General features: G+C 32.0%; 4 protein-coding genes across 5 annotated transcripts; all 4 read left to right on the top strand.

The window, feature by feature from the left end:
- Positions 1–275: 275 nt before the first annotated feature.
- On the top strand, positions 276–3,711 carry LOC118043420 (alpha-1,2-mannosyltransferase ALG9). The gene is made up of 5 exons (XM_035051390.2): positions 276–554; positions 2,199–2,315; positions 2,891–3,085; positions 3,171–3,260; positions 3,379–3,711. Exons 1-5 carry the CDS (start codon positions 426–428, stop codon positions 3,508–3,510), a joined length of 663 nt encoding a protein of 220 aa, XP_034907281.1. The 5' UTR covers positions 276–425; the 3' UTR covers positions 3,511–3,711.
- A 15,860-nt stretch (positions 3,712–19,571) lies between these two features.
- LOC118043398 (14-3-3-like protein D) lies at positions 19,572–22,889 on the top strand. 2 transcript variants are annotated; one of them, XM_035051368.2, is made up of 7 exons: positions 19,572–19,779; positions 20,394–20,700; positions 20,805–20,892; positions 21,583–21,692; positions 21,786–21,934; positions 22,488–22,537; positions 22,631–22,889. In XM_035051368.2, exons 1-7 carry the CDS (start codon positions 19,707–19,709, stop codon positions 22,631–22,633), a joined length of 780 nt encoding a protein of 259 aa, XP_034907259.1. In that variant the 5' UTR covers positions 19,572–19,706; the 3' UTR covers positions 22,634–22,889. The 2 variants fall into 2 exon arrangements, with proteins under 2 accessions (XP_034907259.1, XP_034907258.1); XM_035051367.2 differs by having other exon boundaries at positions 19,573–19,779; positions 22,485–22,537.
- Positions 22,890–37,084: 14,195 nt separating this feature from the next.
- LOC140954341 (olee1-like protein) lies at positions 37,085–37,696 on the top strand. The gene is made up of 2 exons (XM_073403614.1): positions 37,085–37,238; positions 37,365–37,696. The coding sequence occupies exons 1-2, from the start codon at positions 37,085–37,087 to the stop codon at positions 37,694–37,696; spliced, it is 486 nt and encodes a 161-aa protein (XP_073259715.1).
- A 3,889-nt stretch (positions 37,697–41,585) lies between these two features.
- Positions 41,586–45,906, top strand: LOC118043399 (ubiquitin-conjugating enzyme E2 36). Its single transcript, XM_035051369.2, has 8 exons — positions 41,586–41,684; positions 41,843–41,870; positions 42,071–42,157; positions 43,870–43,928; positions 44,921–44,962; positions 45,048–45,121; positions 45,435–45,532; positions 45,673–45,906. Exons 1-8 carry the CDS (start codon positions 41,649–41,651, stop codon positions 45,708–45,710), a joined length of 462 nt encoding a protein of 153 aa, XP_034907260.1. The 5' UTR covers positions 41,586–41,648; the 3' UTR covers positions 45,711–45,906.
- The last annotated feature ends 26,183 nt before the right edge of the window (positions 45,907–72,089 follow it).

The following is a 72,089-nucleotide window of genomic DNA, read 5'->3' on the forward strand; positions in this document are numbered from 1 at the left end:
ATCATACTTGAAATTACCAAATAATAAAAATATTGTCATTTAGGATTATAATTATATATATTTATTTATTTCATTTTGAATTTTTTTAATATTTTTTTTCTCATCTATTTATCTTTTCTTGGTGTGTATCTTTTTTTAAAGGGGCTATTTAATAATTTAACAGTAATTACTTTTTAAAATATTTTTATTTTAAAATATATTAAAATAAATTTTTTAATTTTTTTTGAGAATTTGGTTGTTATGTTGTGAATATAATTATCATTATAAAATTATTGTTTAGGTTAACTTTTAAGAAACTAAGTTTCACTCTTTGAAATCAACAAAAAAATAATAACTTAAAACTCTATATTTAATCTCTACACTTTTAATATTCTTTTATTGCTGTATTTCTATTAGTTATTCATCACCAAGTTTCTATTGGTTTTATGACATTTTACTCTTTGGGTAGAAGATTCAAGCCAAATTTTTCGGCTGGCGCGGTCACCTTTGTTGTTCTTCTTGTAAGTCCATTGTTGGCTGGGGTTTATGTCTTTGCAACCGCACGAAGAAGAAAGGTTTGTTTTTCACTGTTGCCTCAAAAGTCTAGGTTCCTCGGTTTTTGTATTCACTTGTGCATATCTTCCTGTACAAAGTTTTGATATGGATTTGAATGTTTCTGCAAATCATTCCATATTTTTGTGTCTTGGCATTTTTCATTCCATTAATTAAATTTATTGTTCTATAGTTAGCTATGTTCATTTTCTTACCATTTAGAATCTCCAATCTTAACTACGAATTAAATTCTAGTGAATTGTGGCTCGATAAATTTCTTATATTTGAGGGTTAGTGACATCTTATGTTGCCTATGGAGTTTCTCTCTCAAGGCTAACTTTTTTGTAGCACAAATTGGCACGGGATTATTTGCTTTCAACTTGTTGAAGATACTCTGTCCCAGTTTTAGACACAAGTTTTGTCTCATGATAAGGTCGAGGTTGCCGTGTACTTGGTGTGCAGTTGTGTCCCTAGTTTATGGTATACTTTTGGTTACCATAAACTCTAGTGCAGAATGAACCCGCCTTAAGTTAGTGGCAATTGCATCCTTTTTGTGTTGCCAAATTTCCCTACAAATCATCAGAATGATTACTATCAGGCAGCTTTTGGGGTTATAGTTGTCTGGATGAATAATTTGAAATGATCATTTGTTATTCAGGTTTCATATTCTACGCCACTTAAATTTCTTTAAAATGAGAGTTTGGGAGGATATTGCCTAGTGCAAGAACAACAAGAAAGGGTGTTGAAAGTTTAGACTCGGTGCGAAGCATATCTAATAGGGTAATTCTAGTTGAATTGAGTGGAAGTTCTTGAGTTACAATTGATGTTCTTAATTTTCTGTTTATTGGAATGTAACTTGAAAATGGAGAACAAAAGGGAAAGGTCTTTTCATGAATATGAACTACGAACTTTGTTTTCTTCAAAGCTCTGCGGCAAAATCAACTAAGCTTTAGTCTAGAAATGTCTGTTTGAACCTGATGATCTTAATTTGCTCCCCAAGAAGAATCCAAGTCGCTACTATGAGATATGCGTTGGAGTGAGCTTGCATGAGTAAAGGCATGAACTTTCAAATAAGTTGGATGGATGAGAATCATGTCATGCCGTCAGACTTGTCATAGACTCTTCCTCTAATCAGTACTTACTTAATATGGTTTTTTGTTCATTCATGTTACATCAGTAGGGGAAGTGTTTCCTTCATTTGAATGCCTCTACTGCAACATTTTGTGGGCATGAAAGAAAGTCTCTTGAAATTTTATAAATAATTTCGTTTTTTTCCTCCTCACAGGTAAAGCACACAACTGCACCATTAAAACTTCCCTGACAATGGTGAATCCTACTTTTTCTTGTCCGATCACAAATTCATAGAAGATGTTGATAGAGAGTTTACATCATGACACAATTTACACAAACTTTATACTGGAAACATGTGCAGTAGAACTATTTTATCAAGATCTGGATTACTATCTCACTTTTTTCTAATCTTTTGTTTGCATGTAGCTGCAAATGTGTTGTCATTCCAAGTTCTTTGCTTTGCATAAAAAATGTCCTTTTGGTCGGTTAATCTATGTTTTATAGATAAATAGATGCTCAATCCCGTGTGCAGTGCCAATCTAAGTAGACAAGAAAGGGTCAAATGTTATGATGACTGATAAATTTCTAACCAGCAGGTTCCTTTATCCAATATATGCCTTTTTGTCTGTGTTGCTGCTTCAGCTGTCATTGGGAGCTTTCCTGATCTTTTCCGAGACAAGTATAATCCCCAGGACAATTCTTGGCTGGTTTTGGTAGGCTTCTTATCTATTCTTCTATATTTCTGTGCCTATTTTATGAGCTTTAAACTTATGTAGCATTTTCATGCATAGCTAAATTTGTTAGGTCTGTGGTTCTTGGCCTGATATTATCTGCATCCCAGGCTCACACGTTTTCATTGATTAATGGTTATGGCTATTGAGGCTTACAAAAATTTTGGAGCATTATGATGATGTAGGGAAACATATATTTGGAGTAAACACTGCAAGAACGTTCTCACTGATTTTATTTATTGGGCGGTTCTACTGCTCTTGCAACATATTGTGTTGGGAAAAAGTCATCTGCTGTCTTAAACCTTCTAACTCTTAATGAACGCAAGAAGTCTATATTATATGTGTCAATTGTCAATTTTTTAGAACTTTTTTTGTTGTGGCTTGTTTTGGTGATGGAGAAAGTAAATTGTTAATAGTCAGCAAGTCACCTGTACTCGAGAATACTTGTAAATGTAGCAAAATGTATGGCAGTAGCTTCAGGATGGAAAAAGAACGAGTTGTAATTAGAAGATTTGTGAACTTGTTGCTCTACCTCTTGGGTTTCCTGAATATTGCAGGTTCTACTCTGTGTAAGAAGTGAATGGCATCGGCTTCTGTCATCATTTTTTGTTCCTGAATACATCAGTGCAGTTCGGTGGATTGATGATGGATTCCGAGGTCTTCTTCCATTACCTTTCAATTCTACCCCGGGTGGGAATGCAGCATCACCTCCTTACTTTAACAACAAGAACAGGGCATCGGATGAGCAATATGTAATTGATCCCAAGCCTTGTTGTGCTTTCTTTTCATCATCACTACGTTTCTGTTATAAGTTAACAACGCAAGTTTTTCTTGCAGCTCCGAGATCTTGAAGCTTGCTCTTTCCTTGTTGAGCTGCAGCTTGATCGACATTACCCTACTCGTGGAAGTGACTTGTCAACTTGGGAGGTATATATAAGTCTCCCCCCTCTCTCTTCCCCCCTTTTCAGTTTTGAAATTTCCATGTTCCTTATTGGAAATCAAGCCAGAGCCCTGCTCCTTCTAAAACTGTTTGTTTGCATTTCAGCTGATTGCAGCATTGCCCTATCTAGACAGGGAGCTCTCACCTCCCATGTATCGGTCCTTTTTCATCCCACATCTGTGGCAAGAGAAGAATGTTTTTGGAATGTACATGTTGCTTAAAAGAGTATCAATGTAAGTTGCAGCTCAAAGTCTTGCCCCTTAAGTTCTGATTTTGCAGCCAAATAGCTGTTCATAGCTTGACATTGACCTCCCGATCAAAAAGTAAAGAAAAAGCTAAGCCTGACATTGACCTCAAAACTGAAGAAAAAGAAAGCTCGAGTTGAAAACATAGTTGCTGATCTCAGTAGATTAATCCATGTTTGGTATTGTAGTAGTTTTTTTGTGGTTGTGATTTGAAAAAAAAAAAATATTTTTTTATGTGGTTGCATTATCTAAATTATATGTTTGGTTAAAATTATGGTTTAAATTGCCGCTTCTATCAAAAGCATGTTATTAGTATTTGGTTAAAATTATGTGATTGAACATGAAATGACCAAATAGAACATTAATTTTTTCAATAAATGACATTGAATAATTAATACATATTTATGATTTACTTGTAAAGTTAAAAAACCTACAATTTCTCTCATTAAATTTGAAGCAATTCCATCTCAACATAATTCATATGCGAAGTCTTGTTGTCCTCTATATGTTTGTGATCGTGAAACATCCGTAAAATATCCACACGAAATTAGGATGATTCAAATTCATTAAAAACAATATTTTATACAAACTTTTTTCTTATGTAGTTATGAAGAGCTATTGATGCGACGACAATCTGCACCTTGTGGTCTTTATATGAAAACACTAGCATGTTCAGTAAAATTCTTCATATTTTTTTCATACCCTAAAAGTTTGCTCAATGACACATCAAATCAAGAAAATGAACATAATTGAATAATTCCTCCTGACTTTTCAGCTTGGCCTCAACGATGAAATTTAAGAAGATGATATTCTTTCATCTTTATATAGACTCAGAAATCCATATTCACTTGGATAATTGGAGTAAAAAACGTAATACATTCCTGTATTCACCCAAGAAATTTAAAACACAAAATATTTTGCATTGCGTGACCAAAAACTAAATAAATGAAAATTATGAAAGAAGCTTTATTGTTATATCCAAAATACCTTTGGTAGCTTTGGAAATTTAATATTTGGATTATAGATGGCCTCATGAAAAATTGTTGAGTCATGTGCATTACCTTCTCATCCAACCTAAACAAAAACAAATTGCATGTCAAAACTACATGTTGTCATAATATTCTGCGTTAGTAATCCTTTCCTTTCAATAAATGGATTTTCCTAGGATATACAAACACACATATTTGTTCCATCGATTGCTCCTACACAATTTTAAAAACAAAATTTTAAAAATATTAATTGTAAATTAATTATCAAATGGATTATATAATGAAAGTGGAAAGATAAATATCACTTTTTAATAATCTTATATATTACCTTAAAATGCGGCATGTATATGGAGTTCATAGTGATTTCTCATAGTGTTGTTGAAAAATCTGGATCAAATGATTTTATTATGTCAATTGATAGCAAATACACATATTTTAGAACCTCATTGAAATACCTACTCACCATTTCATCATAATGTTGGAATCTCTCCTAAACCTCCCTATTAGAAGCACCCAACACTAAAATATAAAGAAACATGCTAACTTTTTCTATAACACTGATCCTCCTTGATGGTTTCAGTCCATATTGTGTTTCTAAATCAAAACAAAAACTTTAAAACATCGTTGCATCCATCCTAAACATATTTACACAACGTATCTAATGCTTATTTAAAATTTCATTCAACCACTACATTCCTTTGTTGTATAAAATCATATAGGGGTTTATTTTATTTTATTTATAGATGTAATTATATTAATGCAATGCAAGTGCGCTTGCTGTTTATAATACTAGTTTACGACGATCAAATTTTCTATGCCAAAATGAATCTCTTGCATCGTCATCATCATCTTCGTTACTGTCGTCATTGTCACCATCATCATCTGCATTGTTATCATTAGTAGCACCATTACTAAAACCGATATAACTACCACTATTCCTACCAGCATAGCCATGTGAAACGTATTGAGCGTCATGATCATTAAACCAATTTGCATCCTTATTTATAATTTTAATCAAATAATTATGAGTAAGGAACAACTTATTAATTGTTGTATTAATGTAGATGTATTGAAAGCTTTACATGCAAACCTCAATAAATCACATTACTTTTATAGAAAATATAATTTTTATTATCATATTAATGCATTTATTTTTTTAAGAATCTTCATACATTATTCCATTCAATTTAATTAATTTATCATACTCTTCTGTTTACAATAAAAGCTATCCCATCCTAAAATATATTAAACAATTAATATATGTCTCACAAGTAATATGTAATTGGTCATATTAATACATATATTGTTGGTGTCGAAAGTAACAACAATGTCATTAACAAATTAAGTCTTAAATAAAGTATGGATATACAATGAAAGAAAAACAACTTACTATTTTATGAGATGCTAATTGATATACTTTAATGAAAATGTTTTAAGAGAGTAAAAGCAAATTAGTCATTTCATAAATGTTTTTGAAAATGGTGTTCAACTTTATTGAAATGGTGAAAAAGAGTGACACGTGAACATACAATACAAGCACACTTTATCAGACATTCAAACTTAATTTTTTCTTCTAAAAATCTTATGGCCAACATGCTATAATAAATAACACAAAGGCATACTCAGCAGTTGCCCAAAAATATAAAGAAAATGTTGGTTATAAAATACATAACTATAAGTCTTTACTAACAACATAACAAACACATAGAACAAATAAAAAAAAACATGGTATGTCCTTCCGAAGATGGCAATTAAAAACTTGCAGTAAGCAGTACAGACAAAGCTCCACATTAGCAACATCTTAACCATCTAAAGGCAGCAACAACATATAAGACACTAGCACAAATAGTCCAACATCTGTAATTAAAGTTATGTGTCAATTTGTCTCTCATAAACATTTAACAGAAACACAAAACAATCATATTGCAAAAACAAAAGTTCACACATTGCACATCAATTTCACAGGAAAGGCACAAAATGAACAAAATGTTAGGTTTGGAAATACAATGCATCTTAAATTAATATTCTCAGCATTTAATTTAAAATTTTTAGTGCTCTTAACAAACAAATAATTTTGAATTATAAGAATCAATTGCAATGTCAATTGTCTAAAATATAATGACATATTTTGGGTTTTCGTATCAATATGAAGTGATCTATAATTGAAGTGTCCTTTAAAGATTGAGACATACCTCATGATTTGATGTTCGATCTACTCTAAAACATTAGTTTCAGCCATTGAATTTTTTTTCTTCTATAGTTCTCAATGTTGCCCATATTTCCCTCCTACTTCTAACCATGAAATATTCAGTAGCGAAATAATAATATTAACTCCCAAAAACAACTTCATCTATGGAGTGAAACTTTGCCATCACTTCTTCAATGCCACACTCTTTTCTATCTATAAAACTACATGTATAGTCACTTCTTGTAGAGACACTGTCAACCAATTTATCTAAGCACGAAAAAAAGTTACACTTTCATCCCAAAACCTCTCTTATTTTTAATACTCTTATCGAAACAATTTGGAGCAGCTTTCTCTTACCACTACTACTAGGGTTACTAGTACTAACACTAACATTGACACCAACAACCATGTTGCTGACATCGTCAATAAAGTTTCGAATACTATCTTCCTTGAAATCTCCATTACCTTTCTCTAGGTTAACATCTCCATTAAATGTATTTTTGGTCCCATCACCTACCCTAACATCACCCAAAATCATTCTTTGAGAAGGTGCCTAAATAAACTTATTGATAGCCACATTATTAGTAAACATGATATCATATTTACCATAAAAAGCTGGCTTGATACTAGAATGCTTTATTTTCTTAGCTCCGCGCGCGCACACACACACACATATTTTTATATATAAAACACTACTTTAAATGAATATGAAGGACTGTAAAGGAAAAAAATAATAGAGAATTGTAATAAAATTAGGACATTGATTCAATAATATTGCACTTGAATTTTAGATTTTTACTACTCTTTAGTGGCAGAAATAGTTCCCAACTCTGAACTCCAGCCCACTTTTGTTTTGAAAATACTCTTTTCCATATCCTCTAATCCCTTTTCATCCCGTCCCATTTATTTTTTAGTTGTGTTTTAGTGAATCCATGACTAGTTTGCTCTTTAAAGGTAGTGGTGACATATTTCCAACCATCTTTGTCAAAATAAGTGTTAGGTCTCATTCCCTTCTGAATTGTTTTTATACAAATGTCACAAAATACGTGTAGCATCTCTCTAGTCCAACATGCTTTATCTTGAGATTGAGACTCTTCCACATTCTAAACTTAAATAAATTTTCCAACATAGGATTACACAATTAATTTTGGTAATGCTATCTATTAATAACAAAGTTGTAGTGTTAACAAATTATTGTTAATGTTGTCTATGAAATTTTGCTTAGTTTTCAATGCTCTATGTTTTGAGCATTAACAAAAACAACCTTGTAATGACTTGTAATGAAGTTTTGTTTTTTTATTTTTATAAGTAGTACTAGAATCTATATTTGTAATGTAATATACATTATTATTAGCTAAGCATATTGATGAAAAGAAGGTGATGGCAAGGAAAGGTTAAGGATAGTAAACAAAGTAAGTAAATAATAGGGTTCATAAACAGTAAAAATTGTTTTTTTTTTATTAAACCTATTGGTTCTATATTTTACTTCAAACGCAAACACAACTTCAAAAACAAACTGTCTAATTTTTACTAAAGTCTCTGATGCTGTAAGTTAGAGCATTGCCTCCCTCACAAAAAGTTGCTATAAAAATCAAGATATATAAAAGACTTCATTGCTTGGAGTTAATTTGACATAAGCCAGCCGTGTGGCAGATAATACACTGCCAATAGGGTCAATTTTTTATTAACATAAAAAAAATGTTCAAACGAAACCAAATCTTTTAAAAAAATTAAAAAAATTTAGTTTCTAAATTGGTTTTTCTTTTTTGTTTGATCTTTTTAATCAATTTTTTTTTTTAATTTACTCAATTTCTTGATTGTTTGGTTTTTTTTAAATACCTTATAAGAATTTAAAAAAACTGAGTTATTACCAATTAATTCAACAATTAGTAAAGGGTTTTATGGAAAATATCATATTACTCCTAATAACCAAATGGCAAAATCATTTTCAATTTACAGTGTTGTGAGTTTTTTTAAAAATAATAAAAAAAAATATATTATTTTAATATATTTTTTTAATAAAAATACTTAAAAATAAATAAATAACTACACTCCAAACAGTAAATAAACCACCCTTAACACACTGGAATTTGGCAGAGACTGAAGCCAATAGATTTGACCTCAAATTCCTCCTTTTTTTAATTTTTTTTTTATGTGAGCATTTTCTTTCTCTGCTTTGAAGCCATTACAGCATCAAACCAAACCCCAACGTGCCACCAACTCATCGATCGTTCACCCATCCTTCGCCCACATAATCAGACCCCACAAGCTGACCCCGAGCACTGATGTCTTTACCGGCACCGGCTAATCCAAGTCACCTTTCAAATAAATGAAAAGGTAAACTACAAGAAGTCCATCTAACTATCATAGATGTTCCAATTAGGCCCTCTTCTGATTATTGTATTGTAATTGATGCAACATCAAGCATCAAATAATTCTATTAGAGCACTCTTTCTTGATTTTTTATTTATATTTCTTATCATAATAACATCAATCAGATTTAATGTTTTACATCCTTGAGTATTATATTTACACAAAAATTTATACACATTGGCTTTAGTTTATAATTTTTTAAAAATACAGTGTGTGTATAATATATATATATATATATATATATATATATATATATATATGTGTGTGTGTGTGTGTGTGTGTGTGACAACATTAGTGAAAAGAACAACTCTGAGAAGAGTATCTCAATTGGTCAGGTCTTGAACCTGTTTCTAGAAATTACTAGTTTGAGTCTCATAAAATCTTAAAATCATTGGATATTTAAATGATCGTTGTCGCACCTGACATCACGATGACCCTAAATTTGTTTTTTTAATCTTTGGAAAGAATGGATTTCTGGCATCTTGTTCTTTAATGTTGATATTCTTGTTTAAGGAGTCGCCACCTAGTATTATGGTCACTAGGAACCCTAACTGGTCAACAGAGATTCTATGGTTCGGGACTGGTTACGTAAAAGGGAAGATATTATTACCCATTAAACGTCCTGCCTAAGGCAGGCTGCATTACTAATTTCGTCTTAAATTGCTAAATGTTTATTAGTTTATGCTATGAAGATCTGCTTATAATATTCTTTGACTCTGGCGCCAAATGAATATTTAACTACAAATATTTTCAACTCTGGCGTTGATAAATATTACGTAGCTATAAAATAAATTAAATCAATATTTTTTTATTCCCGACTCTGGCGCTAGTGAATAAACAAATAAAATAAATTTATTTCTTTATCAAATTATTTTTTACGCATGCGAAACAAAATAAAATAAAATAAGTTTACATTAGTATTTTTTATTCCTGACTCTGGCGTCAGTGAATATACTAATTAAATTTATCCTATTTTATCTTATGTGAATAAACAAATAAAAATCAATTCATTTCTTTATCAAATTATTATTATTATTATTATTTTTTAACGCAAGCGCATTATTTTTTTATTTTCTATGTAGCTTAAAAAATAAAATAAATGAAATAAAATAAAATAAATTTACATTATTATTTTTTTATTCCTGACTCTGGCGTCCGTGAATATACTAAATAAATTTATCCTATTTTATTTTATGTTTTTTTTTGTCAATGAATAAAATAAAAAAAAACAATAAATTCATTTATATATATATTTTTTTATATCTTTATATTTTTTGGGCTGGGCCCCGCTCAGCCAGCCCAGCCCGGCCACTGGCGGCTGGGCAAAGACAGATGGAGCACGCATGGAGTGGCTCCGCGCGTGCTTCATGCACAGTGCGAAGGTAATTAATTTACCTTCGCACAGTGCAACAATACAATCAAATTGAATGTACAAAAAACGAAAGAAAAATGACTTGCCTGTTCTCTGGAGATGGTGTGGATGGTGGCAGCGCAGTGGCCCTCCTCCGCTTATAGCTTTCCCTCCTGCTTTCCTTTGCTTCTATGCCCACTGTCTTCTCTTTTTTCTTTGTGTTTCCCTGCTTTCTCAGTCCTTGTAATGATGAACTTATGACGGTGCTGGCTTCTCCTTCCAATTTGGGATCTGGGTTTTGTGTTGGGTTTTTTATGCAAGGACGTCTGTAGAGATGAAGGCAATAGCGGGAACAATTCTCTGTGTATACTGGATTCCTTTCCTCTCCTTCTCTCTCTGTGTATTATTCCTTTATTTCGATTTTTTTTGCTTTTTGTTTTTTTTTGGCTCCAGTTTTGCCTCTATTCTGGCTCTGTTTTTGGGTTGTGTTTCTTCTTCTTTTCTGGGTTTTTTGCTTGCGTTTTTCTGGTTTTTTCTGGGTTTCTTCCTGCCCTGTTTCTGGTTTTTTCGTCTCTGTTTATGTTGGGTTCCCCTCCTATGGTGTCTTCTCCCCCCTGCTCTGGATCTTCAGTCTCTCTTTTATAGAGACCCACAGCTTGCCCCTCATGAGTCCTGCCTTTGCAGGACTGTCGCTTCCACGAACGAGATCGGGGGCAAGGGATATGGTCCACGATTGAATCTGTTGCAGATTTTCAGGTCTCCGGTTGAATCGGGATGAAGAAGATCACACGGTTGTTCCACCAGCAACGACGACGTTTTGGCAGCAAGGAATTCTACCAGCAACGACAACGTTTCAAGCAGCAATGGATATTGTCATTTTGATCCCTGAACTTTAGAAATTTGGCAACTGGACCCTTAATAAAAATTGAACTTTACAAAACAGTCCTTAATTCCTGGATTATTTTCAATTAAATCCCTGGATTATTCAATTTGATCCTTAATTAATTCTTTTAATTTTGCCCCTTTTGGATAAATTTCAATTAAGTCCCTGAATTTATTTAATTAATTCAATCAAAGTTTAATTAAGTCCACAAACTTATTAATTCTTATAATTTCATTAATTAAAATAATCCAAATTTTAAGTAAATTTCCAAACTTATCAATTCTTCAATTTCTGACCAATTTATTTTCAAATCTGATAATTTTATCCCTAAACTTCAAGATTTGTTGTCTTAACCCAATTGTCAATTATATTTAATTTTTATTATTTGTTCAAAAATTTGGTTATGACAGTTGCCCCCTCTTTATAATATTTACTATGCAATGATATTAGAAAATTTCATTTTCTTTTAGCTTTGTGTAGTAAATTTATAAAGAAAATTAGATGCAGAAAGAACTTTCGCCTCTTTTTTAGAGTCTTGAAAACTTCGAAAACCAGAGATTGACATATGACTTTTATAGAGAAAACAAGTCATTTGGAAGACAACCTATTTTTTCTTTTTTCTTTTCGTTTTTTTTTTTGTGATGGTATATTGTAATGGGTTACCAACCCAGATGGTCACATTGTAATGGGTTACCTGCCCAATATAGGATGGTATATTGTAATGGGTTACCGACCCAAATGGTCACATTGTAATGGGTTACCTGCCCAGTATAGAATGGTATATTGTAATGGGTTACCGGCCCAGTTGGTATATTGTAATGGGTTACCAACCCAGGTGGTCACATTGTAATGGGTTACCTGCCCAGTTGGTAAATTGTAATGGGTTACCAGCCCAGATGGTCAAATTGTAATGGGTTACCTGCCCAGTTGGTCACATTGTAATGGGTTACCTGCCTAGTTGGTATATTGTAATGGGTTACCAGCCCAGATGGTCACATTGTAATGAGTTACCTGCCCAGTGGAAAAATACAAGGTTTTTTTTTTATATATATAAGACGAGGGCTCGAAGGCGCTCGAATGAAGATAAGACGAGGGCTCGAAGGCGCGCTCGAATGGAGGTAGGATAGAAAATGCACTACCTGAGGTGGTCGAGGGCTCGAAGGCGCGCTCGAATGGAGATAAGACGAGGGCTCGAAGGCGCGCTCGAATGGAGGTAGGATAGAAAATGCACTACCTGAGATGGTCGAGGGCTCGAAGGCGCGCTCGAATGGAGATAAGACGAGGGGTCAAAGGCGCGCTCGAATGTAAGACGAGGGCTCGAAGGCACGCTCGAATGGAGGTAGGATAGAAAATGCACTACCTTTGATGGTCGAGGGCTTGAAGGCACGCTCGAAAAGAACTCAGACGAGGGCTCGAAGGCGCGCTCGAATGGAGATAAGACGAGGGCTCGAATGCGCGCTCAAATGGAGGTAGGATAAGAAATGCACTACCTATGATGGTCGAGGGCTCGAAGGCGCGCTCGAAAAGAAATAAGACGAGGGCTCGAAGGCATGCTCGAATGGAGGTAGGATAGGAAATGCACTACCTTTGATGGTCGAGGGCTCGAAGGCGCGCTCGAATGGAGGTAGGATAGAAAATGCACTACCTTTGATGGTCGGGGGCTCGAAGGCGCGCTCGAAAAGAACTCAGACGAGGGCTCGAAGGCGCGCTCAAATGGAGGTAGGATAGGAAATGCACTACCTATGATGGTTGAGGCTGAAAAGTGGTGAAAAAATACAGAGATTTTTCTGGTGGCCTAATTCTCATTGGCGGCCTGCCCAGGTTGAAAAATTCTCCAAAATGAAAAATTTTTAAACAACAATTTTGATCTTTGGCCATTTCAAGTTGGCCTTCCACTTGATGGATTTCATTGGAATTTTCTCATATGAAATTTGCAAAACTCATTGTCCAATGTCTCAAAGTTAAATGATATGCATGCATCTTTACCTAATTTGAAATATAGGCCCCCATTTCTTCATAGTCTTCTTGTTGATTGATTGGTGAGATCTTGCTAACTGATTTGAGTCATCTTTGTCGTTTAGCTTTCTAGCCTACTCGAGTTGGCCCATGTAAATCTATTTCCAAATTTGTTTGCACAACTCAGCATTTGTGGTGCCCATCGTGACCCACTTACTTGCTAGAGATTTTCTGATTCGTCAAATAATTTGAGAGGATTATTCATTACCCTTCGTCTCACTGCTAAAAAACATTTGGTATCACTTGCTGAAAGGATCGAGCTGTCTTTTGTAAAGCAAAATGCCCCATTGTCTTGTTGTAAGGGATGATAGATTTTCCTTAAACACAATGTTGTCCCCTTGTACTGGTCATTGCCCCCAAGTGTGCTATGTCACTGACTTAGATGAATAATGATTTTAAGAGGTCATTCTCTCATTTGGTGAAGGAATACGAGTCTAGAATGAATCTTGAAATCTTGATCTTGCATTTTGAAAACAAAATTTATTTCGATGTGAGTCTAAAATAATTTGCTTTCGAAATCTTGCAACTCCTTGGTTATTTTCTTTCTTGGAAAAGAGAATATTTGCTCTTGTGTTTAGTAATGAGGTCTTGGTGAAAATATGCCATGAGATGACCTTTTGTTTCGAAGTGAAGGGCTCGAGAAAAAGCTCGAGGTTTTGTAAGAGAAAAACTTGTCTCTTTTTTTACATTTATTTTTATCAGCATGAATAATAATGAGTAGTTTATTCTTGATGTCATGAATCTTATGAAAAAGTATCTTTGCATTTTGAGAGCATTGTTTATTGTTCTAAATTGCTTGCTTGCTTGATTAGAAAGGACTTCTACAGGCACGTAACGTAGGCTGTGGTTTTTGGCTATGAAAGAAAAGGATTCATAAGGCTCAAAGAGTGTTTCAGGGTTTCAAAGACTGAAGATCACTATCAATAGTTTGACTCTTGACGTCATTCATAGTTCTTTTGCCGCTCTTCTTTGACTTGCCCCTTTTTTCCTTTTTCATTGCTTTGCTAGAGCATACTCACTTTATCTTGGTTATCACCTTTTCTTGTGATTTAGGCATGCCCCCTAGCATTTGAGTTTCTTGGGCTCTTTTTCCTTTTGGATTTCTCACGGCTTTATCCTTTTTCTTGATCATTGAAATTTCACTTGCCCGTTTTTTTTTTAAGTAGGCCTGATCCTTAGCATTTGAGTTTCTTGGGCTCTTTTGCCTTTAGGCTTTCTCACGACTTTATCATCCTTCTTGATCATTGAAATTTCACTTGCCCCCAGTGTAGGGTGTGATCTTAGTCGGGATTTTTTATGAAAGAAAAATTATTCAGGCTCAAAAAGGGTTTGCAAGGGATGTACTTATTTTAGAACGTGAAAGGAATAACAAAGATGGCCTTTCCTCATTTCAAGCGTAAGCAGCTATGATCAATAAACTTTGACCTCGTATAGTGTGATGATTTATTCTTTGCAAAGATGCATTTCATGAGTTATGAGCAACAAGTTCACTACATACCATTATTCATACATTTAAAAACACATGATTCAAGAGTAATGGGGTAAGGGTGTTTATTTTTTTTCACAATTGTTTTTATAATTTAGTCACCTCAATGATGGAGTTGCTTGATTCACTTGTCATTCTACAAGTAGAATGTCAAAAATATTGTTTTTGAATAAACATCAAATTATTTTTTGAAATCAAAATGCCAGATCAATTTTTTTCAAAACTCTAATAGGGAAACTGATTTTTTTGGTAAAAGAGATGAATTGCGTTTATGAGATCGCATAAGGCTTCAAAGATGTGTTTGTGAATCTTTAAGAAAACTCTCTCAGAAAAAATGAATAGTGCTAATCGTAAACACGATTGAATGACAAACTCATTATTTTCATTGAAACTTTAGAAAATAAGTTCAACAAGAAAGAACTTATGACAACATCTTGGGCTATGAATACTGGCATGATAACATATAAAGGGGCTAAACATTTAGCGATCATTGATTGGAATTTCTGGAATCTTTCAATCATTCATTCTCCTCGACAAGGGCATCTTTTCAATAGTCAATTGAAATCAAATGTAGATAATTCTCGACCTAATATCACCATAGCTTTATCTTCAAGATAGTTGATTTCTAGGAATCGATGTGAAGCAATTAGTTATAGAAATGATAATTGTCTTGGCAATCACCTTTAGTGAAACCGTTCTTCTCAGTCGGGTTAACAATCTTACCTAACCCAATGGCTTGTTCAATCCTCTCAGCTATAACAACCAGGTCAGTGAAATGTTGTGCAGAGCTTCTAACCAAGTATTCAAAGTACGGAGCTTTAAAGGTGTAGGAAAATAAAGTGATCATCTCTTTTTCCAACATGGGAGGGTTAACTTGTGCAGCTAACTCACTCCATCTCCGGGCGTATTCTCTTATGGACTCCTTGTTGTCCTTCTCCATAGCTTGCAAGCTTAATCGATCAGGGCCCACATCTATATTAAACTTATATTGCCTCATGAAGACATCAACTAAATCCTTCTATTTTTTAACCTTGGTATTGTCCAACCGTATATACCAAGTGAGGGCAATATTACTCAGACTGTCTTGAAAGAAATGAATCAGCAGTTTCTCATCATGAACCAGCTCAGCCATTTTGTTGCAGTATGCTTTGAGATGAGTTATAGGGCATTGAGTTCCCGTATATTTAACAAATTCTGGCACTCTAAAATTTTTGAGAATGACAACATTAGGCACCAAACACATCTCAGCAGCCTTTATAGGATCATATAAGTGAATTCCCTCAAATGCCCTCATCCTTTGTTCTAGGGCAATGAAATTATTCAGCTCATCTTCTTTTACCATTTTGCCCTTTTGAGATTCATTCTCTGTAGAATCAATGGTAAACGACATTCTCGTGGGGTATGCTGGTTGAAAATGCGTGGTTTGTCGAAAATTAGATAACAACCCATTTGCCCCCAGATTCTGTGGATTGAAGGAATTTACAAGCATAGGTTCAGGCTGAGCTATAAATGTTGCTTTTCCAGATTTATCTCTCAAGGCCTGCTCGAGTAGACTAGTAAGCCTTGCAACTTCTTCTTTAAGATTGCCCACCTCTTTCTGATGTTGGGCTTCCAACTAGGCTCTTTCTTCGTTTTCCATTTGTCTTTTCTCGAAAGGGTTTATTATATGTAGGTTTCAAATGGGAACCTATATTTCAACCTGTAAATGTAAATCATGCAATTTATGCAAAAATGTTGATTCAATTAAAAATGTGTATGGAACTCAGACACGTCCTTCACGGGATGACAACCTAATAGGAAGATCCTAATTGTTAAGTGCATCAAAGGGTTGGTCATTATCTAGTTTCAAAGGGTCTCTCGCATGCTCAGTGATCGTCCATGAAAGGTCGATATGAGGCTTACAAGTAGTGTGAAAATAGAGGCCCTGAGTAATATCAGTTTGGCATATCAACCACTTCCAAGTAAACAATCAAGCGAGAGTTGGATGGTTTCACGAGTCTTACCCAGGCTAAAGCCATTGGGGTACCGTTACTTTCCCACTTATCCTAGATTTTCAGGTGTGTGCTCTCAACGTGATGCATGACAATATAAACATGGATGCATGACAATATAAACATGGATGCATGCTAAAGCAGTAAATTCAAGAAAAATAAACAAATAAACATAACATAAAAAACATTATAACAATTGATAAACAAAAGGCAAAGCTTAGTCCATTGGTCCCCAGTGGAGTCGCCATTCTGTCGCACCCGACATCGCGGCGACCCTAAATTTGTTTTTTTAATCTTTAGAAAGAATGGATTTCTGGCATCCTGTTCTTTAATGTGGATATTCTTGTTTAAGGAGTCGCCACCTAGTATTATGGTCACTAGGAACCCTAACTGGTCAACAGAGATTCTATGGTTCGGGACTGGTTACGTAAAAGGGAAGATATTATTACCCATTAAACGTCCTGTCTAAGGCAGACTGCATTGCTAATTTCATCTTAAATTGCTAAATGCTTATTAGTTTATGCTATGAAAATCTGCTTATAATATTCTTGACTCTGGCGCCAATGAATATTTAACTAGGAATATTTTCAACTCTGGCGTTGATAAATATTACGTAGCTATAAAATAAATTAAATCAATATTTTTTTATTCCCGACTCTGGCGCTAGTGAATAAACAAATAAAATAAATTTATTTCTTTATCAAATTATTTTTTACGCATGCAAAACAAAATAAAATAAAATAAATTTACATTAGTATTTTTTATTCCTGACTCTGGCGTCAGTGAATATACTAATTAAATTTATACTATTTTATCTTATGTGAATAAACAAATAAAAATCAATTCATTTCTTTATCAAATTATTATTATTATTATTATTATTATTTTTAACGCAAGCGCATTATTTTTTTATTTTCTATGTAGCTTAAAAAATAAAATAAATGAAATAAAATAAAATAAATTTACATTAGTATTTTTTTTATTCCTGACTCTGGCGTCCGTGAATATACTAAATAAATTTATCCTATTTTTTTTTTTTTTTTTTTTGTCAATGAATAAAATAAAAAAAACAATAAATTCATTTATATATATATTTTTTATATCTTTATATTTTTTGGGCTGGGCCGGGCCGGACCCAGCCCAGCACATATTTTTGGGCTGGGCCCAGCGCAGCCCACATGGGCTGGGCTAAGCCCAGCCAGCCCAGCCCGGCCACTGGCCGGCTGGGCAAAGACAGATGAAGCACGCGTGGAGTGGCTCCCCGCGTGCTTCATGCACAGTGCGAAGGTAATTAATTTACCTTCGCACAGTGCAACAATACAATCAAATTGAATGTACAAAAAACGAAAGAAAAATGACTTGCCTGTTCTCTGGAGATGGTGTGGATGGTGGCAGCGCAGTGGCCCTCCTCCGCTTATAGCTTTCCCTCTTGCTTTCCTTTGCTTCTATGCCCACTGTCTTCTCTTTTTTCTTTGTGTTTCCTTTCTTTCTCAGTCCTTGTGATGATGAACTTAGGACGGTGCTGGCTTCTCCTTCCAATTCGGGATCTGGGCTTTGTGTTGGGTTTTTTATGCAAGGACGTCTGTAGAGATGAAGGCAATAACGGGAACAATTCTCTGTGTATACTGGATTCCTTTCCTCTCCTTCTCTCTCTGTGTATTATTCCTTTGTTCCGATTTTTTTTGCTTTTTGTTTTTATTTTTTGCTCCAGTTTTGCCTCTATTCTTGCTCTGTTTTTGGGTTGTTTTTCTTCTTCTTTTCTGGGTTTTTTGCTTGCGTTTTTCTGGTTTTTTCTGGGTTTCTTCCTGCCCTGTTTCTGGTTTTTTCGTCTCTGTTTATGTTGGGTTCCCCTCCTCTGGTGTCTTCTCCCCCCTGCTCAGGATCTTCGGTCTCTCTTTTATAGAGACCCACAGCTTGCCCCTCATGAGTCCTGCCTTTGCAGGACTGTCGCTTCCACGAACGAGATCGGGGGCAAGGGATATGGTCCACGATTGAATCTGTTGCAGATTTTCAGGTCTCCGGTTGAATCGGGATGAAGAAGATCACACGGTTGTTCCACCAGCAACGGCGACGTTTTGGCTGCAAGGAATTCTACCAGCAACGACAACGTTTCAAGCAGCAATGGATATTGTCATTTTGATCCCTGAACTTTAGAAATTTGGCAACTGGACCCTTAATAAAAATTGAACTTTACAAAACAGTCCTTAATTCCTGGATTATTTTCAATTAAATCCCTGGATTATTCAATTTGATCCTTAATTAATTCTTTTAATTTTGCCCCTTTTGGATAAATTTCAATTAAGTCCCTGAATTTATTTAATTAATTCAATCAAAGTTTAATTAAGTCCACAAACTTATTAATTCTTATAATTTCATTAATTAAAATAATCCAAATTTTAAGTAAATTTCCAAACTTATCAATTCTTCAATTTCTGATCAATTTATTTTTAAATCTGATAATTTTATCCCTAAACTTCAAGATTTGTTGTCTTAACCCAATTGTCAACTATATTTAATTTTTATTATTTGTTCAAAAATTTGGTTATGACAATCGTTAATTTCAAGGTCCGTGGAATTAGTTGAGGTATATATAAGCTACCCGGACACCCACGTTAATAAAAATAAAAAAGATAAGATTTCACCATTACAATACATTGATGGTGCAATTGAAAGCTATTGCAAGTGAGAAGGACTAAACTAAAACAAATCTGATAGTCAGACGGCTTAGGTACACTTTTTTCTTCAGTAAAGAAAAAACACAAGAATGAAAGAAAAAATTCTCTCCTTTTCCACTCGTTTCTCTCTTTCTCTGAACCCGGCTTACATTTTGACTGCAAGCTGCTCTCTTTAGAGAGAGAAACTGCCTTTGTGTGTGACTTTCTAGAGAGAGAAAGATAAATCAGCAATAGCCATGGATTCTTCAAAAGATCGTGAGAACTTCGTCTACGTCGCCAAGCTCGCCGAGCAAGCTGAACGCTACGACGGTCAGTTCCTCTATATCTCTCTAGATGTATTTACATGCGTCTTTGTGCTTTATCTCTCTAGATCTGTGCTTTCATGCTCAGTTTTTGCTCATTATAGACTCAAAGTCACATGATCGATCGCAGATTTATGGATTATATTAACTTGTTTAACCTACATTTTATGCTTATTATCTTTGCTTTGAAATAATTATTGAAAATAATTCTTGTCTGTTTTTATTTTTTGGGATATTAAAAGTTAATTACGTTTAATTATTGTTACGGATTTTAATTACTTTTGACTGATTTCATTTTTTTGCTAGCAAGTAATTTGATGAGGATTTTTTTTCTTAATTTCTTTCTTATTTTATCTGATAATGTAGGTTTTTGTCCTTTTAAATTTTTAGGATCTTGCCAAAAAATAAAATAATAATAATAATTGCTGATGTAGCAGTTAATTTTTTTTTTTATTGATGATTACGTAAACCGTGAAGTAAAATAGAAATGAAATTATTCCTGAGCGTCGAAATTAATTTAGAGTTGAAATTAAAAAAGAAAGAACGAAATTTATGATGTGGATACTTTCTTTGGAAGTTGTTAGAACTTGGAATGCTGATGGTTTATGTGATGGTATGTAGAAATGGTGGATGCGATGAAGAAAGTAGCAAAGCTTGATGTTGAACTAACGGTGGAGGAGAGAAACTTACTCTCTGTGGGCTACAAGAATGTGATTGGTGCGAGAAGGGCATCGTGGAGAATCTTGTCATCTATTGAGCAGAAGGAGGAGTCGAAAGGGAATGAGACAAATGTGAAGAGGATCAAGGAGTATAGGCAGAAGGTGGAAGCAGAGTTAACTGGCATTTGCCATGATATCATGACAGTGATTGATGAGCATCTTATTCCATCATGTACAGCTGGGGAATCCACTGTGTTTTACTACAAGATGTGAGGGTGGATTTGTTTGTGGTTATATTATGAATTGGCTTATGTGGACGTAGTGGGTTTTAATTGTCATGTGGATTTTATGAAGGGTTTTGGGTTTGGTGCAGGAAAGGTGATTATTACCGGTATCTAGCAGAGTTCAAGAGTGGTAATGAGAGGAAAGAGGCAGCTGATCAGTCACTTAAGGCATATGAGGTATGTATGTCTATTTTTTGTTTTATTCATTGATGCAATGGTTAAATTCTATGGCTTAAAGCCTTGACTTGCTTTAAGCACGTCCTACTAAAGTGATATGAATGGAAGAAAATCGAAGTCTGGTTTCCACTCATCTGCACTAAACTGATTCAGAGGTGGTTCTTTCCTCCAGTCATTTGCACTTACTGTTGCTATTTGGATTAATAGAAATCAGAAGCATGTGCTCAATCATGAAAGGTGAATTTTCATTTGAACCTGTTTTTGAAAACCCCAAGTGCTTACCAACATTTTTCGACACATTTTCTTCTGTTTAGTTGGTTCTTAGAAGGAGAAAGGTACTGGAACTTGCATTCCTGAAGTTAGTAAGGTTACTGTAACATCCTCCTTTACTGTTAAATTGGCCAGGGATTGCTTTAACTTGCATAAAGCATTGCACATCTGTTTTTTGGTGTTTTAAATTAGCAGAGCCCTGCTTGGCATCTAACAAGGCTTGTTGCCTCTCCATAGATATTCTTCATCTGCTTTTTCCCACGGTAGCATTCTTTGGTTATGGCCTTTTGATCTTCTGCCAATTTTCTATGGTGTTTTTTTTCATTGAATCTGCTATATTTACTGTTGTTTTCCTTTTATTTTTCTGGATAAGGTTGCCTATATAAACAATTGGTTCTGCATGTTTGCTGGTTCTTGCAGACTGCTACAACAACTGCAGCCAGTGATCTCTCCCCCACCCATCCCATTCGACTGGGCCTGGCTCTTAATTTCTCTGTGTTCTATTATGAAATTATGAACTCTCCTGAACGGTATGCAGAATGTGATTTGCTTATATGTGGGAAAAGTCTTAAACTTATATTTTTATAGATATAATTTCTTATTGCATTCTTGGGGTCTATTAGGGCCTGCCATCTTGCAAAGCAAGCATTTGATGAAGCTATTTCAGAGCTGGATACCCTGAGTGAAGAGTCTTACAAGGACAGCACTTTGATTATGCAGCTGTTGAGGGACAACCTCACTTTGTGGACTTCTGATATTCCTGAGGATGGAGGTATCTATAGATTTAATTCTTGAAAGTTCCTTAGGGCTCAGCTTTCATCTATTTTATGAAGAATCATGTTAATCTGTCCTCTATATTAATGGGCTTAAAGTCTGAGATGTAGTGAAATCCCATTCTCTTTAGACCCTTTCTCCAGAACAATAAAATAAATAAATGACAAAATTGATGCATTTGACTTTGTATCATTACAAGGTTTGCTTATCCTGTAAGTGCCGCATTCATTGCAAGAACTATTCATGATTTCTTGCTTTTACTTGGAGCTGCTGGGTACTTGGGTTTGCTAGTATCTTACTGAATGGAATGAGCAAGCAAAATTGAAAAGTGATGGCCCATTGACGAAATAAAATCTATATGCATTTGGTTATTTGACTTCACAAGTACAAAATGTGCCAGATTCTCAGTAAGCGACCATAGTGGCCGTGCAGTATTTTTAACCGACATCTTTAAATTGAGCCTGTTGTGCTCGTATGATTCTAGATATTGCATACCGTTAAGCTTTAAGTGGACAATTGACCTGTTATTTGAGTTTTTATTTTGACAGAAGACCAGAAGATGGAAACCTCTGCTAGAACTGGTGAGGGTGAAGATGCCGAGGTGGGTCCTTTGCCTATTGTCCATTCTTCGAATCATTCATTTATTTAGATTTGCAGATTTATGAAACATCGGCTGAATTATTTCTTTATGCAGTGACCGTGCTAATAGAGAACCTTCTGGTCCTTGAAGGCGTGAATGGGAGTAGGATGATTTCCCCTAGTGTTGTTCTATTGCTTTATTTCAAGAGGATTTTTGTAGTATCTTATATCAGTTGGTGTTGATCCCTGTTTCATTCAGCTATGTATTAGCAGAAATATTTGTTGGGTTATAAAATATTGGTAGCCAACGACTATTGCTGCTTTTTCAAATTTCTTGGATCCAATTAAATTTCAATTGGTTATTTCAAAATTAACGATGTTGTACTGTCGTTTTGATTTCTTGGAAATGATCTTCATAATCCTCCTATATACGATCTAAAATCAAACTCTATAGGCTACTAGAACTTCTCTTCTTGATGCTCTTCCTCACCTCTCTTATTTCTCTGCAACCTCAGTTTCTCATCTTTCTCCAATTTCTTCTCACGGAGGAATTCGGCAACGCCCTGGAAGGAGTCGGCGCTCTTTGTGAGCTCCCGTACAATTTCTGCATGGGTGACATCAACCGTCTCTGGAATCCCTCGAATCTCTTCGAAGAGCTTCAAGTCATAGAAACAGAAATATCTGCCTGCTAATTGCTTGAATGCAGGAAAGGTACAGTATGGCATGTGAACATGCATGTCCATGCGGCCAGGAAACATCTCTTTCTTGCTAGTTGTGACAACAATGATGAGTTCATTGATGAGAGGCAGCCAAAGTCCATATAAACTGCAGTAGCCTTAAGAGCATAGCCTGTTGATAAAAACACAACACGTCCGAGACATGAGAAACTGTGTCGTGAAGCAAAATGTTTTTCATTGCATGTGTGTGTGTGAGCTCTAATCTTTCAGATATGCAGATGATGAAGTTATAACAACCTGTTTTTTTTTTTTTTTTTTTTTTATCAAATGTAAGAATTGTATAGATCAAAAAGAAGCTGGAGACCAGCAATACAAGGAAAACGGAACGAAGTCCCTTTTCTAAAACAAAAGCAAGACAAGCTTGCTGGTTAGAAGGCAAAAGAAAACAAACTCCCTTGAACAAACCATAACAACCTGTTTTTGAACCTCAACCACCTTCCTTGCTCAAATGTCCGCCTTCGGTATGATACTGTGACAATGGAATCTAATAGTTTTGTCTAAGATTGGCAGCTGTTGGAATCAGCACCACAGAAAGAACTGTTTTTGTAAGAGGCAAGTTCTGGAGAGACACCATCCTCGAGACTTGTTAATGGAAGGTTGGTTATCAAATAAACGATTATGATAGAGCTAGTGAAGGAGGCTCTGTAAATGATGCCTAAAGTTCTATGAAGAAACTAGAGAGAAATGTGATCAAGGTGTCTTCAGTGAGGTTTATAATGCAAATTAAAGCCAATAAAAAGAAAGAAAAATGCCCAGAGGACTATTCTATCACTCCTTTGGATTGGTCATGGCTTGTACAGGAAATGTTTGTAGAAGGAAATGCTGCACTGACATTTTTGAATGGATTACTTCAGCAGTTTACCTTTAGAAGACTATTCTAGTTGAAGAGTCTTCCAAGTGTGTGGTTGAAATTTAGCTACTAATATGATTTTTAAAATAATTTTTTATTTAAAAATATATTAAAATATTTTTTACTTGGCATGATTGTTTTTTACATTTTAAAAATATAGTTTTTAATATATATTAATATGCTCAAATTGTTTTTTACTTTTATGCAGCAACGCACTTTTTCAACCGTTGACTCCAGAAAGCTTCAATGAACATGTCAAATTTCACAGGTTTGCAAAAATCAAGGAAGAGGGCGGCAACTTCACTTCATTAAAAAAAAAAGTGAAGGAGAAATTAATGCAGCACAAGATTCAGATTATTATTTATTGAAATAGTAATATGATGATATTGCTATTGGCAAAAAAAAAAAAAAAAAATCTTTTGCGAAGTGATTTTTTCAATAAATAATTATTTTTTATAAATTATACAAGGTTAAATTAATCATTTTTTTTTTTGCATAATAAAAATACAAACTAAGCTGTTGAATGAAAAAATATATGAATACATATTTTAAATGCTACGTTGGGTTTAGGAGGCTTTATAAATCATTCCATTGATAGTTGACAATGGGTTTTTTTAATACTTTGATTCATTATTTCAAAACCAGGTCAGGTCCGGACCAGTCAAGTAGGTTGTCTCGGAACGTTGTTTATCTAATAAGTTGACTCAGTCAATCCAAAACTTGGATCAGTTTGATATTTTAAAAAATAATAATAATAAAAAAAACCTAATAGATTTGAGCAAAGACTGGGGATGATTTAATGATCTAATGAGCCTAATCTAAGCAAAATTTGGCCATCACACATTTATTTGTTTTTTTAAAAAAAATAATTTATTGAAACAACATCATTTTGATTTATATTTTAAAAAATTAATTTTTTTATTGATCCGAGTCGATTCTTTCGACTCATGCCTCAAACATTTTCTAGATAATATGTTAAAAATCTTTGTCCTAAATCTTAAGAAAGCATGTGGATGAAGATTAAAATCAAGCCAAATCAATTTAAACTGGTTTTTGTTCTAAAAAATCAAATTAAATTGAACCAAAATCAGTCGGTTTGAATTAGTTTCGGTTCGGTTTAATTATTTTTTTATAAAAATCAAACTGAACCGAAAATAATCATCCCTATTTATAACTACCCTACATTTGAGGAAAATCTCTAGGTTTAAGATTTTGAAAGTAGGGTAATTTTAAAACTTATTTCTCTAAACAATATATTTTAAAACTTAATTTTATCAAAATGAGGCAAAATCAATATAATAAATGTCCATTAATAATATATTTTAAAACCAAAATTACGCCATCATATTAGCAGAATCACAAAAATAGCAGGCAACCCATCCATAAATGTTTTTCCTCGAGACACAAATTAACAACTAGGTGTGCCTTCTCCATGCCTTTTTCTGGAATGCAATATAAGGAAATTCAATAAACAACAGAATGCAAGTTCTCACCCTTCTCAGCCATACATTCTGTAACATTACTGAAGGAGAAGGGAACCCGATCTTCGAGTATTTGTTTACATGGTTACTTTTAAATTATAGAAAAAAAAAGTGTTTTATAATTGAAAAAACATAATTTACTATTTGTGGGATCCAACATATTTTACGTATAAAATACAGGGCAATGAAAAATAGCTTGAAGCTAGTTCTTCATCTTCTGCTGTTCTCCACAATGTGGAGAACGGTGGAGAACGTTTTCACTGTTCTGGCTTGACTAGGTTCAGTCTAAATATAAATATATTCAACCAAGTCTGACATAGTAAAATAAAAAAAATCTAATTTTTTATTTTATTTTTAATTATGTCTTATTCAAAAAACTATTTAAAAAACTATTGTTTAACATTATTTAATGACACTACATAAATTAGAAGGATATCGTATAATAACGTAGTATTTTCAGAATTTAATCGCAATTTTAAATTTTGTTCGTGATAATATTTTACCTGATGTTATTGTACGCTCAAGAAACCATGAAAACTGTAATTTTTGTTGGATGGATTTCGTATATGATGAAATTATAGATAGTTTAATGGAACAATAAAAAAATATTTTATATAAAATATTATTTATTTCATGATGTAATAGCAGTAGTTAAATCTATAATATTTAAATTAAAAGCTATATATATATATATATATATATATTTTAATTATTTTATAACCTTAATTTGAAAAGCATTAACAACCAAACCTATTAAACTATTTTTTTGTTGAATTTCAATTTCAATCATAATTTTAACTAAACATGTATAAATATCATACCAACCTTAACCAAAAATGCTTTTTTTAAAATAATTTTTTTCAAATTACAACAACAAAAATTACTAAAATACCAAACTCACTTGCTGAGCCTTCATTCATCGTTTGTGAAATAGGATGGTGCCTTGTCCATGCCTCTTTCTGGAATGGAATATAAGGAAATTCAATAAACAACAGAATGCAAGTTGTTCACCCTCTCTCAGCCATATATTGTGTAACATTACTGAAGGAGAAGGGGAACCCCATCTCTTAGCTGAGCCTTCCTTCATCGTTCGTGAAATAGATCGGTGGCTCGCACTCTATATCCTTTGGCTTTATAACCAAGAGATGAGATGATGGTGTTAAAAGAATCAATTCACTAAAATTTTAAGTTGTTATTTGAGGTATCAAGATATAATTTATATTATTTATTAATATATCATTTTAAGTAAAAGTTTTTTGAGCTTAAAACTTGAAGGTGATCATTTTCAATTTGATTCGGTTTTTATATAAAGAAAGTAACTCAAATCAAACCGAAACCAGTTCAAACCGACCAGTTTTGATTTTGTTCGGTTATTTTGGGGGAAAACCGGTTCAAACTAGTTTGGCTCAGTTTTTTTCAGTTTGAGTTCAGTTCGGTTTTTTCAGTTTCAGACTTATAAAATTAAAACCAAACCGAACCAGTCGGCTTTATCAAAACTCTAATTGGTTTAATCATTTTTTTTTCACGGTTCAATTTTCTTGGTTTAATTGATATTTTTGCTCACCCTTATTAAAACATACACATATCTACACTAACTTGTGTTTAATTTTTATCACATAAAAGAAGATGGTGATATTCAAACTGGTGACTGCTTGATCATCAAGGCTCTAATATTATGTCAAAGAACCATCTCAACCAAATAGTTTAAGCTGTTAGGTGAGGTACCAAAATATAAGTTATATTATTCTCTAATAGACATGACAAAAGTTTTAATGAAATTGAAAGGGATATCAAAAAATCATCTTAATCTAATAACTTAAGTTGTTATGTAAAGTTTTAAGATATGATTTATATTATTCTAGAATACACATTCTCAAGTGAAAACTTTTTGGACTTGAAACTTGCATAAGCTCAGATTACCTTGTGTTTTATTTTTATCAAATAAATAAAGATGGTGAGATTTGAACTCATGATTGTTTGGTTATTAAAGATCTGATACTATATCAAAAAACTAATCAACTTAAAAACTTTAATCATTAAATAAAATTTTAAGATATAATTTATATTATTTTTTAATAATTATTATTATTATTAACCTACTGCTCTTTGTTATGAATGAAAATCTTGATTTTTAATGGCAGAAAAAGATGTCAATAGGAACAGTCATCTCACATGCAGGGAATATATTTAAAGTCTCTTGGGATTATTTAAAATTTATTTGAAAGAGTGGTTATTATTATTTTTAAAATATTTTTTATTTAAAAATGTATAAAAATAATATTTTTTTATTTTTAAAAAATTATTTTTAATATCAGCGCATTAAAATAATATGAAAACACCAAAAAATATTAATTTGAAATAATAAAAAAATAAAAATAAAATTTCTTAAAAGCATTTTTAAAATATAAAAAATATTAGAAACAAAGATGCCTGCATCCCACGCTAGGATATTATTAGATAATGATAAGCAATCTGATATGATTCGATAAATAATCTTTTATTATTAGAGAATATCTTGAATGGGATAAAAAAAATCATGAACGTGAGGACTTATCAATCCTACAGTGCTCTCCCACGTGAATTTCCAGGGATGATTAAAGACCCAAGAGAAGATGGGCTCACAATAATAATTGAAGCCGATGATGATATGTGTTTATTGTCTTCTTTCGCCATTGTTATTGACCTTCGGCTGATGGGAGAAGCCAAAGCCAGAAATTTGGGAGTGCTTTTTTCTTCCTTTCCTTGTTTGGAGAAGCAAGCGATTTTGAATTTTCTTCTCAAGACCAATTATATGAAACATCCAAACTTCAAATTGCAGTTTTTTACGAGGATAGATTTACAATTTCATTGAAAATAGATCCGAATGTAGTTTAGATTTTATGAATAATTTCAATTAATTTAACATGGTTTTACCTGTTTTTTGTTAAGTACAATTACAAGGTGTTCATTGATAAAATATTATATGACAGATAGATTGCCAGGATCTTATTTTTGGTTTTTTTTTTCAAAATCCATTAAAAAATCTTTTTTATGGATAGATATTCCTAGCTAGTTGTCCCACGCTTCATTACAAGTCGAATTATTTTTGCTTTTACACAACACCAAAAAAGAATATGCACTTATTATTAGTGGTTGCCACAACATTAAAAGAAATTAAGATTGTGTACCAAAAAATAAATGCATGAGTTTACTAAAATAAACCGAGAAGCATGTTTCTATAAAAACTATAGCTTTGTAAAGTGATGTTCCTTATTTAATTAAGACTAACACCAATCTAATTTTAAAATGATATTCTTTTCGTATAATATTGAGTCTGCGACATATTAGACTGATCTTAGTTAATCTAGGTTAATCACAATATTTGTGATTCGTGTCATTGGCACATCACAATGCACCAACTCAATTAGTTATTTGTCTCTTTCTTCTCTTCTATGACAGGACTTTCATTGGACTCGGGTTGGATGAAATATAGGACTGAATTACAGATTTATTAGAAAAAACATGGATTCAATTGAAAGAAAAGAGCTTGATATATGGTATAATCATAACCAAGACTCAATTGAAAAGTTAATATAGAATAAAAAACTAAATTGAAGAAAATGGAAAGAGAAGAGTCTAACTCATGCACCACATCACCCATGCATTGGAAGAGCCACTGTATTGTGGCGGTGCATGTGAGCTCCTCCAACCTTATAGTAGCTTCTATTTTGATGTTGCTAGATTCATTGTGATCTAAGTTTTTTTGGAAGGCGGCGAACTTTGGTGTTTCTCTAGCAACCACTTTTTATTTTATTTTTTTTTTCTTTTCTTTCTCGATTTTTTCTTTGATTTCCAGTTATTTATCAAACAAATAATCTAAAATAGCTCTCGCAGATTAAGTATCAATTTAATATTAGGATATTTTTTCAATATAGTATAAACCTGATAAAAAGTTAATTGAAGCAAACTATAATGTAAATTCTCGAAAACAATAAATGAGAAAGGAATGAAATGGAAAGAAAAAACTTGTGGTTATAATAATAATAATAATAATAAAAAACAAAGAAAGAAAAAAAGAAGAAGCAAACAGTGAATCCACATTAGTTGAAACATTAAAACTCCTAGGCAAATTAGTTTTTCTTTAGATAGGAAATAAAACACATCAAACCAATTGTCTTTGTAACTTTCCGTGTGATAACTTCACATAATTCATTTTTCGATGGTGTTGTGGTCCTGTGCATTTAGCTGAGAATTTTATGGATATATTAATAATTAGAAGTCCATGAATCAGCGCAAATGTGTGTTATTTCTTTCGGCTCCTTTTCTAATTCACACTTCTGCCTTTTTTGTTTTTATATTTTAAAATTTTAATTTTTTAATATTTTTTAGCTTCAAATTAATAGATTTTTTAGTATTTTTAGGTATTTTTTATGCACTGATATCAAAAATAATTTTTAAAAAATAAAAAAAAATATTATTTTGATATATTTCTAAATAAAAAATAATTTGAAAAACAACTGTAACTACATTTCCCGACAAGCTATGACCTACCTAAATTACTCTAGCATAAAAATTCAACTTTTCAATTTTTTTTTTTAATTTTAGTATTTTTATTATTAATTACAGAGTTCTAGTTTATTTTATTTTCTAGTTTAGCGCTTGGTCAATTTGGGCACATAATTTATGTTGTTTGTAGACCTTAATTTGACAACTATTGTTATTTATTTAGAAATTATTGACTTGTGAGTTTCTCTATTATATTACTTTTAGGATTTTTTAGTATTAATAAATCTCATATCCTTTGCTGTAAATTGTATCGTCTTGGATCTGCAAAGTGACTTGCCAGGAAGTTAAGACATCTTGAAACAAAAACAAAATAATCAAATATTTAATTAATGGTTGCATTGTATCTTGGGAGAGGGTTTTATGTAAAAATAGAGTGAGAGAGTTTTCGAGTTTCATTTACAAATATAAATATAAATTATTTCTAATTTCAACAATTGTAATAAGAAGAATCTTGATAAATAATATTTTATGCTAAAATTTAACGATTTTTTAATTATAAATCAAATTAATACTTACTCAGAAAATCATCATCCTTTTTGTAATTATTAAAACAAATAACTTTTTATCATCATTTCTGGTTTTCAAAAAGTTTACGATAGGATTCATGTATTGAAAATTGATGTATAATTGCATAAATAATTTACATAATAAATGTTCAACTCTTATTTTATTATCTTATTTTATGAGAGTTATGTACACTTCAATTAATTATTTTCATATGTAACTATTAGGCATGAGCAAAAATACTGAAAAACTAAGAAAACTGAAAAAAATAACCGAAAAAACTGAACCGTGAAAAAAAACTGATTAAAATTTTAAAAAAGTCGATCGGTTCAGTTCGGTTTCGGTTTTATAAGCCTAAGAAAAAAAAACTGAATCGAACCGAACGCAAACCCAAAAAAACCAGAAAAAACCGAGCCAAACTGGTTTGAACCGGGTTTTGTCCTAAAAATTGAACCAAAATTGATCGGTTTGAACCGGTTTCGATTTTTTTAACCAGTTTTGTTACTTTTTTTTTTTTAATAAAAACCAAATCAAATAAAAAATAATCACCCTTGCTAAGTATTACGACCCTAAAAACTCAAGTTTTCTGCCTAGGAAATAAAAGGTTAGGAGAATTAATTGAATGACAAGTTTTACTAAGAGTTTTTAGAGTTCAGCCAGTAATTGGGTAGTTTGAGAGAACTTTTCGCGAGTTGGTAATAAATATGAATAATTAAACAAGCTTGTCAAGAAATAATGAAGGTCGGGCGCATGGATGGATAATAAAATATTACGTATAAAAATATAGATAAGAACAAGCAATTATTTGTTTACAAATTTATTTATTTGTGTTTAAAATCAAATATTTATTGATTGCTATACTTTGTAAAGAGATCAAAGAATCAATCAATCACTAAAAGATACTTTTTTTATTAATCATTAAAAATTTTACAAATACATTTATTGATTGCTTTAACATAATTTTAGCATATATTTCATGACTTTTATTATAATGTTTAATATGTATGTTTTACTAAGAGTTTTATTATAATTGTTTAAATTTTAGCATATAAACATAGATGTGTATTTTTCTTTTTCCATCTCTTTAACTTCATGTCCGTTCATGGTTTAAAATTCATTTGAATTCTACATCTTTTTATTTACCTTCGAAATTACAAATATTAAATTATAAATAGAAGTATTGTTAAGATGATATATATAGTTGTATGAATATATTTACAAGATTATATGAAATAAGAATGTTTTCTCTGTGTTTTCTAATCTTTATTATTCTTATTTATTCTATTTATTATTTGTTGAGTATATTGTCTGCTTCTAAATATATAATTTTTTAATATGTTATTAGCACGATTGCTTCTCGGTTCCGTCTTGAAACAAATAATCATATTTGATTTGTGGATAAAAGGTAAAAGGTATGTTTATCTACTTTTTCTTATTTTTTTCTAATCCTTCTAGTTATTTAAGTGAATCATTTTTTTTAAGTTTATAACAAATTTATTCAATATTTGACTGAATGTTAATTTATTCAATATTTATTTTAATGTTTAAAAAAAATTTCTAAAAACTTTGATATTTTTCATGAAGTAACCATGACAACTCTTGTCAAACTTGAGTTTATGGTTATGGGTAAGAATTATTTATTAGAGGTCCTTGATTCTAAAATTTATTTGGATGCCATGGGTTCTAGAGACACCATTAAAGATGAAAATGAAGCATCTAGTTAAAATAAAACAAAGACCATGATTTTCTTACGTCATCATCTACATGGGAAGTTGAAAATTGAGCATCTCATAATCAAAGATCCCCTTATTCTTTAACAAAACTTGAAAGAAAGATATGACCATCAAAAAACAATTATAATAGGATACATTTATGATTGCAGGATTTCAAATCGGTAAGTGAATATAATTCTGCAATGCTTTATATCAGTTCTAAATTGAGATTATATGGAGATAATATCATTGATCATAGAGATATGTTAGAAAAAAAAAATTATCTACTTTTCATACATTGAATGTGATCAAGCAGCAGTAATGTAGAAAATAAGGTTTTAAGAAATATTATAAACTAATTTCATGACTTTTTGTAACTGAACAAAATAATGAGCTTTTGATGAGAAATAATGAATCACAGCTGACATCTTTTGATGAGAAATAATGAATCACAGCTGACTTGTTTATCTCCTTTGCTATAATAATAATAATAATGGTCATGGTTGTGGTCATAGTAAAGGTCGTGGATGTGGCCATGGACAAAGACATTAATTTCTATAAATATATTGGTCATAATTCTAACAAAACTCTATAAAATAAGAAGAAACAAGAAAAGGGAAAGAATATACATAATAGAGATACTAAGAAGATATAAAATATTTGTTATATGAGTAAAATGAATGAACATTATTCACAAACCAGTCATACAACTAAACATCTTGTTGATTTATATTAGTCCTTATTGAAGAAGAAAAAGAATGACATAGAAATAAAATTTCCTCACCCACATCAAGATAGTAATGATATTTATTTTGACCCCTTGGATATAAAACACCTTGATGTTGGTGATTTGTTTTAGCAAACTAATTGATATTTCTAGTAATGATAATAACTAGTTAGTTAAATATCAGAGTGTCAGAATTTAAAAATTCTATTAATCTTTTAAATGTGTTCCTTTTATGCTAGTATATTTCAATGTATTTTTGTTTGTTCCTTTTATGTTGGCTTATTTAATGTAAAGGATTGTATTATAATAATTATTGTATGCAATTTTAAGAACCATGTCTTCTTATGAACTTATTATATATTTATTTGTTTTTGTTAATAAAACATGGACTTGTGCCATGTTGTAAATGAGTCCAATTTCAATGGTGAAGACATATGCTTAACAGATAGTGCAACAAATCACTCCATTCTCAAGCAAAAACAATATTTCATATATAAGAATGATGAAAGTAATAGTAAATAAAATATCAAGTTCAATAGACCTGATTGAAGGCTTTGGAAGAGCCAATATAAGCTTCACAGGGAAATAAAATTTATAATTGATAATGTTTTGTTCTCTATTAAATCAATGAGAAATCTACTAAGTTTCAAGGATATACTTTGTAATGGGTACCATATTGAGATTGCCAATTACTGATACAAATGTCTCTCCTGAAAATTAAATATTAGGAAAATTATGGTTTTATCTTCATATTTGTACTATACAAGTATTAGTATAATTGAAATTAATGCAATAATGAAAAAAAAGTTCAATAAACCAAATAATTTTATTATTTGGCATGAACAATTAGGCCATCCTAGATCAACAATGATAAAAAGAATTATTGAGAATTCTCATTGTCATCTTTTGAAGAACCAAAATATTTTTTAATTTAAAGAATTCTTATGTACTGCTTGTTCTTAAGGCAAATTGGTTATTAAACAATCACCATATAAAGTTGGGATTAAATCCCCAAGATTTATAAAACGCATACAAAGTGGTATTTATGAGCTCATTCACCCACCACATGGACCATTTAGATATTTAATGGTTCCATGCATCTACAAGATAGTCATATGTGTGTTTATTATCAACTAGCAATCTGATGTTTATTAGATAATTACTTGCTCAAATTATTACATTACAAGCACAATTTCTAAATCATATAATCAAGAGAATTCATCTTGACAACAATGGTAAATTCTCATCCTAAGCATTTAATGATTTTTGCATGTCACTCATTGAATATCCTGGTCCACATGTTCATACACAAAATGGTCTTGTTGAATCGTTTATTAAGCATTTTTCTAAATTCATTTGTAATAAGAGTTGAGTCCTTCATGCTAAAAAATTTTCTTTCATACCACAAATTAGATATTCCGGGGCTCTAACCGAACAGGTTTCTTTTAATAAAATAGAAAAAGGTTAATGAGGAATATGGGATAGGTAATCTATATTTTTCACGTTTATACAATAACTTCAATGTTTGAATCAAGAGCCTATACTATAAGACTTATATGATTTTATCAATTATTAGAATTTTTTATCTTGAATAAATCATGAATTATTCTAGGAAGTATTCAGAATCTCATTGAAAACTTACAATAGCTTGCCAAACAAAGACTAATAGAAAAAAAAAATAGAGAGATTACTAGTATAACATCTATGATTGGATTAAAAAAAAACGTATGCTTCAGATAATTTTTTTAAAAAAAAACTGCTTGAATAAAAAGTAAAATTAAAACAGATATAAATCAAATTTAAAATATTAAGCATAACAAACATTATGAAATGATGAGCAATATGAAATGACAACAATGGGCGTGTTATTGTAGTTTGCTAGCCGGAAGGAAAGGGAGAGGTAGGTTGTTATTCTTGATTGTTAAAAGTGCAGGAGAGATTATTGGGAAAGTCATGGATGATCTTAATTAAAGGCTCTAGTACCATATAATATCAAGGAAGTGGAAAGAAAGACAGAAAGAAAGAAGAAGAATTCGGCAAAAAATATTTTGTCTATTTTCCCGTAATTTTTTAAATTAAATTTAATATATTTTTGATACGTTATAAGTATTTATGTATGCTAACACTAGTAAAAACATGAAAAATAAAATAATAATAATAATAATAATAATAATAAAAACATAAGTTTAGCAGAAAAAAATACAGAACACGTAGCATTATATGGTTAGGAAATCTTCTAGTTCTCATCAATTAGTATTTAGTACCAATTAAGGAGAAGAAATCTATTTTTATAGAGCTTGAAAAAATAAAAGATTATGATTAAAAGGAATAAATATAACTAAAAGAAAAGAAAGAGAATTAAGTAATAATGGTTTATAGCATAAAATAAGAGTATCTAGAAAGATTTTATCCAAAATTTAAAAAACCTCAGCATGGCTAGATTTAGAATTTATTTGGAAACGCGATGTAAACTGCGTTTATTTAAATTTTAAATATTTTTTACAAAAAAATATTTTTTATATTTTCAAATATTTATTTTGATATATTGATCTCAAAAAATAATTTTTTTTTTTAAATAAAAAATTATATTATTTTGATGCATTTCTAAATAAAAATAATACTTTTAATCGCAACCGCTACCACAATCCCAAACAGACCATTAATATGATGTGGTACCGAAAACTTGGTACTATGATAGTACTGAAGTTTTAGCGTCCAAGATTTTTTTATTGAAAAAATTGAAGTTTATTTTATCTCTCCTTACAATAGATAATTGTGGAGAATTTACAAGTTAAATTTGATGTTAGCTTTAGCAAGATTAATTACTTTATTTAACATGCTAATGGTGATAGTTTAGAATTCCACTTGTAAAGATAAAGAAATTCATGAGCATCACTTTCGTTTTATACATAGATATAGACGGATACTGGTTATATTAAACAAGAAGAAGACGTGCAGGCTTTCTGGAGTGATCTATAAAGCTGATAAAATTGATGCTTCTGTTGATCTCAAAACTCCTATTCAAGGAAATGGCACTTCTTTTTCATGGAGCTCGGTCTTCAGTGCAATAAGGGACTAATTACTGAACATTTTTGTTTGTGTTCTACACTGCTATTTAATTGAAAAGGAGATTTTAATTTTAATTTTAATTTTTATTGATGTTTATGGTAAAACAAGAACATAACATGCAGAGAGAGTCCTGAAAACGAGAAGACAGTACTGAGGTTGCAAAAGCTGTTCAGCAGCTGCAATTTATATATATCTTGAAAATGAGTTTATGCTGACTATATGAAATTAGTACAATGTTCACTGTCTTGGGATATCTGATTGCGCTACTGCTTTTGAATTATTATTATTATTATCGTTCCCTGGATTTTCAAGAGCTTCTAACTTTCAAATATTATGAGATTTTAGGATATGATTTGTATTATTTTTTAATATATTTTTTTAAATGAAAGTTTTTTAAACTTAAAACTTGCACAGGCTCACATTACCTTGTGCTTAATTTTTATTAAATAAATAAGGATGGTGAAATTCAAACTCGTGACCGTTTGGCTATCAAGACTCTAATACCATGTTAAAGAATCATTTCAATCCAAAAACTTAAGCTGTTAAGTGAGGTTTCAATATATGATTTATATTATTCTCTAACAATCATGGCATGTCAAAGATAGATTTGTAAATTCTTGTATTTTCGTTTATATATAGTTTCTAATTATGGGATATGGGAAATTCTGTGGTTATTTATTATTGCATAATTTTTTTTTTTTTTTTAAAAGAGAGTGATCACAGGTGAAATAGCTTTACCTATTCTACTGGAAAAAAACCAGGGAAACTTGACATTTTGTGAAATAGCCTTGTAGTACGGATCTATTTTCCCTCGTAAGCCTTAGAATAGCTTAGCTTCAGTGACCACCGCACGAGAGCAATTTGTTTCACCTATCTTTTTCTCTATAAAAACAATATTCATTCATGCATAATTCCTCGAACACCAAGAGTAATCAAAGATAAAAATGGCAAAGAGTTTCACCATCGCTGCCTTCGTTCTTTGCTTCTCCTCCCTTCTCATCTCTGCCTATGCAGCAGATTACTTGAATGTTGAAGGCAAGGTCTACTGTGACCCTTGCCGCGTTGAGTTCCAGACCAAAATCAGCGAGGGAATACCAGGTGAAGGGAGTAGTTAATTGTTTAATTAGTAGATGCTTAACCTAACGATAAAGATATTCTCGGCTTTTATATTCTTGAAATGATCCAAAATCGCTAACTCTTCTTGTTGTATATATGTCCATGCAGCTGCTAAGGTGAAATTGGTATGTAACAGCCGTGACAATGGCACTGAGACATATACCGTGGAGGGTGCAACTGACAGCAGCGGCACATACCGCCTCCCCGTGACGGGAGACCATGAGGATGATATCTGTGAGGTCAGGTTGGTGGAGAGCTCCAGACCCGATTGCAAAGAACCTTTCCGGAGCATTGATTCTGCCAGGATCCTCCTCACCAAGAACGTTGGAGTGGTGGATAAAACTCGATATCCCAGTGCTCTTGGGTACATGAAGAAGGAGGCTCAACCAGAATGTGCAGATGTGCTCAAAGAAATGGGTTTCCTTCCTCTTGAGGTTTAAATTATTTAATCAAATCATCATCATTGCTCTTCCGCCTCGCCTGGATAATAAGATTTGACATGTAATGTCATTTTCAAAAAAAAATCTGTTGTATTTTTTATATGGACAATTGTACACCAATGATTCAATGGAACTATAACAATTTGTCCTGATTTCTTTCTTTGAGTTTCAAAAGCCCTTGCTTTCTTTTTATTTTTTTAGCAATTTGTGAGCAAAATAACCATGCTATTGAAATATATTACAAGCCTGCAGAAAAGGCAAGGATCTTTCATAAATTTGCGATGTGATGTTGAGTTTCCCAATGGCAAATCCCTGTACAAATGGTGGCTTTCTGCAATTTAAATTAATGGGTTTTGGGTGATGATAAAGTAATTGAAAAGGGCAGTGCTCCATTGGAAACGCAATACTTTTCTTTCTGATATATAGGAAACCATCTCTAGTAAAATATATTATGGCGTTTGTTGACCTCTCTTTAAAACCCATGCGGAAATGGTGAAAGACCGTAACGCTTCAGGGAATTGCTAGGCACCGGCACCGGCACCGGCACCGGCACCATTGTTAAAGTCCTGTTCACAGTCGACCTAAATGACGGACTAGCCATGGACCGAGGAATTTCGGCTAGGTCTGGTTGAGAAGTTCGAGCCCATTGGTCTGGCTCTGTCAAGGTTTGGGTTGGGTTTGTATTCTGCCCGAAATTATAGCAATTTATGGTAACCAATTTTTTTTCGTTTTTGTACTTTAACATTCTTTTCTAATTACAACTTTCAATGTCTAAATTAATGATGAATTTATTAAAATTTGTTAAGAACAAAAAACATTCAACAATAGAGGACCAAAGGCATAGCAAGTTTTAAATTAGATAAAAAAAGGTTAGTCTAGTTACTTATTTTTCTTACTCTACAATCTCTTTAATTTATGTAATTTTAATTTTAGTTTAAAAATTTATTTTCTTAATATTTCAGTTATGTGTTTAAAAAAAAATAGAAAAAGTTACATAAAAATAACAAAATAGAGAAAGTTGGTAAATGACCACTTTTTCAGTGATAAAACTCATTATTTTTCGTGTTAACCATTCAACAAGGGAACTCCAATGGTGGTGGTTTTTTCTTTAAAAATATTTTAAAAAAAATAGATCAAACACAATTTACATTTATTTTATTCACTTGATTTATTTATTTACTTGAGTAATTTTGAGGTGTTTTAGGATTGATAGGTGGTTTATGAAGGTTCTTATTGTGTTTTTGGAGATGTTTGTAGATGATAATGACTTGAAAAATGAATTTTTAGGCACTCCTCCTAATTTCTCATCAACTATGATGGTGAATGGATTTTGAGCAACAACAAAAGATATGATATCCGTTGTATTTTTATAGAAAATATTAAGGGGTAAAAGACATTGTCGACCTTTTAAAATTGAAAATAAAAACAGAGAGGATGGCTTAGGTTTGATGGTCTATCATAGGCACGCTTGCATGCCTAGGCTTTTTAAAAAGATGTAGGGGTGTTGGATCACTCAAGCCTATATGTTTGTCCAATTTTTTTCCTATACTTTATTTTATTGATTTTTTTTTTAAACTCATCCTTAAACATTGGATTTTTATTGATTTTTTTAAAATTTTATCCTTTAGTATTTTGTTGTTTTTTAATTGGGCTTCATAATTTGTTTTGTTTTATTTTTTTTATAAGTTTATCATTGTCTAAAATAAATATATTAGCATTATTTTTTTATCCACAACATAGTGTTAATCATTTATCTAGTGTTATACACTAACATAGACACACACACACATAACAAATACAAAAAGGCAAACCAAAATACTCCAAAACTAAAATATGTTGTTTCAAAAAATAAAAGCACCAAGCAAAAAAGAATTGAAAATCTTAGTTCAAACAATCTATCTCACATAAGTTGAAAGTATTGGGCTTATTAACTTTCTAAGATTCATGTAGGATTCTTTTTTGTCCTCTATTTAGATAAATGTGTTTTTAAAAATATAAAGATTTATTTTAAAATTATCACAAAAATATATTTATTTTTATATTTTTCTTGTTATTTTTTTAATCAAATATATTTTTGTCTTAGTGTTTTCATGTTTTCTATAATGAGATAATAACCAAATATTCTAAATTTACTAAAAGATGTTAATTATAAAAGCAAAGGCGTTTATTTAAGCAAAACACAACAATATTTATATTATAAAATATATAATTATAATTAAACATATTATGAGAAAAAAAGATAAGAAAGATAAAAAAAAAAGTCATAATGATAAAAATTGTTTAATTTATCATAACAAATAATATACTATTGTGTTGTTTGTTGCATAAAGATTGTAAATCTAAATTTTATACCTCTCAAATCATAGTGTAGTCTATCTTTTTCATAGTTTTGAAATCTGACGAGTCGACTCGAAATTCAACTGATTCGAGAATGGAACCGGGCTGGGTTGAAGAAAAAATAGAGAAGAAAAAATCCGGCATGACTCAGTTTATTCGGCAAGATCCAATTACAAACTCATAGATTTTTGTTTTGGTTTTTTTACTAAAACGACATCATTTTGATTTTTTTAAAATAAAAAAATTTGAATCCGGAAATCCGGTTAAAACCTGGAACCCAAGTCTTGGACTAAATTAGCCACCAACCCGGGTTTTAAAACTATGATCTACCAAACTATATGTTTTAGAATTTTTATTTAATATTTGGAAAAAAAATCAAAATAACTTGAAAGTCCGGTTCCATTATGTTCAACATGGTTTGGTTCCAAAGCTTTACGCCGCCTAGCAGCTCTTTTAACAATCCTAGTTAATTATCCCTCTCTTTTTTTTATTTTAACTGTTTTTTTAATTTAATATTATAATATAAAATGATTTTATTTGAAAATATATTAAAAATAATAGTTTTTTTTTTAATTTTTTATATTAATTCATTAAAATCATTAAATAACACTAAAAATTTATTAATTTAATATTTTTTAAAACATACTCAATCACAAATAAAAATAAATTATTACACACTCCTAGTTGAAAACCATAACTATTTAATGAGATTTTTTGTTTTTTAGATAGTGTTTGATATTATAATTAAAATATTGTTTATTTAAAATTATTTTTAAAAAAATTAATATTTTTAGTGTTTTTAAATTATTTTAATATATTTAATATTAAAAATAAAATTTTTTAAAAATTAAAAATATATTTTAATAGATTTAATTTTTTTTTTTTAAAAAAAGTAATTTCTTCCGTCAATATCTCTAGATTATAAAAAAGCAGCAACAACTTGCATATAAAAGAGATAGTTTGGAAACGCGATTCAACCTGTATTTTTAAAAGTTAAAATTGTATCTTAACATGTATTTTAATATAAAAAATTATTTAAAAAGCAACCATGGTTTTCAATATTAACCTGTTTTTAACTTAAGTGGATTTAAAAAATTACAGTTTTCTTTTTGTTTAAAATCTTTATTGAATTTTAAAATAATATTGTGGATTGTTACGGTGTTTTTTTAATTAGTTTTTCTATTTTATTTTTCAAAATTATATTTGTTAAATTTTTTTTATATTGAGCTGATTAATAATTTAGTTTTGTAATTTTTTTTTCTTTAAAACATTGTTGAATTTTTTTTTTTTTTATTTTTTTTTAAAAATAAAAAATATATCAAATTAAACATTGTTTTTTCTTATGTGGTTTATTTTAAAATTGTCTTTGTCATAAAAATTAAGTTGTTTAATAATTGCAATTAAAATAAATACAAGTTTTTCCTGCCACGGCAGTAATCATACACGCTCAAAAGTTTCAAAAATATTATATCATTTTATTTCATGTGTTTAGTGAATTGAGAATCTTTTAATGTTGAAAGAACTTTAGAATAGAAATAGAAAAACTCTTTAATCTCTCTCTAAGGAAAACCCTTGAGAAGAGTAGCGTCGTTTGCAATCGACCTCCACAACAAAAATGGCCAACAGTAATCTCCCTCGTAGAATCATCAAGGTTTGTCCTCCGATCCAACGCTTTCTTTCTCTCTGTTTGGTTTCCATTTTTAAGGAAAAATCGAGTACGCTCTCTCTAATTTTCATTTATTGCTCTATTTGATTCTTGGTTTCAAAGATTTTATTTTTATTTCGTTATTTTTAACTGTGATCTAACAGGAAACTCAACGTCTCCTCAGTGAACCAGGTGGGAAGTTGACTCTTTTTTTTTTTAACTTAGTAATAAATTATGGTTTTGGAGTAGTGATTTGTTTGTGTGAAACTTTGAGAATTATTATTATTTGTGTAAAAATTTGAGAATTATTATTATTATTATTATTATTATTATTATTATACTCTGCTAGTCATCGTTTGTTAATTTTTGTGATTTACTGATACCACCGGCAGCTCCGGGAATTAGTGCTTCCCCGTCTGAGGATAATATGCGATATTTTAATGTCATGATTCTTGGCCCAACGCAATCTCCATATGAAGGTATTTTTTTTTTAAATAATGTAGAAATGATTATTCAAAACTATGATTTTCTATTGATCATCATGCTTTAAGTTTTTCCCCTTTAATGTTTTAGCTTTGAATTTCCATGTGGAAGAGAAAAGTTGTGAAATGGGTTGAAATTAAAAGAAGTATCACTATAGTGCCTAAACTCTGTTGTGTTTCTTTTGGCATTTGGTGCTTTAAGTCTCATCCAGCTGTATTTTGCTAATCCAATAGCTCTTCATGTGGAATTGAGTGCTGCTAATCATCTTAAACTATGTGGCTGTATGGTCCAACCCCAGCTAGTTGGGTTATGGATGCTTGAACTCTTCGCTCTTCAAGACATTGTTGATAATTTCTGTGTGTGAAATTGGGATTTCGCAATCATATTGCCCCTTTATCATTGTGTATTCTTTTCTAATTAGTATTTGTAGTATAATTAAACTAAACAAGATCTAGCAATTTGAATGGATAACAGTGCTTGAATAAGAGACTGCACTAGAAATGGGAACTTATCATGTCTTCTTCCATATTTCCCTTTGTGCATATAATAATGCTTGTACTTAGTGATAATGAAAGTTCATAGTTGACTTGAAACAAATTTCCTATTGCAAGCTCACGGAAATGTGGCAGATATTCTGTGAGAAAATTCAATTAGTTTTTAGGTTCGAGTCATTGATTACTAATTAGTTCAATCTACTGCTAAGCTAAAATTGAGATTGGGCCATCCGGTTGCTCTCTCACACACCCACACACACACTTGATGTAGTATACAGTAGATTAAGTTATTTATGAGCATAACTTGCATCGTTGCTGTGTTCTGATTTTTTTTAATGTAAATTGTGTGGCATGCTGTTGGATTATAATGTAAGCAAGGCCATGGGAGCTGGAGTTCTCTAAGTACATCATGTGGCATCTAAATCCACAGTATATCACAGTAAGAGGGATAGACTTGCATCCCTTTTGATATGGCTAGTATGAGACAGTGTTTCAAATAGTCATTGTGTTTATACTGTGTATTACGTTAATTTACTCTATGAGCAGTTACTAATGTGCTGTTGAGGTGAAGAATCTTGTCAGAGTTGAGACAGGTGGTGGCTAATAACAACTGCTTCTTGCTTATTGGGACTTGAATTGGCTTTTAGATTGATTTGGTTCAGGACTTAATGTTCAAGCAATGGATTATTTTAGCTGTATCTCATTACTTTGTATGCTCAGATTTCAACCAGTGGCTGGGGTATTGCTTTCATTCAGCATTTTAAGCATCAGTTTCTGAAGCATTGTTTATGAATTATTAAAACAGAAAAAGTTCTTGTTACATTCAAAGAAGCATTGCCCAATTTCCCTTGCAAGGTGATTAATCATTTTTCTCCAATGCTTAGAACTTCCAAGAATAGTTAAGCTACCATTTATGATACTGCAGAATGGTAGGTTAGATAAGAGGTGCCCTGTGCTTGTCTTTGAGAATTTCCTTTAATGTTAAGTAACTTTTGTTTGGCTTCTTATAGGGTTGAGTTTGAGAGAAATGATTGTGAAATGGATGGATGCAGTTATTGACATTCATTTTATTTTGCTATTTGCCTGGGCCACTAAACTGTTAAAATGTTTTGGAAAGAAAATCGTATTTTCCTCCATATCATGTTAATCTCCTTTCCTTACAATTTTTTTGCATGCCTGTTTTGATGTGTGCCATGGTTGTGTTCTTTGTTTAGGAGGGGTTTTCAAGCTGGAATTATTTCTGCCTGAAGAATATCCGATGGCTGCACCAAAGGTACCTCAAGTTGGTTTTTCCATTGTGGTGCTTTCCCAAAATCTCACTTTTATGTTATATTGGATGCTGAATTACAAATAATTGAGAAATTGTTTTGCCAGGGTTTAGAATGTGTAGCACTTAGTCTTGTGGATTTGTTTTTGTCTCACTTTTTTCTCATAATATTGAATTTGCTTATATTTTGAAATGTTTTAATGCATTTCTTAGTTGTTTGGTGCTTAATTTATCCAGATGACTCATCTTCTTTTATTTTATCCTCTTTAACTCATTTTGTAAATAGATGGTAGGGGATATAGCACTATATCCATTGTTCCGAAGTGTTTGTCATTGATTCTTAAAATTTAGGATCAGCCTGGTTAGACTTGGAAAGCAACATTTTGGGTTGAATAAGCATAGTGTTGGGAGAACTTGTTAGGTTGGTTTACCCCCTGTTAATTATTTGGGTGGAATAATAGCATGTGGATTTTGTAATAAACATGTTTACATGAGGTTTGCTTGGCTGTTATGCATGTTTTGACCCTTATGAAACCCAAAAATGGAAATGCGCTGGGAACAACCATTGTTATCTATTAATAAGATGATATAATTCAGACCTGAGTGACCTGGCCTGTGTGGACAATAAATTTTTCAAACAAGTGATGCATTTTTTTTACTTGTAGTTTAAACATTTCTCTAGCATCTTAACCTTGTCAGTGTAATTGAATTGGTTAGTGGTGTAATTTTGAATTCAATGTGAAACCATACAAATCAGGCAATTTTAGACTTTTAGTATTGCCTGCTTATCTTAACATGGTCTAGTTTACAAAAGTCATCAGATACTGCTTCTTTTGGTACCTGCAAACTGTCACACTCTGCATGTATCTCCAATCTTTTGTTGATGCACATTCTTAAGCAATGTCTGTTTATGCCAGGAGTTCTCAACTGTAACTTGTTTATCATAATTTGCTGCAGCATTTTTTCCTGTTTTTCTTAGTATTATTACTCTGTTACAGGTTCGATTTCTGACGAAAATATACCATCCTAACATTGATAAGGTAGGCCCTATTACCCCTGCTTCTCTCATTTTTCGGTTTAAGACTTGTTATTTCTTTTCTCCAACACGGCAAGTTTCTTATGTAGCTCGGAAGGATATGCCTTGACATTCTGAAAGACAAATGGAGTCCTGCTCTTCAGATACGAACCGTACTTTTGAGGTACTATGAGCTGCAATTTAATATTGTCAAACTTTTTTTTGAGATTAACCCCATGTTGAAACTTGTGGTAGTAAGCACTCATGTTTTGATTAATTGATCAACTGATCCCTGGCAATTTAGGGACTGATGAACTAAACATTAAAAGATTTTAACCTACTCTTACTTTTACCATGTCTTATTTCTTTTCCCACTCCATTTCCACTGAAGAATTAATTGCCACTGTGAGGGGAAAATAAGAGATGAGTTTTATAGGAAGAGATATTTGATATGCTAGACATGAGAGTATTTAATTTTGTAATGTTGGGTTTGATAGTATCCAAGCACTTCTTAGCGCCCCAAACCCCGACGATCCACTTTCTGAGAACATTGCAAAGCATTGGAAAACGAACGAGGCAGAAGCTGTTGAGACAGGTAATGTTGATATTTCCAATTATTAAGTTCATACCAGTTTCCCTGGAATTTACTTTCCTCAAGCTTTATAATAAACAACGCTAACAGGTGTGTTGGTTTAGTCCTGATATTTTGTTGAAAACTACTGTTGAACTCTGCAGCTAAGGAGTGGACCCGTTTATACGCAAGTGGTGCATGATTATGTAAACTTCCCTTCAAATGACATGGGATGTATGCTATTGACTTGATTTGAATGGAAATGTGGAAGAAATGATGTTTGAACAAGTTATAATCTAATATTTTTCAAAGCTTCCAGATGCTGCATGTTAAATTGTTCTGTTGTTGGAAACATGTCTTTGTGAACTTTTATGATCAGATAAGATGAGTTATTTGTATCTCTTGTCGCTCTGCATCAATCTCAATCTCTCAAATGCAAATTTTATCATGCTTGTATACATCATAGCATATCAAACTTTCAACTGCACTAGCATAAGGAACTTTGCACATTTGGTCTTTTTATTATTATTTTTTTTTGTAGAGTCCTGGGACACATAGTTTTTGACTCAAGGCTTCGCCCTTTAAAATAGAAGTGTTTGTGATTTTGTAAATCTGTCATATTAAATTGCTCAAGATTTTTCTAAATGTATAACTCTTGTGAAAGAGAGAGTTACTTTCTTGATCAATCTCTTAAAATCTCAACTACAATGGTCTTCACTGATCATAGTGAAACCATATGGGATGATTGAATTACGAAAACTAATGTATCCATTGCGGTGAAATTGTTTTAGATCATAGATTGACTTTAAAATCCTACACATTGTGTTCTTGGTCATTCATGATGAAACTTATAGATTCTTTCGTCTAGATTTATTCTTCCAATTCTCTATTGAGAAAGGCATCCTCACATTCATTTGATGTAATTCAAGGTCCAAGTAAATTATTATAGATAGAATTAATGTTATCAAGGTAAACCATACAGGAGATGAAAATGTCTCTACATAGTTCTTTCATGTTGTGCACTAATTTATTATCTCTCAGATTTCTCCCACTTGGAAGAAGCAATTTGGTCCTGATAAGTCGACCTCTCTCGTCCCAAGTAAAATTATTCTTCAAGAATGTTATATCTCTATATTTAAATTCAGTGAGTTTCTTGTTCACCTACGAATACATGTCCTTTTAACGTTTCAAAATATTTAATAAAGATATATTCCTTATTTCTAGTGCCTAATTTTTCTTGTTTATGGGAAGAACGATGAATATAAATAGCGTAACCTCAAAGTTTCAAAACACTTAGGTTTATGTTTTGTCTATGACTTATAGGAAAAGGTTGCAAGTGACTTGATAGGCACGCAGTAATGCATCCCTTTAATATGTGATTGGAAAAATATCGGGAAGGGTTCTATTTCTTTTTTCTGTAATACCATTTTGTTGTTGTGTTTAAGAAATAGTCAATTGTCATTCTATTCTCTTATCATAACATAATTCTCCAAGTTAATCAGATAAATATTGACTTTCGTTATTAGTTCTTTATTGCTCTTATTTTCTTATTTAATTGATTCTCAAATATACTTAAAGTTTTAAATTTATGAGATAAAAAAAACATAATTATAACTAGTAAAATCATCTATAAATATGATGAAATAAATTGCCCTACACCTTGCCTTTATATTCATTGGACAATGGATGTCAAAATGAATTAATTGCAATGAAAATTCAGCTCTTGTATCTTTTCTAAATGGTTTTCTTATAGTTTTTTCAGCTAAACAATACTAGTAAATAAACAAATTTACATTGTCAATACTTTTCAATAAGTCATCTTTGATTAATCTATTTAGTCGTTGTTAACCTATATGACCTAGCATAGCATGCCGCATATTCACATTCTTTCTATTAACTACGAGATGACATGCACGCGTGCTGCCGTTGGCTTATAAAACAAATGTATTTAACATATAATGGAGCAAATATTTCATGACGAAAAAAAAAAAAGTTTTGTTGGTGATTAAAAACTTAAAGATTGAACAAAATGATTTGTAGCAATTTACAATGTTTTGTGAGGAAAGATACAATATTTTCACCACATGATTTAGCTTTCCTGTTAATAAAAAGTAAAAAAAAAATTATAAAGTTAAATTCTTTACCAACTTAATATTAAAAAAAAACCAATAAAGATAATTTTGGAAGGAAAAAAACCCATGAGGAAAAACGTTGTAGCAATTGATAATGTTTTGTGAGGAAAATTACAGCACTTTCCCCAATAAAATAAAATAAAAAAACCATTTAGAGAAATATTGTAGCAATCCACAATATTTTATGAGAAAAACTACAACGCTTTTCTCATATGATTTCGCTTTATACAATTCACAGTTGGTAGATATAATTTTGAAAAAAAAATTACAAAACTAAATTCTTCCATTAGCTTAATATTAAAAAAAGATCAACAAATATAATTTTGAAAAATAAAAAAATAAAATATAAAAACTATGTGAGAAAACAATGCAGCAATCCACGGTATTTTAAAGGAAAAAAAAATACAAAGCAAAAATTTTAACCAACTTAATATTTAAAAAAGTAAAATCAACAAAATTTTAAAAAAGATAAACGCAAAAAAAATAAAGGAAAGTTGAAAAAAAAAGTAATTTTGGAAAAGAAAAGAAAAAAAACGAAAAAAAGGGAAAAGTTGGAAAAAAAATGAAAAAATGGAAAAAAAAAGGAAAAGTGAAAAAAAAAAAAAAAAAAAGAGGAAAGGAATGCACTGTGTTTCCCCACACCATTTAGTTGTGGCATACGCTCTGTTGCGGGCTTATAGAAACAATATCTATGATGGTATTATAATTGTGAATTAATGCCAGATAAACTAATGTTTTATGAGGGGGAAAATTATGTCGGTGATTAAGAACCTAGAAACTGAATAGAATAAATTGTGTGAAAAATATTGATATTGTAGAGATATTAAAAGATCAAAGACTTACATGATTGAAGGTGGTTGCAGAAGACTGATTGTGTCATTGATTATATCTCAAAAGTAAAACAACACACAAAATATTATATTTATTTAAAAAACATTACAAAAAAGATATAATAACTAATTATAAACAAAATGATGCCACAACAACATTAAAGAGTTGCATTGCTTTTTAAGAGAGTTAAATGTTCTTTTTAATAGAGTTAAATGTTGCTGCATTAGTTCGTAGGGGCATGCAAAATTAATAGGAAAGCAGCCTGTGAAGTTGCTTCATAAACAAAAATATTGTGTGTCACCCTATTGATGGAGATTTCCTTCAAATGAAGAAGAAACTTGCATTATTAGTGGTCAAATGAAGGAAAAAAGTAAAAAACACAAAAGGGAAGGTGGAGATAATGTGCTGCTAATTTGAAAAAAGAAGAAGAAGAAGAAAGTAAAGTTTAAAATGATAGTAAAGAAGCTAGAAACTAAGGGCATATGATTTTCATAATTAAACTTGTGTGTAGTATCAATAGTGAACAATTGTTAAATAGTTATGTTATTTGTTATAATTTAATTGGCATGAATAGTTATGTTATTTGTTATAATTTAGACATGAAAAAAAATGGTTCATTATAGTCATTGTTTTTGTGGTTAAAAATTGTGTTGTGATTTTGGTCTTCACTTATCCATATAGTTAATTTATGTTAATAATAATTAATTACTAAAAACATTTGCTATCACAAATTATATCAAACGTAAACTGTTATTGTTTAACTATGTTGGCTGAAATGAAAACGACAACTTTGAAACCCTAGTCTTTTAGGGTGGCCATTTTAATTATTAAGTTATCTCAAATGTTATTTTCGGTCAATTACCTTATATACCATTGTTTTCATTGTGCAATTTAATTGCTGAGATTCTATGGCTAAAATGGTTTTCTTCTAATTTAGTCGCTGGATTAGCATATTAGCAAGTTAACATATTAGGCTAGCTTTGGAAGATTAATTAACTTGGTTTTTGCCACCGTCAACATATAATGATAATGATGACTCAAGTAATAAATTCAATATTTTTTTTCTTAACTAAGTCTTATAAACTTTGATTTAACTAATAGAAAGGACATGGAAAAACAATTCTGTAATGTAATTGCAACACCAACTATATAATTTAGTATAAGTGAAGAAAGAATAATGCTTCATTAGTACCGACCTCAGACAAAGAATTGTGAATGTTAAGAATATCATTTGCAATAAATTATTTATTGTCTTCAATTCTCTCTCACATGGTATCATGATATTTAAAAAAATATGGCAAGAATTTTTGGGACACCAGTTGAATAAGCTCTTTGGTATTGTTTATGGACAAATGATATGTTTTGGTTACACACATTAACTTAGCTTTTTGAATTAAGCTTTAAGCATTAATACAACTGGAATATGGATTTTGACAATATACTTTTATAGATTCGGGTGAATGGATGAACAACGAAATAAATAATATGAAGTAAAGATATGTGTAGACAAAAGAGTATAATGAAAAAGGTATAAAGATAAGAATGAAAGTGTTTTAATTTGTGCCAAGAAAGTTTTTCTAGAAAAGCATGATAGCAGGTAAGATGAGATAAATTAAAAGGCAAGTCTGTTAACATTACCTAATGACGATCTTGTTTAAAAGGGCGTTGGGGTTTGCTTGGTGGATCATTTGCCTCAACGATGGCTGATGTATCACGGTCAAGTGGTGCGAATCCACCTTGAGGATCAGCCACAACAACTATTGCAGAGTTGTTGATCCAAAATAAATTAAAAGTTATGTATCTGCTACTCATAAAACCAAATGAAACAATGAATATTGCTGAGATTGAAAGGCAACAACTTTTAAATGAGAGAAAGGAGCAATTTGTCACCTTTGAATAGGCGTTTCATCTTCAAACAACAACTGTCTTTTGGTTTGTGATGGAAAAGGACCAACCATATATGGTTGTTTTGGGGACACTTGTGGCTGTTGTGAGAAATTAGCATTAGTTTTAGATGGTGGAACAGGTGTTGGTGTTGTTGGGTCTAATGGAGAGGCAACTTTAAAGGATGATGAAGCTGCTTGATTATTAAGAGGAACATCAACAATATGTAGCTCTGGTTCATTAGGCAAGGGGGGATCCTCAACAGTTACAATGTAGTCAAAAACATTGGTAATAATGATGTCACAACGGTTAACAACTGAGCGAAAAGCTCCAAATCTCAACTGGAAAATCTTGTCCTTGTTTAATTTTTCAATCATTGGAGGTGGGATGCAATCAATAAACCCTTTGTCATATAGATAGCAATGGGCAAAGGAGCCAAAGAAGTTTTCAGCAGTTTTTTCCAACCATTAGAAATGTTGCAACATCATTGCCATCAATCACAATACAATCAACTTTAAACCTGATAAAATGTTTAGAAGTGAGATAAATAAATATAAGATATTTTTAACAACATGCAAAGAAAATTTATAATTTAGTTTGAGACATGAAAAGCAATAGAAAAGAGCTCTTAACCATGGAACCGACGTTACTTCATTGTGTTCAATGCATCTAAAAATTATGCCTTTGTCAGACAATGATTTTGTGTATAAAGGGCAGCTTTGATACCACTATCCTCTATGAAGATCATAGTCAGATATGGAAGCTTTACATGTAAATCTTTCGCTCTACACATTATTGAGAAAAAAAATATAGTATGATGTTTATTTATAAAGATCAAAGTAAACGAATGAGATTATTGTTGACATACTTTGTGTTCATATGGATCCATATAAAAGAATTTATTTGATAGTCTTCCTGTTTTCATTTATTTGTTGTTCAATGGATCTGACGACAATCATGGAAGTATGGAGTTGATAGACCTCAACCGACAGTTGATTATAACAGAGAATAGTAGTTTTATGTCAAAAGGAAAAAATAATAATTGAAGAAAATAAACGAGATTAAAAGAAAAGAAAATGAGCTAGCTTACTAATGCTTATATGGAAGAATCTCAGGAATTTCTGGGTTGAAATACCATAAGGAGGCAATAATGCTAGCAAGGTTTGGTTTTCCTGGGAGTAAAAGGAAGCAAATTGATTTAAATTATTTGAAAATAAATTAAATGATGTAAGGTGCAAATAGATGGAAGGAGCACTTAAGAATTATGAAAATTTAAAGGGAAATATTTAATAATACAAACCTTTAAACTTAGTGACTCGAAAGCTAGCAAAAACAACAATAATTAGATTTGTGTGTTCATGCAAAATAGAATCATCAAAGCTTTTAGCAACGTCGCCCCAAAGAGTTATCCTAAGTTCATCGCCCCTGCACAAAAGATAAAAAGTAAAAAATAAGGCTATTAAAGTTGTTATAGCAGATAGAATAAGTCAAACTTGATATTTTCAATGATAAACTCTTTTTTGTCTATTATGTCTTGACCTCAAACCAACACTTGCTTAAATGGCTGAATAGCTTTTAATCGACCTAGTACATCTTATGATTTAAAATTTAAAACATGTTAGCAATTTCAAAAACAAATCTAATAAGGTAATTAAAATGCATCATGAAATTTTTTTATTGTTACTCATACCAGTGAGTGTTCTTGATCCTTTTCCTTTAGTCAATAAATGTGCAAAGTCGATGAAGTTAAAGTAATGGCGTGGTACTTGGGGTGTCAGTGGATTAAGCCTTGCAACTTTTGTGTCAGACTTAAGATCAATAATGGCTTCGTGGGCAACAACGGAGTTGGTGTATCTATTTTTAAATGTGTAGAATCTGTTGATTTGGTAGTAATCACCTTCAATAATAGAAGTAGCAAACAACTGTATATCCTTGTCTTTAGTTGAGCCCTATATTGCGTTACCCTATGGAATCATGATGAAAACTATTATAAATGAGATAGCATTAAAATTGAGCACAAAAAACAAAGTATAAAGCTAACAATGATTCATTAGTCATATAAAATAAAAATTATTTGACAATTTTTAGTCATATAATTTATTATATTATAAAATATAAAATATATTATAATGATAATGATAATTAAATTATAATTAGAAATTGAAGTCAATTCTTGATATAGTTATATCACACATTGATGTCATCTTTTTAATTAATAAAATAAAATGAATACATTTTACAAATAATTCATTCAACCATGGTATGTGCGTCATGTTATTTTTTAAACCTACACCACTTTCATGTTTTGTTACAAAGGGTAAAAATAAAACATAGGCATACTAGAAGCTTTGTTTTGTAAAAATATTAAAAGGTTATTTAGTTGAAAAAATAAAAGAAACATTTGATGATACCAAATGGATAACACTTAAGGTTTTTTTTATTATTATTCAATTGTTAAAACAGTGTTCAATTTGATATTAAAGTTTGTAAATATTAAAGGGTAAAGATAAGGAAGTCTAGTGTTTTTTATTTAGTACATGGAATCCTGTAGATAGTCTTTTATAATCAAAAGACTATTTTAATGTGTTTTGCAATAGTAGTTGGTATAATATTATTTTAGATATAAAAAAAGTACATAGATCGGAAATATATTATAACCATTCTATTATGTAATGGAATTTTTTTTTAAGGAATTAGATTTTCTTGAATAGATTTGCATAGTGCACATTATTGTAAACTAAATGTAATTCGATTACCAAAAATAAAGTTCAAATCACAAAACTGTTTAGAGTCTTTAGACTGACTTTAGATGATGATTATCCACCAACTTATTAGACTAATTAATTAAGGTTTTCAAGCTATGTTTAGTGTAAAGACAGTGTTGACCAACGTTGTTCAATAATGGTAAATACAGGTTTAAAAAGAATTAAATCATGTATTAAGAATGTAAAATTTAAGAAGGATTCAATGTGGAATCATACATTAATATAATGTAAAATTGCAGATATAAAAAAAAATAATAGAATAAAAAATAGCAATTTTATGTTTTTGTGCATCTATAAATGATACTCGGTCGAAACGTTTTTAAAACTGTAAAAAAATTGAAAAATAGCTATAAAAACCAAAATGCAAAAGATAAGCTTACCATGTTATCAACAAATAGGCAATTAAAACTACTTGTCTGACCATTAAGCTCAGGAATCCAAACACGACAAACTCTAGCACGAAGGGGTGTGTAAAAGGTGTATTTTTTTATGTTTTGGATAGACAGCGCCATGATCCTGAAAGGAAAAAAATAAATAAAATAAGAACTAATGATTTTAAATTTGAAAGGAATTTAATTTACAATATACCAATAACTATAAAACGCTACAAATGCAATGTAAAATGCAAAGTAACATCTTACAAATGTATTAATGAGGCTAATTAACAGGCGGCAAAACAAAGTGGGAAAAGAAGAAACACTTCTAAAGGCAAAGTTGAAATCTAATTATCTGTAAAAAAGCGATGAACAAACAATAAGGGATTAATTGATTTGTTTCAGAGCATTAGAAAAAAAAAGGGTTTAAAAACAACCTCTAGGAAGAGCGCTTATAATGTCTTTATAGACAATATCTTTTGCATAATGAGAAGGTTCCCCTTGATTATTGCATGAGATCATTTTTAAACCCTTTCTTGAAGTGACTATTAAGAGAGCGATATAAAGTTGGCCATTAGTGAAGACTTGTTCTTTAAGAAAGACTCCAACAATTTTCAATGATTGGCCTTGAATTTTATTTATTGTCATTGTGTAACACAGTCTTAAAGGAAACTAACATCTTTTTATCGTAAATGGACACCTTCCTTCATTTATTGGAAAGATAATTCTTGGTATAAAAACTCTATTACCAATATTAGACCTAGTTATTATATGTGCTTCAATGACTCTTGTTGAAAGTTGTGTCACTATAAGTCTTGTCCCATTACATAAACCAATAGATGGGTTGATATTTCTAAGCAACATGACTGGTGTCCCGATTTTCAAAGCAAGTGTATGAGATGGCACACCATTGAATTCAAGTTGGTTGATATATTATGTTGCATATAATGAATTGGCAATGTCAGTCTCTCTTGATGACGTTGAAATAGAATCTGTGCTAAGATAGATATGTTTGTCGCTGGGTGTCATAGCAAGCACAAAATCATTAATTTCAGCAATTGTTGTGTTTTTCGGTGTTACAATGGCTCTTTCTCTAAAATAGCAGGGGTCCATTTGAGGCTCAGAAATAGATGGATAAATTGCTGAGACAATGGCTGGAATTAGATCACATGAAGTATGAAGAAGTATATCTGAGGCAATACTAATATAAGAATCATCTAGCTCACCAAAGAAAGGTAAATCAGAGATATCACCATTACCAATGCTTAAAATCCACCTAGCAAATTCAATGATTTCAGTTCTTTCTTCAGCAACCAGACCATGAGTAAAGAGACACATGTTTTCTGTAAGAGTTAATATAGTAAATTTAGGCCATAAAGCTGACTGGTTAGAGAAGCATTAATTATCTCTTCTTTTGTTCCACCAGGAATAACTGGCAATATTTGGCGAAAATCACCGCCAAGTAAAACTGTTTTACCGCCAAATTGAAGATCTCGACTACAATTGTCACACCCTAAGAGGACATCACGCATTGAATGGTCAAGGGCTTCAAAACAACACCTGTTATTCATTGGTGCTTCATCCCGAACTATGAGAGAAGTTATTTCAAGAAGGCTAGAAAGATGTGTGTTTTTCTTGATGGCACATGTTGATAATTCATCAACAGTAAGTGGGATTTTGAATCTTGAATGGGTTGTACGACTGCCTGGCAATAAAAGAGATGCAATACCAGATGAGGCCACAACAATGATAACTAACACCTTAGATCTGATGCGATTGATGATTGTATGCCATAAAAAAGTTTTACCAGTTCCTTCATAACCATGAACAAAGATTAAACTTTGTTTCTTTTGAAGAACAACTGCAACAACTGAAACATATATTATTTTCTGCCCATTGTTAAGAAGGGGGAGATTTAATGAATGTTGACTCTTAAGGTCAGCAAGATCATAATTAAGCTCTTCTCTTAGAAGCTTGTTCCTAATTTCAATTAACAATTGGTCATTAGGCATTGGCAATTTATGATCTTGAAGTGTTGTCGCAGCATCATTGAAAAGTTGTTCAAGCTCATATAACACATAATTTTTAAGCTGATCATCAGATAAAATCAAATTCGGCATTTTAAAAGATGTTCTCAACCTATAAAGGATGTCAACGTGCATTGAATGCCAAAAGTGATTGAATAAAACCAAAGGATCAACAATTTCACAAAATAAAACAATGCTGACAAAAAGTTGTCTAAGTTGTGGAGACGTTGCAGTTGTGATGGCTTCACAAAAAGCCTCAGACCATTCTTTATCATCGCCTAAAAGCCCATATGCTTTGCAAGCAAGTTGAAATGTTGGATAAACAATCCCATCAACTTTTCTTAAATCAACAAATCATGTCGGCCCTTTAATATGGTTTAAAAGCAATCATAAAAAATAAAGTTTCCCAGCAGCAAGATGTATATATGTTAAACGCCTAAGGCTAAACCCCTTTGATCTTGCAACCCATTATTTTTGTCCAACACCCCATACATACTTGCTTGGAAATTCTGAATAGCAAAGTTCTCGTGCATTAGAATCTTTCTTGTTGCATTCGAACCATTCAGTAAGCATTGTTTTATTAATACCCGGCCTTCTAAGAACAGAATGGAGAGACTCGCTACCTAAAAAGACGACATTTTATTGAAAAGGCAAATGAACCTGAAGTCTTTCAACTGGAGGGTTTCTTGAATGGATTGGAAATTGGAAAAGACACCAAACAACTTCATAGGGGCAGTGACACGACCAAAAGCTTGATGTCTTTTCCCAAGTGCAGGAGTGTCGAAGTAATAAATAACCCGGCAAGACCGGGGTCGAACCACAGAGAGGTTAATTGTATAAATTATAAATAACAAAGCAACAACAACAACAATAATAATAACAATAACAATTACAATACTCAGTACGTGGCGTTGTTACACCTGAGAATGATCCAAAAGACCGGGTCACAGGTTTCCAGCCTATATACTGAGTTTATGAAAAGATCAAAGGGATATATTACAGAATGTAAATAACAACAATAACAATAATGATAATAACAATAGTAGTAGTAGTAGTAGTAATAGAAGAAGATGAAGAAATTAATGAGAACTTTGAGTTGGAAGATTAATGTAAGGATTAACCAATGATAAAAACGAATGTCAAGGTTAGAGGATCCACTAATGGTACTTCAAACAAGTATAATATAAACTCTTATTACTCAATTGGAAACCACACATAAAGGAGGTTCCAATCAGATTATAAATTGTTAACATGATTACATTAGTTATCTTATTCGAATAAAGCTAATACTTGTAAATGTTGGCAGGCATTCATGATTATAACTTATGTTAACAACAAATCAAGTCCCTTTCATAGCTCAGGTGTCGGTTATACCATACAGTATGGGCTATGAAAGTACCAAGTATTTGTTGTACCAAGTGTTATACAACATAAATCTAGATTAATCATTTAACAAGCAAAGTATTAAAAGTGAACAAGATAACAAATATAAAACATGTTAGTATCCAACGTTAAGGTCCATGTTAAGTTTATATTATACTTATTCTTACACCATTAGTGTACCCTTTTCACCTTGACATAATTAACTTAGCTAAACATAATGAAAGAAAGAAACATAAATAGACAAGATAAGAACATAAATGAGAAAGAAGTTAACTAAGTAAAAGAAAGGAAATGAAGTGCATAATCTTGATATTAATGAAAGAAAAACATAAGCAATACAAAGAGAGAAAGCAAGAGCATGATCTTGATCTGGAAACCAAGATGCCTCAATACATGGTAAGTGCCTCCTTTTATAGGCCAAAATTTGGAACTATTGATTTGTTGACTAATTGATGAGTGGGTGGCCACATCTTGACTAGATAACAATCCTTATCTTCTTGTCTGATCAAGACGTCATTGCTAACATCATAATTTGCCCAGAATCCTCAAGAATGTTCTAGGAAATTGTCTCAGCTTTCCAACAAAAAAAAAGATGAGGTCATTTGGACTTCTAGAACTCAAGATATGGGCTGAACACTAAATAGTGTTTGGGCTGCAGGACAGCTTCGGACTTCTTCGTTGTTCCTTCAATTTGGACTTCAAAACGACCTTTTCAAATCTTGGGCTCCTCATGAAAGTTGTAGGCTTTTGTCTTACCTTTCCATCCATATAAAGTGGACCTAAATCCGAAATCTAGAGCTCCAGATATGATCCAATTACCGAGCAATGTTCCGGTTTGGACTGCACCGACATCTCTTTTCTAAGTTTGGCCATCTCTTTGTCCTTTAACTTTCAATGCTTAAACTCATCAATCAATCCTTTTATTTATGTGATAGTCCTGCATTTAAAATGAGCATTTACCATAAATTAAGGTATCTTATAACATCAAACTTGTTATTATAAAACATGCTTTAGTTAAGGAGTTATTGATACTTCAAGTGCAAAATGATGATATAAAACCTTGATAAACATGCACTTTTAAGTACTAATCACACCCCCCAACCAGCTTATTACTAGTCCCTAGTAATCTAAAGCGTTAAAATAGAGAAACAATTTGCAAGTTCCACAAAGCAAGGCATTCATCATTCAACTTCCATTAATCTATCCAGATAAACAAACTCTCATTAAATTTATATTCCTGCTTCATACTTCGTAAACAAGATATTAATAAACCTTCTTTTTGTGTGCTCAATGAAAACATAGATGATGGGGCTTTTGTTGGAAGAAAACAATATTATGTTCAAATGTTTAAGGTGAACTTCCTTGGGTTGGGATTATTTTTTTTTTCTTCTTCTTCTTTTTTTTTTCTTTTTTTTCTTTTTTATTTATATACACATACAACTTAAAACACAATGTATCTTTAACCCGTGTAACGAGTTTTAGGCTAATGACTCCCAGACCAGTTGGTCTTAGGGCATTAGGTGTTGAGACACCTCTACGAGCTTAACAACTCGGGTTGCAGATACTGATACGTAGATAGTGCAATGTTTGATTCCCTTAAGCTTTTCTCCTTAACCCATGTAACGAGCTTTGGGCCAATAGCTCCCAAGTCAGTTGACTTTAGGGTATTAGGTGTTAAAACACCCCTTCGGGCTTAATTGCTTAGGTTATGGAGGCTACGAAACCAAACTTATCCACGTTTTATTATCATCAATACTATCTTTTTTTTTTTTTTTTTTTTTTTTTTTTTTTTAAAATTATATACTATCCTTTTCCCTTAGTTGTTACCTTCAACAAAAGAACATAATTAATGTAATAATCCAATGTGCAACCCACAATCATATGTTAAAGTGTGTGTGTGAAAATGAAGGTTTAATAATACTTGTTAAATGAGTATAAAAGCAGAATCAAGTGATAACAATGTGAGAGTTTGTAAACCTGAATATTTCAAGAAGTATTATGATAGACCTTGGTAATGAAACTTACTAAGATGCGTCTCTAGAGTCAATAAAATTGATTCCATACTCTGCCATCCTAATAACAATTTTGTCAAATGGTTTTAATAATAGCAAAAACAGTTAGCAAGTTAGTATTTTTTTTTTTTTTTTTTTTTTTTTTAAACTACTACCCTCTCCCCCCAACCAAAACGAGACATTGTCCTCAATGTTCGAAGGTAGAAAGATAGAGTATAGAAGACATCACCTGAAACAGCGAACAATGACAAACCTGAAACACACTTAAACAAACATAAGAAGTAACAAAACAAAATAATATGCTATTAATAAAACCAAAAGACACAAGGTTTCACAGATGAAGGCTCAAATCTAATCTAAGCTTTTTACGGCTTTCCTTAGTTGACCAATCTAGACGACTCATGCAGGGATCAATGACAGGGGTGAAAGATTGTAGTTGGTCAATCAATTGTTCAGCAGTAGCAGCAGAGATTATGATTCGTCATGCCGAAGATGTTAGAAATTCCTGTTCCACAGCTTGATCAAGGAAAGACAGCAACTTATCATAAAAACCATTAACATTTAACAAACCTATGGGTTTATGGTGAATGTGCAGTTGGGCCCAAGATGAAATATGAAAGATCTCTTCCAATGTGCCCAGACCACCTGGTAAGGCAATGAAGGCATCAGCATGGTTAAACATGGTATTCAGTCGGTCAGACATTGTTGGGACCTGTAGTTCTTCTCCAATTGTTTTTCCAATGATGTCCCCATTTGCTAAAGCTTTGGGGACAACCCCCAAAACTTGACTGCCTCCTAAAAATGCAGCCATTGACACACCTCCCATTAACCCAAGGCTACCTCCCCCATACACTAAATGAATCTTTCTCTCAGCTAGTACCCGGCCAAGATGATTTGCTGATTCTAAAAACTCTTTTTCTTTCCCAGAACTGGATCCACCGAAAACACAAATATTTCTTATATGATGACTTGAGGAACCTGCCATTTCTACACACTTCTATATTTGATGAATATATGGGATGAGTAGAAATGAAGGGAAGGAAGAGAAGAATTTATAGATGAAAAAGTGAAAATGCAATCATACCACCTATATGTAGCCAGCTGTAGTCTCACAAACTCTCTCTCTCTCTTTATTAATTATTTATTTTGAAAAAAGCATGTATGTACAGGTAGTTGTGATTGTGGCTCACATCTTCCCTTGGTTTTACGTCCAAGAACGGCTTAAACGCCCTCTATGGGTCGGGGATAGGCTTCCCATCCAGTTTTCTTAAAAACTGGCAAACAGGGTTTTTTTTAGTCAGATTCCCAAGACTAAGTCGATCATGTTCTTTATGGAATTGTGGCCATAAATCATGAATTACACGATGTACATCTCCACTAGGATGCGTCTCAAGGGTCAACAAAAGATTATCTAAAGACCCCTTACTCAGGCCATCCTTAATGAATTGTATCTTATCTTCACGGTTTACAGATACCATTCCTAAAGAACGACATGTCGCATTACAAGTCCATCTGGCACATCTGTGACAGACTTTCAGTCGTTTTGCACGACGTTTCTTTGCAAAAGTGCTTTTACCTGTTCCAGGCATGTGTGAAATGAAAGAATTGGAGGACTCACCTGATAATCGGACCTTTGCTTCAATTAGCCAGCGGATATCTTCAGGAATTCCATGATTCATTAACAACCTCAATCTTGCACACCTAGCACGGTAAATTTTATTAATCGCATGTGGAGGCAAAGCGGGAAAATACCTTTTCAACTTTTCAAGAGTGGTGTCCATTTGCAAAAGAGAATTAGAGAAGCGATTCAAAGAAGGAAGAAAAAGAGTTAAGAATTATACAAACATATACAGATATCAGTTATTTGGGAAACTGAAAGAACCGACTTAAGTCACGGAGTACCGTTATCCGCCATTTGACCGGGGTGAAAGAGAGACTAGCAAAACAAAAGTCACACTAAAAAGCAACAAAAAAAATGTGAGAAAAACAAAATAATCAACCTTTATCAATAAGATTATTCAAACCAATGGATTCATTTTTCACTAGGAAACTCATCAAAGTAAGCTTTTAAACGATGTTCATTTACCTTCAAAACATTGTCATTCTTTGGATTCTCAATATCAAGGGCCCCATAAGGATACACATGTTTCAAAATAAATGGACCGCTCCATCTTGATCTTAGTTTTTCAGGAAATAAATGGAGTTGAGAATTATAAAGCAAAACTTTTTGACTAGTATCAACTTTTTGACAATTTTCACAAGTTTTGCAGAATGCATGTGTGTCCTTGAACATGGTGGGCCAATAAAATCCATTTTGTAAGATTTTTGCAGTCGTCTCTCTTGATGAGAATTGACTCCCACATGCTTCAGAATGACAAAGTTTAATGACATTACTTACCTCATTGTCGGGAATGCATTTTTGAAATATTTGATCAGGACAATTTTTGAATAAGTAAGGGTCATCTAAGTAAAAGTTCTTCACTTCGTTCAAAAACTTTCCTTTGTCTTCGGTACTCCAGTGAGCTGGCAAATCTCCTGTTGCAAGAAAATTGATATTTTTAGCAAACCAAGGCATTGAACTGAGAGAAAGTAAGGATTCTTCAGGAAAGTAATCATCGATTGGTGTGATGTCAGATATCAAATCTGTTGTCACTCTTGACAAAAGATCGGCATCAATATTTTCGGTGCCTTTTTCATCCGTGATTTCTTCCTGAGAATAAATCATTTGCAAATCTTCATATTCATCCAACTCAATTTTACTCAAAGTAGATTCAAGTTGATCATGAACTAATTCTTCAATATGATCTACTTCTTGTAAATCATTATCATCTCCAGGCTGCTTGCAAACGTTGAAAATATTCATCTCTAATGTCATGTTTCCAAAAGATAACTTCATGAGTCCATTCCTACAATTAATCAATGCATTAGAAGTTGCAAGAAATGGACGTCCTAAAATAATAGGAAATGAATTACATGCTTCAACAGGTTGTGTGTCCAAGACAATAAAATCCACAGGATAAATGAATTTATCGACTTGTACTAACACATCTTCAATTATTCCTCTAGGCACTTTTACAGATCTATCGGCGAGTAAAAGAGTTACAGAAGTTGGTTTTTTAACTCACCTAGATTGAGACTTTGAAAAACTGAATATGGAAGTAAATTCACACTAGCTCCAAGATCAAGTAAGGCTCTTTCAATTTTATGTTCTCCAATAAAGCAAGAAATTGTAGGACAACCAGGGTCTTTATATTTCAAAGCATTATTGTTCTGAAGAATGGCACTTACTTGTTCGGCTAAAAATGCTTTCTTTTTCACATTCAATTTTCTCTTCACAGTGCACAGATCTTTCAAAAATTTAGCATAGGAAGGAACCTGTTTAATAGCATCCAACAAAGGTATATTGATCCTTACCTGTTTGAAAATTTCAAAGATTTCAGAGTTGTGATTGACTTTCCTTTGTTTGGTCATGGCATGAGGAAATGGAAGTGCTGGCGAGGAATCAGTCTTTTCTTTGCAATGTTCAGGTTCAACCCCTTCCTTACCCTCAGAGATAGACTCATCATCTTTCTCACAAGGTTCAAGAATAGGTTTTTCAATAACCTTACCACTACGAAGAGTGATGACTGATTTGACTTGATCCATGTGTTGGCTTCCAGAACTACTTGCATTTGCATTGTATTGCCCCTTTGGATTTTGTTGTGGTTGAGATGGAAACTTACCTTTCTCTTGGAAACTGAGAGCAGATGTTAATTTTGCAAGAGCATCTTTAAAATCTGTCATGCTTTGAGCAAGTTGAGTGTTGATTGTCTCCTGCTTTTCAATGAATGCATGCAATGTTTCCTCAAAATTTCTTCTAGGAGGTGGAGCATAAGGAGGTGCATATCCATGAGAATTTTGAAAATTATGGTGTGCTTGAAACGGTGGATGTGAAGTTTGTGCATTGTTGCTATCACTCTTCCAACTAAAATTTGGGTGATTTCTCCAACCAGGGTTATACGTTTGAGAGTATGGGTTATGGTTGGGTCTTTGGAAACTGTTTAAAGCATGGGCTTGTTCATGGAGGCATTCCTTAAAAGAAGGCAAAGTTGGACAATCATTTATTGAATGCTCATTTGTTTCACAGATTTGACACACAATGTCTCGAACAGATTTTAATTGACCACTCTTTTTTAATTCTAGTGCCTCGACTTTTCTAGCTAAAGATGCAAACTTGGCTTGGAGGTCATGATCTTCCCTAAGGTTGTGCATACCTCCACTAGATGTATGAGGTTGAGTTTTACTTGGTGCCTCATAAGTACCTGTGGTGTCCCAATTTTGAGCATTTTCAGCTAGCAAGTCTAGATACTCCATTGCTTCATTAGGGTCTTTATCTTCAAAAGTTCCATTGCACATCAATTCAACCATTTGCCTATCTCTAGGTGTTAAACCCTCATAAAAATGTGAAACCAATCTCCATGTTTCAAAACCATGATGAGGGCAAGTATTAAGCAAATCTCGATACCTATCCCAACATTGGTAAAATGTTTCTCCTGGCTTTTGAGTGAAAGTGATGATTTGTCTTTTGAAAGAGTTTGTTCTGTGAGATGAAAAAAACTTCTTTAAAAATTGTTGTTGCATATCATCCCAAGCACGAATGGATCCTGGTCTCAAATTTTGTAGCCATGTTTTTAGCTTTATCTTTTAATGAAAAAGGAAAAAGCTTTAATCGAATGGTGTTCATGCTACAATTTGAGTCATTATAGGTATTACAGACCTCCTCAAATTCCCTTAAATGCAAGTATGGATTTTCTAAGTCTAAGCCATGAAAAGATGGTAAAAGTTGAATAATGCCTGGCTTAAAATTAAAATGAGATGCATCAGGAGGGAAAACTATGCATGAGGGTGCACTTGTTCTTGTGGGATTCATGTGGTCTCTAAGTGTTCTCATACGGTTATTCTCATTATTCTCATTATGAAGTGATTGATTATCTTCTTCGGCCATATTTTCTGAAAATGATGAGGATACCCTACAAAGTCTACCACTTAATGTACGTGACCAAACTCTCATGCACGTGTAAGAAGAGAATAAAAGCAAGAAAAGAAAATAGAAGAAAAAGAAACAAAACAAAACAAAGGAAACAAAAATAGATAAAATGAAAAGTGAAAAGAGAAAATAAATTAAATATTATAATTTATACAAGAATTTACCTCCCCGGCAACGGCGCCAAAAACTTGACACGACCAAAAGCTTGATGTCTTTTCCCAAGTGCAGGAGTGTCGAAGTAATAAATAACCCGGCAAGACCGGGGTCGAACCACAGAGAGGTTAATTGTATAAATTATAAATAACAAAGCAACAACAACAACAATAATAATAACAATAACAATTACAATACTCAGTACGTGGCGTTGTTACACCTGAGAATGATCCAAAAGACCGGGTCACAGGTTTCCAGCCTATATACTGAGTTTATGAAAAGATCAAAGGGATATATTACAGAATGTAAATAACAACAATAACAATAATGATAATAACAATAGTAGTAGTAGTAGTAGTAATAGAAGAAGATGAAGAAATTAATGAGAACTTTGAGTTGGAAGATTAATGTAAGGATTAACCAATGATAAAAACGAATGTCAAGGTTAGAGGATCCACTAATGGTACTTCAAACAAGTATAATATAAACTCTTATTACTCAATTGGAAACCACACATAAAGGAGGTTCCAATCAGATTATAAATTGTTAACATGATTACATTAGTTATCTTATTCGAATAAAGCTAATACTTGTAAATGTTGGCAGGCATTCATGATTATAACTTATGTTAACAACAAATCAAGTCCCTTTCATAGCTCAGGTGTCGGTTATACCATACAGTATGGGCTATGAAAGTACCAAGTATTTGTTTGTACCAAGTGTTATACAACATAAATCTAGATTAATCATTTAACAAGCAAAGTATTAAAAGTGAACAAGATAACAAATATAAAACATGTTAGTATCCAACGTTAAGGTCCATGTTAAGTTTATATTATACTTATTCTTACACCATTAGTGTACCCTTTTCACCTTGACATAATTAACTTAGCTAAACATAATGAAAGAAAGAAACATAAATAGACAAGATAAGAACATAAATGAGAAAGAAGTTAACTAAGTAAAAGAAAGGAAATGAAGTGCATAATCTTGATATTAATGAAAGAAAAACATAAGCAATACAAAGAGAGAAAGCAAGAGCATGATCTTGATCTGGAAACCAAGATGCCTCAATACATGGTAAGTGCCTCCTTTTATAGGCCAAAATTTGGAACTATTGATTTGTTGACTAATTGATGAGTGGGTGGCCACATCTTGACTAGATAACAATCCTTATCTTCTTGTCTGATCAAGACGTCATTGCTAACATCATAATTTGCCCAGAATCCTCAAGAATGTTCTAGGAAATTGTCTCAGCTTTCCAACAAAAAAAAGATGAGGTCATTTGGACTTCTAGAACTCAAGATATGGGCTGAACACTAAATAGTGTTTGGGCTGCAGGACAGCTTCGGACTTCTTCGTTGTTCCTTCAATTTGGACTTCAAAACGACCTTTTCAAATCTTGGGCTCCTCATGAAAGTTGTAGGCTTTTGTCTTACCTTTCCATCCATATAAAGTGGACCTAAATCCGAAATCTAGAGCTCCAGATATGATCCAATTACCGAGCAATGTTCCGGTTTGGACTGCACCGACATCTCTTTTCTAAGTTTGGCCATCTCTTTGTCCTTTAACTTTCAATGCTTAAACTCATCAATCAATCCTTTTATTTATGTGATAGTCCTGCATTTAAAATGAGCATTTACCATAAATTAAGGTATCTTATAACATCAAACTTGTTATTATAAAACATGCTTTAGTTAAGGAGTTATTGATACTTCAAGTGCAAAATGATGATATAAAACCTTGATAAACATGCACTTTTAAGTACTAATCAGGCAGATAAAACGACAATTAAGATATGTTTGTATCTCATTATTTGTTTCATTTTGGAGCACCATACGACATCTATCATGCCCTTTGTTGACATATTTAAATAAATATTTGATGAGCATTGATTGACAGCATATCTTAACTTTTATATGTGCATTATACCGCATTAAAAGTTCTTTATTGTATGGAACAACATAGTCATTGCAAAGCATAATTCCATCCTTGAGAACAAAATTAGTGCGGCATTCACATCGCTTATAATAAACAAACCCGTTCTCACCAAAAACAGTTGAGACTTTGATTTTTTTTGGAAATGACTTTGCACATCCACATTTCATCATGCATTGTGCATTTGGCTTTGCAATGCTGCATGGACCATGTATCATGAACTTAGAGAAAATTTCATGACATAAAGGATCAATATTCTTATTTGGTATTTCAGCAAAAACAATCGAGTCAACATCATCAATAGTTCAACATTTAAATTCAGAGGCAAGCCAAACCAAAATATATGTATGTGGAAGCCCTCTCTTTTGAAACTCAATTGCGCATACATCTATCGAGTTGCAGAATGAAATCAAATAAGAATAAATAAATAAAGATATACATGATAAGAAAGAAAAGAAATGGGTAAGGCCTAATTACCAGCAATTATCTTGCCAAAAAGGACACTAGATTTGATGAACTTCAACATATCAAGAACCTTTGCTCTAAAAACACATGTGATTATATCAGGTTTGTCTTCATGTTTATAAAGTCTGCCTTTTTTAAGCTCTCTTCAGATTTTAGACCAGCTTGTTTGCATGTGAAACTGATGAAAAAATATGGATTTCCATATGCCCTACAAATGGCCATAACATCTTGGTAATTATTTATCATGTATTGCGGGCTACCAGTTAAAGAAGAGGGGAGAATATTTTTTCCTGTTTTTGACCCTTGAATATCCCCTCTAAGAACAACTTCATTAATGCCTTGATAAAGCCCAGTCTGAAAATCATTTTGGTTCATTCTAATGTAATCAAGTATGTCTTCCTAAACATTGGTAAACACATCAACTAAAAATTATTGGTAAAGACGACCGCCTTTTGTAATAGTGTCTTCACTGTATTCCCTTTCATGAATAAGATATGCATAAAAAGCTCTCATTGGTACATTTTGACGCCTTCTAGGAACTTGATTATCATGGTTGGCAAAACTAATATTAGTTCGATAACCATATTCACCAAATGAAAAAAGAAGAGGATATCGCAATGACATAAATTTTGGATGCAATTTAGAGATTCTTTGTAAAGTCCCTGACGAACTTTCAATAACAATATCTCGTTTTGATCGATAATCACCAATATCTCCAACAATCAAGCCACCAATATCATCTGAAGATGGGTCATTATATTGTCTTAAGTCATAAGTTCTTTGACCAAGCAACCGTATTTATATCCAGGATTGTCAGAAATTAACAGCCCTTGCGAAGCATGATGAAATAAGCCAACTAAAAAATTAATTGAAATAAGCATGTCAATAAGATCCTTGACAACAGATTCATCTAAAGTTGATGCAGAGCTCCCATATGGAAACAGTGCTAGTCGATTTGCAACTTCATTTGTAGTGTCATAAATATAAAGTTGAGCAAACTTTGGAGTCTCTCCATTAGAAGGCAAAAGAGAACCCATTAAATGATGGCAATGGTCATTTATCTTAAAAACATAGGGCCCAGGTCGACGATTGACTTAGTGATCTATATTAGCCCCTATGGATGTAAAAGCGAACATAGAGTTGTAGGCTCGAATATTTCTTTGAAATTTCTTAGAAGCTTCACCAAATGCAGGGTCCAGAAGTTCACCAAGAACATGAGGCGTCGATAATGGTCGTGGAAGCCTAATATTTCCACCAAGACAACATAGTGAGAATTTTGGATTGGTTTTGGTTGAGCGTGCAAGCTTCTCATCAAGCCAGAAAAAAGCCTTGCAATGAGAGCATTTGAATGTTTTGTCACCAAAGTCAATGTACTCATTTATACTTCCTAAGAAAAAAAAATGAGTCAAAGAAGATGTCAATGGATAACTAAAAGTCTTGGAACAAAGAAAAAACCAAAAGATAAACAAAATTACAAAAAAAACTTTTTATTTTTTTTTATATGAAGCTTGCCCAATCATTAGTTGCTCAACTGCAAAAGTTGTAAGTTCATGATCAACACAGGTTAAACCAGAAGCACCAAGACTATCAGCGTACGATACATTTGATGATTGTAATGGGCAAGATTGATTGTTTGTAGAAGCTAAACAATCATGATCTTGCTGGTTTTGAGAATACAATGAAGGTTGAGAACGTGAGCTCTCTCCTTGATAAAAATGTGAGAGCTGAGCATTGGAAGGCCCGGGTTCAAGATTGTAGCTAGCCTTGATAACCATGTTAATGTACCAACTGAGCAAATATAAGTTTCATTTTATTATTGCGATGAAATATATGGAGAATCTTGCTCATTATTAATTGCATATGATGATTGCAAATTTGCAAGCGTTGTCGCCGGGTAGTCATGTATGTATACAATCTACTTAAAAAAACAAAACATTGGAAAAAGCTTAACATGAAATTAGATAAAGAAATGGTGCAAGGAAAAAGCGATAATAAAATTGAGTTAAGACTTAGAACACAAAAATTGACATGATAGGTATAAAATCAATAATTGAAGTTGCATAAATGTAAGGGTTATATATTAATTAGAAAAATTATGTTTTTTATTTAATTTTTAATATTGGATTTGCTATTTATTTAGTTATCATACTTTTATAACATAGAATATATATATGGCGGGTTAACTTAATTGCCTTTTTTTTCTTTTTCTTAATAAATTTTTTTTGTAATTGCATCATTTATATTGGCTTGATTTAAAAGTAGATTGCATGATTAATTTATTTTTATTTTGCATTATATTATCTTGATCTAATGATTTGAGAATAGTGTTCAAAACATGGACCTGGTTTGACTTGATTTTGTTTGTGTTTTTTCTTTTAATTCCAGTAGTCAACATTTGGTTCATTCCATATGTTCTGATGGTTCCTGTTTTGTAGCATGTTTACTGTTTGACTTACAGGAAGTGTAATTAGAGCAGTATCAACAGCAAGTGTTACCTGGAAATATTCAAGGAGCTTGCATGGTAGTCCACTGCCTCCTCACTCTATTTTTTATTGTAAATATAATCTTGGAATTGAATGTGTCCTGTAACTCAAGGATGAAAGAGGATTCTAATTTTATTATTTCGATTAAGCCATATCACAATGATTTCTGTTTGCAGTTGCACATGTTAGTTTATATTTTAGTGAAACCTGATTCCATTGTTGATTGCTTAGTAACTTGGAAGAGATTTCTACTTTTAGGGATTGTGTTTCAGGCAAATCCAGTATGTTTTAAATATGCATAAATATGATTTATAAGGACATAGAAATTATAGGACAGTGCAATCATATTCTCAGCCTTCTTGTCTTTTCTGTTCCTTTTTCTCATCAAGATAATATATCATACTCCTACAATGTTTTTTAGACAATTACAAAAAATATAAAAACAGTCGTACCATTTGTTTTTTTTAGGTTTTAAAACATTTGTGTCTAAGTCTACAACTTAAACAACATATATTTATAGTCACATTATTATTCTGGTCAAGGAAAAAAAAATTGGCTTTTTATGAATTTTAAAGGTCGGTAAAACATAGTTTTTGCTGATTTCTATATATTTGTTTTTGTTTCTTATGGTAATTTTAGTAAGAAAAAGCTCTTGAGTTAATAAAATAAGAATTTTAAGGATTCAAGATGCATTAACAGGAAAACGGGATAATTGTAATATGGATATATAAAATTTATATTTTTTTTCTTAATTAATTATAATAATTTATATTTTTTATTTAAATATATTAATTTTTAATTAAATACTATCGTTCACTTTCCATTATAATCATATCTCAACAAAATTAGCACTCACCTTTTCCCTGTTACTTTTTTTTTCTTCTTTATCAATAACAACTTTGACGGTTTTTTTTTCCCTTGTTATAAGTTGCTCCTCTATGTCATTATACCCCCGTCATATGCATGATACTGTTTCTATCATGTTAATACCTATTTATCAGCCACCTGCATCGATGTACATGGTTGGAGATGTGGAAACAATAAGGTTATTTGTTTGGTTCTCCATTAACTAAACAATTCTTTTAATATGAAACAATTTTGAAGAGGGTTTGGTCTAAGAAACTTATTCAAGGTTGACATGTAATGATTTTTGTGTATTTGTAAATAAACAATTGTAAATTGTTGACTAAATGTTATATGTTGCTGCAAGAAAAAAGCACGCTCCTTTATTTTTTTCAGTTATGAAAATTTATGAATAAATGTTATATATTTGATGAAAGTGTAAAGACAAATAAATGAATGATCGAAATCAAAAGGGGAAGCCATGAAAAGAAAAAATATAAATTGCAACATGAATTGGTTAAATAAATAAAGATGGGAATCTAAAGCACAAATTCAACAACCATCAAAAGGGAAGAAAATACAGCAGAAACAAATTTGAATACAAACTCCTAGCAAGCAACGCCTTTGCTGGTTGGTTAAAGAGCAAATGGAATAAAAAGAGAAGCTAGTCTCACAATCCAACAAAGCAAGAAAAAGACAACCATTAATCTTGTAGACCAATAATACATGCACATACCAGCAGTGTAAAGCAAGCAAGCCTTAACGTGAACAAAGCAGCAACCCAGCAACCCAACCGAAAAGAAGGCTAGAAATGCTCAACAAATCTGCTGAAAATAAAGGAACCACACAGATTAATTATGGATGCATAAGAAAACAAACTAAAAAAAAATTAGTAAGAGAGGCAATGGAAAGAGAGAAAAAAAACTAAACTGATGGTGCAACAACCAGCAAGAGAGGCAATAGAGAAAAAATAAAAAGAGAGTCCAACAACTGGTGGGCAAAGAAATACATAGACCGAGGGTAAAGAAATACACAGACTGGAAATAGACAAAGCAAAAGAAAAGGCATTTGGCTGTAAACTAAAAAAGAACATGGCATTTTAAATTTTTGGTCACACGAAATACAGAGGACAATTGCTGCACAAAGTGTAAAATCTTATCTCTAAACAACATGATCATATTTCCCATGCAAACCAGACAGCCCTCCTCCCAATATAAAGAGATCAATATGACAATAAATAGGATATATTTTGTGACGGCAAATAGGATACATTTAATGCATACTGGCCCACTAATTTAATTAACAATGCAAAACCAAAAGAAAACAAAGGGCATAGCTGCCAACAAATAGGATTAGGATACATTTTGTGACAACAAACATGATACATTTAATGCATACTGGCCCACTAATTTAATTAACAATAAAGATCCAAAAGAAAACAAAGGGCATGGCTGCCAGCAAATAGGATATATTTAATGCGTACTCGCCCACTAATTTAATTAATAATGTAGAAGCAAAAGAAAAGAGAGGGCATGCGTGCATAAACGAAAACAACAGACATACGGGCTGAAGTAACTGTTACAATCCACAGTTGCATGAGTTTTAATGAACAGGAATACGCAACATGATTTAGTTTCTTTGTTAATTAATAAACTAAAAAATAAAAGTCATCAGCCTTTCACTGAGCAAATCCACATTGAAGGGCTAATTTTGCACTTGGTGGGCAAGGTTAGCTTTATGGGTATATAGGTCTTTTTCACAGGACTTATCAGTAACCATATTAAAAAAAAGGGTGTTAATTAGTAATTTCATGTTTTTTCTATAGTATAATTACTAAATAACCCTTAAAAAATTCCTTTTGCTTCAGGGCTTTTCGGGTTTTTTCTATTTTTTGTGTATGTCAATTACTTAAATGTCCCTAAAAAATAAAATCACTCTACTATGGATACAAGGTCATTTTAGATTTTTTACTATGGTTTTTTGTAATTCTTATTTGGGGTTAGAGGTGATTTGGTATTTTAATATATATTAATTCATTTTAAATTCAAAAATATGATAGCACACGCCCATATAGCGCCGAATGCTGTTGTCCAGGGCTGCATTCGATGTGCCTCACCAGCCTCGTCACGGTGATGAGGCGCGTGTTCGGTGGCAGAACATGGAGGAGCGCCAACAAGGAGTTTTTCCCTTCCTCCCTCTTTTACCTCTCTCTACCTAGAAAAACATGTTGGTCATTACAAAAAAAAAATCTAGTTATTTGTTTAT

Source organism: Populus alba, chromosome 1 (genome assembly GCF_005239225.2).
Source record: "Populus alba chromosome 1, ASM523922v2, whole genome shotgun sequence".
Taxonomy (NCBI): Eukaryota; Viridiplantae; Streptophyta; class Magnoliopsida; order Malpighiales; family Salicaceae; genus Populus; species Populus alba.

Coding starts and splice junctions, on each gene's coding strand:
- LOC140954341 (XM_073403614.1), top strand. CDS start 37,085: ATGGCAAAGAGTTTCACCATCGCTGCCTTCGTTCTTTGCTTCTCCTCC. Junction 37,239..37,364: donor AATCAGCGAGGGAATACCAG/GTGAAGGGAGTA, acceptor ATGTCCATGCAG/CTGCTAAGGTGAAATTGGTA.
- LOC118043399 (XM_035051369.2), top strand. CDS start 41,649: ATGGCCAACAGTAATCTCCCTCGTAGAATCATCAAG. Junction 41,871..42,070: donor ACGTCTCCTCAGTGAACCAG/GTGGGAAGTTGA, acceptor TACCACCGGCAG/CTCCGGGAATTAGTGCTTCC. Junction 45,533..45,672: donor GGCAGAAGCTGTTGAGACAG/GTAATGTTGATA, acceptor TGAACTCTGCAG/CTAAGGAGTGGACCCGTTTA.
- LOC118043398 (XM_035051367.2), top strand. CDS start 19,707: ATGGATTCTTCAAAAGATCGTGAGAACTTCGTCTACGTCGCCAAGCTC. Junction 19,780..20,393: donor GCAAGCTGAACGCTACGACG/GTCAGTTCCTCT, acceptor GATGGTATGTAG/AAATGGTGGATGCGATGAAG. Junction 21,693..21,785: donor ATTATGAACTCTCCTGAACG/GTATGCAGAATG, acceptor GGGGTCTATTAG/GGCCTGCCATCTTGCAAAGC.
- LOC118043420 (XM_035051390.2), top strand. CDS start 426: ATGACATTTTACTCTTTGGGTAGAAGATTCAAGCCAAATTTTTCGGCT. Junction 555..2,198: donor CAACCGCACGAAGAAGAAAG/GTTTGTTTTTCA, acceptor TCTAACCAGCAG/GTTCCTTTATCCAATATATG. Junction 3,086..3,170: donor GGGCATCGGATGAGCAATAT/GTAATTGATCCC, acceptor TTTTTCTTGCAG/CTCCGAGATCTTGAAGCTTG.